The sequence below is a fragment of the Protopterus annectens genome, chromosome 6.part0 (assembly GCF_019279795.1).
Source record: "Protopterus annectens isolate FY-2018-M chromosome 6.part0, PAN1.0, whole genome shotgun sequence".
NCBI classification, from domain to species: domain Eukaryota; kingdom Metazoa; phylum Chordata; order Ceratodontiformes; family Protopteridae; genus Protopterus; species Protopterus annectens.
The window spans coordinates 1,997,252,665-1,997,324,753 of NC_056737.1; positions in this window are offsets into that span (position 1 = coordinate 1,997,252,665).

A 72,089-nucleotide genomic window follows, 5' to 3' on the forward strand; every position below is an offset into this window, starting at 1 on the left:
GTCTCATCCATGATTGCTGTAGTGTAAAGAATATGAAAAAAATGAAACCCATTCTTCTGAAACAGAATGTTCAATGCATCTTTTGTCAAAATGTCAACCACTTCACATTTAGGCTTTATAATATGGAATTTCACAAAAAAAACTGCTGGCTCATGCACAGCAGGGAAAAAATGATAATGTAATGGACATACTTCTTAGTGGAATATAACCTACTACCAAAGTGTTATAATGAAAGGAGTTCTACAAAGTCCTTTATAAGGAGTAATTGGGATCTACTCCCATTGTAGTGCACGTTATTTCTTTATTTTGCTTATGAAGGCATTAGATTATTAAACTGTTTCAGGTTTCTGTCACTTAGCTTGTGATACTGCCCTATCTATCTATCCCTATGATCTATCGGTTTACACTGAAAGCCTTGAAACTGCATCAGTCGACCAGTATGTGGTCGACTTGCAGTTTTCAAGTTGGCAGAATGTTGAACCAAAATGTATCGACTACATTACAGCAAATGGGTAGTGTAATTCGAGGATTTGGGTTCGACACTGTGGAGGGAGATCATGGTTCAGTGAGGAACAGGGAGTTATCCCATTTCCTCACTGTAGTACGATCTTGGAGTTGGTATATTTAATGTACAGGGGGTTTGGGGGGCATGGAATTAATGTACCATTGACTGTAGAGTCTAATGGTACATTAATGTGCATAGCAGAAGGTGAGTGACGTCACCTACTGCTATGTCAAATACATCGAACCGCAGTTATTAATGTATTCATTTTCGCTTTGGTTTACTTTTCGGCATTCCAGATTCAGCATTTCGGGATGACATTCTAAACAGTCAACCAAAGCAGATTCCAAATGCCAATAGTAAACTAGAGCTATCATATCCTGTAATGTTTTCAGTTAAATAACTTGAGAAGCAAACATATAAATAAAAACAGAGAAATACAGTGCAGAACACAAATCAACAATGTTTTATATGAATACTTAATATGCAAACGTATACTTGCACTACTTTAGCTTGCAGATTTCTTAATATATAGAAGTGTCAGTAGCAGTTTTAGAAGTGTATAAAGTAAAAGGATAAATGTTCTTCTACATGCTAGCAAACTGGACTTTGACCCTGTGCTGAGAATGTAAAAAGAGTACCGAAGCAATGTTGTCATTATTTGGATGAAATGTTCAGCCAGTGACTCTTGTCTTATAACTGTACCAGTAGCAGAAATTACAGGTGCCATGCAACACATAAAGGCAATGACCCCCTATTTACCCTCATTTCATGTAGTGCTAGCAAATGCATGGCCAGCCATCAGTGTCTACATGCAGCAAATGATAATGTACAACTACACTTTCTATTTCTTTGTTTGTTAAGCAAGTTAAGCCTACTGGACAAGGCCCACTTACAGAGGATACCTGGGGAAAAGGGCACCGTAAGAACCTGATACGACAAAGAAATGTCATAACAGAATTTGAAGAAGACTTGGAATGTGCATTTGTGTTGTATTGCACATACAGTGAAAGTGTATATACATTTTTTTTGTTCTGTACATTTTCTCCATCTGCTTGCTGGTCATCAGGCTTGCTCCTACTGCATACCCTTTCATTCCCCAGTGGTGAAATCCCTAGATCCACTGGGGATAGAGCTGCCCAGGGTGGCAGGGAATTATACAGGTAGGCATCATGGTTGTTTTTGTCCTTGTTAATGTCTTAGGTTTGACAACATTTCTAAAATGAATAGGCTACCTCCTCCCCTGTTGGTGACTTGAACACTTGCATTATCACAAGAACTATCTATTCCCTTTTGGTCATGCATGTGTGCTGGTTAGTTGAACATTTTTTCTTGATCAACTGAATACCTCGATTATTCAGGTATGCAAGTACATGTTATTAATATACAGTGAAACGTTGAATGGACTGATAAACTGACTACTGTGGTATTCCAAGATAGAGTTCATTGGAATTTGAGTGTGTATTTTGCCAGGGCTTAACTTGCCTTCTGTTTAATACATAGCTGAAAAGACATTTTATTGATATCTCATTACAGCTGACTTGTGATAGTCTTTTGACTGTTAACTTTTCAATAAATTAGATTAAAGGCCTTTGAGATTAAGCAGCTCCATTGGCATACAGGGATAAACATTGACTACTTGGGAATATGTTGAAGCTGGTGTGGGGCAGATGTGGGCAAGATGGTCTTGTCCATCTTATGGGGTCAGTCCAGGTTGTGACATGTTTCAACTCATTGGAGATGGGATTGAGCAGAATGACATGACTCTAAGGACATGTATTCAGCTTAACAAGCCATAAAAATGGAAGCCTTCATCATTGGTGCCCAGAAGCATGCACTCACATGGGAAGATGCAGTGACTCCTGTAGTGATGTGGGTCACATGTCCTCCACCTAGGGGAGGGGTTAAGGCCATGAAAAAGGAAGTTATGTACTTATATAACATTCCATTTGTGTTGTCCATCTCTACCTTTATTCTGACTTGTGGGTCAGATCCAATCCATCTCTGCCTTTTTCAAAAGCTTGAGGCCTTCAGCAAAGCTCATGGGCATTGTCTCTTAACCATGATGCAGTTCCTTAAACCCTGAGATCTTGTTTACCCATAAGAAAAAAATGTTAGTGTAACTAAGGGTATAGGTAACCATATTTATAGTGTAAAAAGAATAAGTGGTTTATGAGGCTATAGAGTCCAAAGGATATCCAATCACTACTACCAGGTCTCCCAGGAGTATAGGCAGGGGAAGGTGGGTGGGTTGTGAGAATAAAGGCAGAGGTGGACAATACACATGGAACATTATGGTAAGTATATAACTTGTTTATGTGATGTCATCAATCTCACCTTTATTCCCACTTGTGGGACCGTATCCCAAGCTACCTGATTCTTGGGTGGGTCATGATAGAATATTCCTCAGGATCTCAGATGCAAGGCCAAATCTACTTTGTAATGAGTAATAAAGGTATGAGGACTTGTCCACGTGGCTGCAGCACAGATACTGTCCAAAGATAACCTTGCTTGAAAAGATAAAGAAGTAGCCATTGCCCTGGTGGAATGAGCCTTGATAGGTGTAGGGGCAGTCTTGTTCTTAGAATTGTAAATTAAAGGAAATGCATTCAGAAAGTCATTTGGATAAGGTAATCTTAGATACTGGTGAGCGTTTCTTAGATTAGGAAACAAATAGCTGATCTGATTTTCTGAATTCTGTAGTTCTATGTAGGTAAAAATGTAGCTGTCTATGAACGTCCAATAGATGTAATGAATATTACCCTTTATTCTGAAAATTTGGGAAGAATACGGGAAACTCAATAGATTGATTGAGTTCAGTTTCATCTACAACCTTGGGCAGAAAGGAGGGGTTGGTGTGTAAAGAAACTCTGTCTGTATGAAAAATCAAGTATGGTGGTTTGACAGATAAAGTTTGTAATTCTGAAACTCTTCTTGCTGAGGTGATAGCTACTAGAAACATCTTCCAAGAAAGAAATTTTAAGTCACAGCTAACAAAAGGTTTAAAGGGGGGATAGATAATATGTGACAACACAAAATTTAGATCCCATGGTGGAGATGGGTCTTTGTATGGAGGCCTTAGAAGTGTGGTTCCTTTCAAGAAGGCTTTACAAAGCCTGTTTGACATAATTCCATAGTCATTTTCTCCTATATGAAAGTTTGAAATTGCTGACAATTGAACCCTAACAGTAGGTGTAGCAGCTCCTTCATTGAAAAGCTTAGCCAAGAAATCTAATATACAATGTAGGGGAGCAGTAAATGGATCAATCTGATTAGAATTAGCCCATAAAATAAGCTTCTCCCATTTTCCCTTATACAGTTTTTGTGTGGATGACTTGTGTGAAGAAATTAGAATGTGTCTTACTGGAGAGGAAAGGGAAGGAAACCTGGCTATCAGGGGAATTGGAGTAGCCAAGCTGTCAGTTTGAGGTTGTTTAGATTGGGATCAACTATTCCTGATGGGTGAGTCCTGAATATGAGGATGAAGGAAGGAAAACCAGATTTGTCGAGGCCAATAGGGAGCAATTAGGATTATTGTCATCTGCAACAACCTTGCTTTCTGTAGTAGTTTGGGGATTAGGGGAGTTGATGGATAAGTATAAAGGAGTCCTGGAGGCCAATCGTGAACAAGATCATCCCTTGGGGACTACAAGAATCACAGCAAAGTATTTTCTGCATTTGGCATTGATGGGTGAAGCAAAAAGGTGGCAGCAAGTCTGGCCCCACTTTCAGAAAAATCTTTTCCGGCATATTTTAATTTGAGGGGCCACTTATGTGGCAATAGTATAACCCTGCTCAATTTGTCTATTATTACGTTGGATCTCCTCGGGATGTGCATTATCAGAAAGTGACTGGAAGATGTGGCCCATTGCCAAACTCTCAGGGCTTCCTGACAAAGGGGGTAAGATTTGGTTCCTCCTTACTTGTTTATGTACCAGACTACAGAAATGTTGTCTGATTGGATTGCTATCTTTCCCAGAGGGAGAGAGTCTTGAAATGCTTGTAATGCTAAAAGCACAGGCCACATCTCCAGGATGTTTATGTGCAGATGGGCCTTGTGTTGATGCCAGATGCCTTAAACTGTCTTCCCTAGATAATGCCCCTCGTCACCCTATCTGGGAAGCATCCATGGTCACTATGGCTCGGGGTTGGGAAGGAATAAAGTGACTGCCCTGAGATACCAGAGGAGAGTAAATCCACTATTGAAGATACTTTTTGCATGAATTTATTATCATGATTTTGTGTGTCATTGGTAGGTGTAGATTTGACCACTGCGTCAAAAGTAACCATTGCAGTATTCTCATGTGGAGATGAACTAGGAGAATAAGGACAACTGAGGTGGACATTTTGCCTAGTACTAGTACTAGGACTAGTTTGGCAAAAGCTAATTTCTTTCTGATCAACATTTTTATGTGATGCTGAAGATCATCTACTCTGTCTTGTGGAAGTCTTGCTACCATCTTTTTTCTGTCTATTTCCACTTCTATGAAGACCAACCAAGTTCTGACATGGCTTTAGAGCTGATTTTTTTAATAGTTTATTGTAATGCCTAAAGAGGAACAGAGTTGTAGCATGTAGTCTTTGGCCTGTAGCAAAAAATGTCTGGTCGGGGCGGTTATGAGCCAGTCATCCATATAATGGAACACCCGGAATCCTTGACATCTCAGGTGAGCTGCAACTACAGCCATGCATTTGGTGAACACTCTGGGGGCTGTAGTGAGACCAAAGGGCAGAGCTCAAAACTGGAAGTGACTGACCCCTAGTTGGAAGTGCAAGTGTCTTCTGGAATGCCATTCCATCTGTATATGATCGTACACATCCTGAAGATCTATAGAGCACATCCAGTAATTGTTTTCCAAAAAAAAGAAGTATTGACTGCAGTGTCACTGTCTGGAACTTGCTCTTTCTGACTGATTTGTTTAGATTGCTGAGATCCAAAATGGGCCTCCAGTCCCGCTTCTTTTGGAACTAAAAAGAATCTGGAGTAAGTTCTGAATCCTCTCTGGTCTGCTGAAACTTCTTGGATGACTCTTTTTTTCCTGAGCAACTTTTGAATTTTTTCAGGTTGCTTGCTCCTTTTGACTGGGTGGAATGTCTGGAACTGTTTTGTTTTTGGGAACGGGGAAGGAAAAGGGAATGATGTACCCCCTGGATATTATGTTCTGCACCCATTTGTCATTTGTTATTCTTAACCAAGTGTGATGACCCACCACTGCCAAGCAGTAATCAAGGAGCCTCAATCCTCACCACTAGGGGACATTCACTGAGAGGATAACAAGTACTCAGACAGTATTTCCAGATGCAGCTCTCTGCATCAAGTGCAGTTTCCCTTAAGAGCACACAGACACCACAGTCAGTCCGGGGCTGATTTCTCACTCTTTCTCCAGATCCCCATTAAGACTCCCCACTGGCACAGCTATAGAGTTGAGATCTCAGCTGAGTGACCAAGCCAAGACCACCAGAACCCTCTCTGTCCAACCAGTATTTTGTGTCCCATCCCAAGTATCTGACACACATACACACACACACACACACACACACACACACACACACACACACACACACACACACACACACACACACACACACACACACACACACACACACACACACACACACACACACACACCTGGGAAGGCTGGCACAGGTTTACTAGCTATGCTTCCTTCTGCCCAGACTATAAGGTAGTTATTACTGCCAATGGTCACTCCTTAGCAGCTACTTTAAGGCCCTTAACAACTGGTTTCCAATCTTGCTGTGTAATATTAATATTAACACAAATGGTAGTTTGACCAAGAGCAAGGCTATTAGGAGTGGCAAATATGCAAGTACTTTCAAAACTTAAATATCTCAACACAGATCAGCCACAATGAAAGATTTAAATATAATTAATAATAAATAATAAAAGAACAAGACACTACTAAATATGTATTCACAGTGACACCAGAGTTCAAAACCACATCAAATATTTAAAACAGCATTGCAGGACAGTCTCAAATAAATAAAGAAAATATCTAAACTAAGTTTCACTATATTCCTGGCTGTATAGAAGAGAATTTTCATAACCTAAGAACTTACTAATAGAGCAATGCAGATGTGGTGAATGGATCTTCTAGTTGTTGTAGGGTCCAAGGCAGAATGCAGAATGCTCTGCCTCACTAAGAGACTTCTCAAAATAATATGTAAAATATTACTGCTGGGATAGCTTGCAGAATGACATCACTTGTCATCTGATTCCTAGTTCCAAGGCAAAACAACCAGCTGGCATTTGTTAGCATCTACCTGTAAAAATATACAGACAATGGCTTCTCCTTAGATCTCTGACAGATGCTAGAAGTCATAAAATAGTTGCATTCCTTCATGCATTCAAGACTAGTAATTAGTTCACCCAAAGACAATACAGAAAGTTTCCTAGTACAGACATTGTGTCTCTTGCTGCATTGAGAGCTGAAAGATGCCATCTTTTATGGCCCAGCCATAAAGTAATTTAATTTCAGTTAACCTCCTGTATTCCAGTTTCCACTGTTAAAATATATACATTTAAACAGTTACAATAGTGCATGTACATTTCTTTTCTCTTCCAGTAGGGCACATTGTAGATCCATTTTAAACACAAGCATTTTACAAACACCTTTTCAACACACACACGTCTGTATAAGCAGTTTGATATGCACATGAGATACAGTTCTAATACATTTGTGACACAAGCATCTTATATAAATCATTTCAATATTCACCAATGACATATAATTATTTGCAAAATTCCAGCTAGCTGTGCTGGCAGTATCTCCTTTTGTCACACCAGGTATGAAGGTGCAGAGACAATTGTTCCCCAACTGCCTCCAGATGTGAACAATCGGACACCCCTTCAGGAGCACTGAAAGGGTTTGCCAAAGAAATATTCTCTGGAACCCTGATTCTGTGGGCCTTCTCTGCCATGAGGGTGGTGTCTTCCATTATTGTCCCCCTCTGCATCTATGGGACTTTTCATCCTGTGTGTCTTGGAAAAACCTTTGTGATTTTTTTGAACCACATCTTTCCACTGCCTCTTTGACCTTTGGGAAAGGGTCTGTTGGGTGTGGAAAAACATACTCCAATGGCAGATAAGGTCTTGCCTTCCTGTTCACACCTGGTGAGTGTCTGTTTAACTTTGGGCCCAAAAAGAGAGGAGCCATCAAAAGGGACATTAATGAAGTAAGACTTGAAGGGCTCCACAAAATCGCAAAGACTTATCCAGGCATGCCTCCTAAGTGAGATGCCTGAACCCACTGCCCCATTTTTTCCATCTTATACATATGAGATGAGATTCATGGAAGAGTTTATGACAGAATTTAGGGTGGTGAGCTGAGAAGTTACATTGTCTGCAACTTCATCAGCTACAGCTCATTGGAGGGAGTCTGACAACTCATTTATTATATCTCTCTCTAGCAAAATGTACTAAGTAATTAAATGACTGTAAGGTGAAGGTTGCTGATGAAAAGATGCACTTCCCCTTATCTATCCATGATCCTAGAATCTTTTTTTGGGTAATGGATAGTGGAACTAGTCTTAGATAGTTCCATTTTAGTGGCCACCATGACCATGGCATCGACTGCTACCATTTTGTGAGGAAAGCTTTGTCCAAAGGGGCAGTAATGTATTTATTTGGCCTCCTAGGACTAGGTTCTATGATGTCTAGGGTCTCCCAAACCTTCCAACAGATGAACTCAATAAGATGATTGGAAGGAGGGGTCACCCAAGAGGTGGAAGGGCAAGATCTGAAGGCCTTCAGGTATACCGACTCCTCAGCTGAAGGGGTTCTGAACTGCCAGTCACCTCCATATTTTAATATTTCCAGGATATCTCCAAAGGAGACCTTCAGGAGGTGACCGAGGGAACCCTTCTGCATCATTGAGGTTAGTATCAGATGTGACTGACTCTTCCTGGGAGTTCAGATGCTTCCTTTTGCAAGTCCTTTTCTGAGGGACTTCCTTGGTGGGATGATCTGAGGAAGTTTCAGACGAGGGTGTCCCTTGCTGGATGTCCTGAGGCCTGGGGTCTCTGCAGTCCTCTGGAAAGGGTAGTTAAGAAGGCAAAGTCTTCGGCCCAGAAGTGAAAGGAAGATCCCGGAGAGATTGTCTGAGACTGGGATGTAGTCATTACCCTCCTCATAACCTCACAGGCACTCTGCCACTGATCCAAAGAAGCCCCTGGAACTGACAAAAAATAGTCAGAGCCAAGGGAATCTGGTGCAGAGGACAGGTGCTCTGAGGCAGAGGTGGGATCAGAACTCACCCATACCCATGTCCCAAGAGACAGGGTCAGATCTGATGAGATCTGAGCCTGCTCTCTGGATCCAACTGGGGTGTGTCGGCTCCTAGAGACCTCCCAATCCAACAGAGCAGAAGAACTCATGGCAGAAGTCAGACCCGAGGAACCTTTGGGCCTGGGATCCGAGACAGACACTAACTGGGCATCTGAATCTTCTGGCTGTGATACCAGCAGTCGGACTGGATGAGGAATAGGCACCAACAGAGAGAACCTCTGATGCCTTTTGCTTGGATCCAGTAATAACTTGGCCAAAGCCGGTGACTTCAGAAGCCTATGCACTACCCTATGCACATTATCATCTGACAAGCTCCTAGAAGTTTGAGTAGATAAGGTAGGGGATCTTGATTTTGTCACTACTGGCAATGGGAGCCTAAACGATATAGGCTCCAATGATGGGGAAGGGCTCCTAAGTCTAAACTAAGTGGGAGCCAAAGAGGTCTGAGCAGAAGGTCTAGGCTGCTATGAAGAGCTCTCGGGTCCAAAAGCTACTGGCTGCTCCAAAGAAGCTTTAGGAGCAGTCAGTTTAGGTACTTCCTGTCTCAGCTCTGAGAATGATTTTGGAGTCAAGGAAAGTCGCTTTTGAGTTTTCTCTGACTTATCTGATGACTTACTAGATTTAGAGGACTCAGGTAAAATAGCCTCAGGAAAAAGGAGTTTTTAGTAAACCTTTTAATAATAGTTTATTTTTATGCTCCATAAGAGCCCTTTTGAAGCAATGGCAAATGGACCATGATTCCTGTAAATACAAAGTGTGTGTATCATTTAGAGGCATCATTTTGCCACATTCATCACATTTTTTAAACCCTAAGAGTTTCCTATCCTGTTTTTGAGACATAGTGCTGATTTCAAACAGAAGCAATTCAAATTAAGCTTCAGAAAAAAGAAAACAACACAAACACACACACACACACACACACACACACACACACACACACACACACACACACACACACTCACACACACACACACACACACACACACACACACACACACACACACACACACACACACACACACACACACACACACACACACACAAATGCCCTTTAACTAAAATGGATGTTAACTAGACTGAGAAAGTATAGAAGTTTAAGAGGAAGACAAAGTTTTTTTTTTAAATTGTAGAATTAGAAAGTTCAAGAATGCCCTCTAACTTAAATGGGCATTCGAAAGGAAAAGGGAAAAGCTTAGAAGAGGAAACAACACTAACGCAGCAAAAAAAAACAAAGTCTTTAATAAATTTTGGACTAAAGAAGGGTAAGGGAATTACTAAGAAATAGAAGATAAACTAAGTCAAAAGTCAATTAATTAAGTAGGAAATACAATGAATATATAAATAAACTTTCAGTTAGCCCAGAGCTTCCTGGAAGGACTACATCTTTAGCTGCACAGCAGACGAGATCTGAGGGTTTAGGGAACTGCATCATGGGTAAGGAAGAATGCCCACGAGTTTTGCTGAAGGCCTCGAGCTTTTGAAAAAGGCCAAGATGGATCCAATGGATCAGATCTGACCCACAAGTGAGAATAAAGACGAGCTTGACAACATCACATCTGCTTTTATTTTCCGGATGCTGACAAGGGCATTAACCACCTCCATGGCTGTCTGGAGGATGAACTCTGCAGACACTTGTTGCTTTTATGTTGAGGATACTTGGTACAAGAGAAAGGATGGGCCCTAACCAAGTAAGGGGAAGCATGGAAGTAAAAAGTATATAGAAAAAGAAGGGTTTTGAAGGTTTAAGAATACAGGTGCAGTATGCAGACATTTTTTCCTGTTGATAGAGATACAACCAAATAACTTAATTGTATCAGTGTGTGTGTGTGTGTGTGTGTGTGTGTGTGTGTGTGTGTGTGTGTGTGTGTGTGTGTGATATAGGTGGAGAATTGTTTGCACACTTTTTCCTTTAATAGTTTTGATAAATGACTAAATACTGATGGACCAGTAGGCTCTTTACTTTTCAGTAGTCTCCTCTTTTAAATAATGGGGTAAATGGTTATTTGCTATATGTTTGGATTTACACCTGAGTCTATGTTCGGCGATTGAAAAAATATTACATTAAATGTTAGTCAACGAACAGCACTTTTAACAAACAGGGATGTCATTGAAAATAAAGTCATTGAATGGACATAGTTGGCCAACATAAAGGGACCGTGAGCTACTGTTAGCTTACCAGTAACTTACCTTTAACAGAGCCTGCCCTTTCTCCAATTTAGTGTGACCTAGGATCTGGTATATATAATTAGTGGGGAGTGTGGGGGGCACAGCCCCCTACAACAAGAAGGGTTTGGTAAACATGGAACAATATTTACCTGCACCCTCCATACTCCCACTACATACATATATATATATATATATATATATATATATATATATATATATATATATATATATATCAACTCTGAGGTGTCACACTAAATTGGGGAAAGGGCAGGTTCTGTTAAAGCTAAATTACCGGTAAGCTACTAGTAGATCACAGTCCCTTTATGTTGGCCAACTATGGCTATTCATTGACTTTATTTTCGAATACATCCCTGTTCATTAAAAGTGCTGTTCATTGACCAACATTTGATGCACAACCGTTCAATGTAATATTTTTTTCGAACTCTGAACATAGACCCATTACACCTTCTATAATGCTTCTATTGTCATGGTCAAAGGGAGCACAACAACATCTGATAATCTGAGTTAGTAATGCTGGTGGTAGTTAAAGTGCACTACAATAGGAGTAGACCTCAATGATCCCTTATAAAAGACCTTGTTGAACTCACCTCATTTGGCTAAAGTTAAGGAAAATGATTTGTCTGCAAGAATATTTAGAATTTGTATCCTTATCTTCAAATTTAGTAGGCTGGATACTAACATATCTGTAATGGTAGCAAGCAATTCTTTGAATTTCTTAGTTGTTGCTGAATAAGATTTAAAGCAGAAGAAATTGCTAGAAGCTATGTATGACTTTCCCAATTAAGTTCTGAATACCTTTCTATAAATGAAATGAGTTAGTTCCTTGTGCTGTATATTTGGAAGGCGGGCTAATTTATTTTTGTTTTTACTGGAATTGACAGTTATGAATTTCTGAGGGCTCTATATATGGCCATTGTTTTTTTTTTTTTACTCTTGGCCAGTTTGTACGCTTTCTAGGTCTCTTTTCCGATTCTTGTAGCTTCATGTACTTAATTTATGATCCATGGCATTCTGTGCTCTTAATTTAAATTTTTTAGAAAAGGGCAAATCTGTTCAGAATGTTCAACAGTACAGAGTTTAGGAAATAAAGAAAGTGCAGCTGTATAAGTTGAACTTACCATAACAGTGGTTGTTCAAATGATCACTGCTGCAATAGTTTTAGCTTTATGCACACCTCTCATCTGTCCAGATTTTTGCAGAATGCCCACACTTTTGCCTCATAGTTTCAGTCTATTCCTCATAAAATTTGTGGCTTTCTGCAAATCACTGAGGATTGAGGTCAATAAATCATTAAATACATTTCAGTTTCAGACTTCACATCCTTCAGACATTTGCTAACACAAACTATATTATTTTAGCAACTTTCTAAGTTTATAAGTGCAATATTTAAAATCTGTCCCTGCTTTTGGGTCTTTGTCCTCCATTATTTCGGCTTTGTCCAAATTTCTTGCTCTAAGAAATTGAGAGACATGGCTGTATGGGTTATATCCTGCCAAGGCTATGACATCCGGCCAGCTTTCAAACCTTCAGGGCACCTTCCACATGCCCAAACTGTCAAGCAGCTTGAGCTGATCTCACTAAATGACAAGTTTGGGTGAGAAGCCATTCAGTGCTTTCCTGCCAGCAGAGAGATGGAGGCTGAACCCTGAAAGGACAGGGCTAGGAATAAGAAAAAACAAATAAATGTCCACACCCTGGTATAAAAGACACATAAAAAAAACAAGGGAGGGGGAGGGAGGGAGCAGCTACTGCATCAGTGATCATTTGCACATCTACTGCTATGGTAAGTTTAACTTACACAACTGTACTATGTTCTTCATATTGATCACTGCTCCAGTAGCCTTAGCTATATGCATTGTACATCACTGAGTGTATTGTTCCTAATGAGCTGCTGTAGCTAGATAGCACATGCATATAAGTACTGAGCACGTGCGAGAACAGTGCCATTTTGTACAGTCAGTCAGAGTGAATGCAAGCATGAATGGAGATGCACATGTGAGTGTGTTTGAAGTAGTGTGGGAATCAATTAACTTGAACTCTCAGTTAACCGGCACCCATGGGGATTGGTAGATGCCGGATAACTATAGTTTCTGGTTGCTTGAGAGTTACTATTAAAAAATAGGCCTGACTATTTGTTTGTTTTGACTTGTTCTCAGGTTGGGGAGAGAGGGAATATATTTCTATCTTCCTTTTTAAAACTCTAAAACACTAAAAACATAAGGTATGATCTGATGTTGTAAATCTTTGTTCATTCATTACAAATCGGACCTTGGTTCCATCCTCGGAACCGATACGGCCATTTCCAAGCTTGTGCAAGCCAAAAACTCTCAGCTAAGACCTACCCATAATGCCCCTCTCCTAGTTACTCCAGATCTCGTTTGCCGCATTCCTAGTCAGATGTGCTAGCCATCTCTCTCAAAGCTAAGTAGAAAATTGTTATTTTTAAAACAGTTTCTCTTCAAAGTTATTTAATTTTTAAAATAAATATGAAATAAATATTGGCCATTTGAAACGCTTCCCCTATGTAGCTCAATAAATGTCAAATGTAAAAGTGGGGGAGCGATAAGGCAGAATATCCACTGTTAAGTACAATGTCAGCGTTAAATAAAGTATTATTTAATTTTTAGTCAAGTTAGTCTTGTCTCACTGTCACCTATAACCTAGTCCTATTTCCTACTCTTTACCTTGGTAATTTAATTTTTTTTACCTTTATTGGTACTGTCCCTCTCTCCTGTCTTTGACAGACCTTTCCTTACTACTAGTGGTATTTTTTAAATAACATCATTGGTATTCTCTACCTTAATTTTTCTATAGGATAGCCTTGTTACCTTACTATATCAGACAAAGCTAAGTTGGGATTTAAAAAGTGTGACAAGTGTTGACGTAAGATGCCTACCTTGGATACACTTGTTTATTGTGAATACTGTTTGGACATGGATCATATTAAAGCTGACTGTGACATTTGTGCTAGTTTTAGTAATCGGACACTAGCAGAATGTAAAGATAAAACTTAAGAATTACTCAAGACATCTTTTTTGCAGGCTCTATCTGGGTCGGAGGTTTCACCCCCTCCAAAGACCAAAAAACATAAGGAAAAATGGAGTCACTCAGTTCCTGCATCTCCATCAGTTACAGAACCAAGTCGGCTCCGTGCTTCACCGGTGGCCTTAGTGCAGACCTCTTCAGCACCAGGCGCTGTGTCCTCTCCCTCGGTGCCATCCATGATATTCACTCCTATTTCGGTTCCAACCTCAGCACCACTGACTTTGGTGCCATCCTTGGATCCCACATTGGCTCTGATGACTGTACATGCTTCGGTACCATCCTCGGCCATGGTGACGACAGTTTCTTTGGCTCCATCTGCTCCAAAACTCGAATACCTGCCAAGGACAAGATACTCTCCAACTTACGACATTTTTGGGGGCAGAGGTTTAGCCCTTTTCTAGAAAGACCTGATTCTCCTTCAGCAGCCTCCTTTAGATCCACTAGGAGTTTTTCTGAATTATACCTAGTGCGAGTTGTGGACCAGCTTCTGGCAGCTAGGGGATTTCCCATTCCAGCTAGACCTTCCATCCCTCCTGGCTCAGAATCTTTTACCACATCTTTCCCTGTTTATCCTCCTCCAGCCTCCATCCAGATCTTAGAGATCTTGGTACTGATGTCCACTTCGGTGCATACTGTGTCGGCTCCAACAGCAGTGTTTCCCCTGTCGGCACCAACCACCCTCACTACATTGGCTCGGGTGGAGCTGATGCTTTCTCGATATGGTGCTTGGACGGTCTGTACTTTGGTACTTAGTCCAGTGCCTATTTTGTCACTGGCACCATCTATATTCATGGTTCTGACAGCTTCCAATTCTCTCTGAGCTCCTCAACTGGAGGTGGGCTCCTTTGGGTGGAGTGTTACACCAATTCTGAGGTTTTCCCTCCCAGTTCTGAGCTCCCATTCCTCCTCGGGTGGGCCTGCTGTCCAGGTGATGGAGAGGGTCCTTCATTCCGAAGGCTCACAGTCAGTGCCAATGACATCAGTATCAGAAGCCCCCCTAGCATGCACCTCTCCCAACCTGCTATTTCAGGACCCTGGGCACAGGAGTCCCAAGAACCCCCTTTGAAGGGAACCCCTTCTCTGGAGTCCTCCTCAGAAGATCCCACTGGAGAGCCACCCCGGAAGAAATGGTGAAAGAGGAAGCACCTTGATTCCCTGGAGGAATCTATCACCAAAGACACTGATTGTGATGAGGGAGAAGGGTCCCCATGGTCTTCCCCAGACGACATCTCATTCAGAGACATTCTCAAAATCCTCAAGCAGCGGGGGGACTGGAAGTCCTCTAACCCTTCTTCTGAGGAATCGGTGTTCTTGCAGGCCTTCTGTACCTGGCCATCTACTTCCTGGGTGATCCCACCGGCAGATGACCTTGTTAAACTAATTGTGCAGTGTGGCTGGAAGGCCCGGGACAATGGAGAACCTGTCCCCCGGAGGCCAGACAAAATTTTATCTCCACCTGAAGACCAGCCCCACTGGTCCAAGCAGTTGACAATTGATTCTATGGTCATGATGGCGGCCACCAAGAGGGAACTGGCAGAAGATAGTTCCACTGTCCATCCTCCAAACAGGGAGTCCCAGACCATGGACAGACTAGCACACTTTACTCGCCTCAAAAGAGACCTAATTTCTGAAATGTCTTCCTCTTTGGTGGGGGTACTGCCTGATGAGGTGGGTGATACTGTCACCTCGCAGTTAGCTACCCTTGAATCAATCTGAAACTCCTCGATACGTCTGATATCTCACACCACCGAGGGGCAGCTTCAGCTGCTGCATCTGGCGTTGTCATGAGACGTAATGCTTGGATACAGTTGTATGACTTCACAGTCCCCTTTAAATCTTCCTTCGTCAATGCACCTATCGACAAATCTGCACTGTTTGGACCCAAGGTACGAGACACACTTGCACGTAGTGAGAAAGTTGGAAAGACCTTGTCTGCTGTGGGCATATGCTTTTCCAACCCCCAGAGGTCCTACTCCAGGAACCAGAAGGAAGGAAAGATGTGGTTCAAGAAATTCCAAGGATCCTTTCGTGACACTCTTGGTGAACAATCCCCTCAGAGCAGAGGGGGCAACTCATATGGAAGACGCCCCTTTTGGGGGAAAGGGGGTCCATGTAACCGGGGCGCTAGAGATTCTTTCTCTGGCAGACCCAAACAGTGCTCCTGAGCAGTGGCCCAATTGCTTTCCTCTGGAAGCAGCCGAGGGTCGTTTTTCTCTGCATCTACCAGCCTGGCATCTTATTACTACTGATGTTTGGGTGCAGAGAATAATATCTAGAGGCTACCAAATACCATTTGATTTAACTCCCAGACCTGTCAAATGAATTCCCGATGTACCACCCAATCAGAGGGAATTAGCAGCCTTAGAAATAGAAAAGCTGCTAAGAAAAAAAGCCATCCAACCAGTCCCACCAGACCAGACAGGATCTGGGTTTTACTTGAGGTTCTTTTTAGTGCCAAAAAAGACAGGGGACTGGAGACAAATCCTGGATCTCAGCCTATTGAACAAATTTATCAAACCTCAAAAATTCCGGATGGTCATGGTACAGTCCATTCTTCCCTTCCCAGGGAGGGACAACTGGATGTGCTCTATAGACCTCTAGGATGCGTACTACCACATAAAGATGGATCACCACTCCTGGAGGTTTCTCCGCTTCCGGCTGGGAGCCAATCACTACCAGTTCAGGGAACTGCCATTCAGTCACTTGACAGACTCCCGAGTGTTCACGAAATGTATGGCAGTTGTGGTAGCTCATCTTTGACTACAAGGATTTTAGGAGTTTCCCTATCAAGACGACTGGCTCCTTACCGCTTCGACCAGGAATCTCTTAGTCTGCAGCCTCTCTTACATTCAAGATCTCGCTCTCCACTTGGGGATTACAATCAACAAAGACAAATCTCAAATGTCCCCAATGAAGACACTGGAATTTATTGGAGCAGTCTTGACACAACATCCTGTCAAGCTTCTCTCCCCCTAAAAGGCTTTCGAAAATAAGACACCAAATCCAAGACCTTCTTTCTCACACCTATGTACCAGCATGTCTTGTACTGCAACTCTTAGGCTCCATGGCAGCTGCCATTACGTTAGTACCACTGGCAAGACTGCACATGAGAATCCTGCAGTGGCTCCTTTCAGCACAATGGTCATTGCTAACTCACCCACTCAACCACATGATACGTCTTAAAAATCATTGCAAGGAAGAAATGCTATGGTGGATGAAGCCACAAACGAATCTTTGGTGTCAACCATTCTGTCTTCCCCAGCCCACGGCCACGGTGAACATGGATGCTTCACTGTTAGGGTGGGGGGGCATTTCCAGGGAAAGACTGTCCAAGGCACCTAGTCCCCCATGGAGGTCAACTTATGCATAAATGTCCTGGAACTGAGGGCAGTTCTCTTAGCATTGCAAGTGTTCCATGCATCCCTACCCTCTGGGACCATTGCAATTCAGTCAGACAACATGTCAGTCATCTGGTATATCAACAAGAAAGGCAGAACCAGGTCTTACCCCCTGTGTTGGGAAGCCATGAGGATTTGGCACTGGGCGATAGCTTCCAACCACTTTCTTATAGCAACACACATTCCTGGGAGTTACAACCTTATTGCAGACAATCTGAGCAGAAACATCCTGATGCCTCACAAGTGGTCTCTCAACCCTGTAACAGCAGATTGGATCTTCCAATGCTGGGGCAAGCCTTGCTGCAACCTGTTTGCTTCCCCTCTAAACTACAAATGCAGAAGCTATTTTGTCCTGATTCCCCCTCAGGGGGAACCACCAAGCGATGCTCTAATGCATGATTGGCCCCTGGGTCTTCTGTATGCCTTTCCCCCATTTCCCCTCATTCCAAAATTTCTCCAGGAAGCTCAGAGGTTGAGAAGCAAAGTGATCCTCATTGCCCCCTACTGCCAACGTCAAGTCTGGTTCCCGTTTCTATGGCCTCATCTGATTCACAGCCCATGGATCCTGGATCATTTCCAGGACCTGTTATCTCATCCTCAGGGACTGATTCATCCAAACCTGCACAGTCTCAAGCTCACAGCTTGGTTCCTCCACTTCCAATGATTGCCAGGCTGCCTGACATCCCATCTCCTGTTCGTGAAATTCTTCTGGCCTCACACAAACCTTCCACTAGGAAAGTTTATTCTAGTAAATGGACTAGGTTCTCTATCTGGGCCAAAGATCACAACTTACACCCTTTCTCTATGCCTATTCAAAAGATCCTACAATACTTGACTACTCTTTTACATGCAGGAGCCTCAGCTTCAATGATCACTGTACATTTAGCAGCTATCGCCAATTTTCATAATGGTCTTGATAATTCTTCAGTTATGTCACACCACCTATGCAAGACCTTTTTGAAAGGAGTATTATATCTTAAGCCTCCCCTTAGAACCCTGGGATTTGACTTTGGTACTTCAGTCTCTCACAGGTCCTCCTTTCGTGCCCTTTGATTCATGTGATTTGAAATTTTTGTCATGGAAAACCTTACTTCTAGTAGCACTTACCTCAGCGAGAACAGTATCTGAGCTGCAGGCCTTGAGTGTCAAGAGTCCTTACTTGATCTTTCACATGGATAGAGTGTCCCTTTGTACTGACCCTTCTTTCTTGCCCAAGGTCATTTTTGGCTTTTCCATTAACCAATCTATTGACCTGCCGGTTTTCTTCCCAAGGCATTCTAATAGAGGGGAGTACCTTTTGCACACCCTTGATGTGCACTGGCAGCTTTGTTGTTATTTGCACAGGACTAAATCTTTCAGGAAAACAGATCAATTGTTTGTGGCCTTTGCAGGACCCAGATTGGGTAAACCTGTTTCCAAAGTGACTTTATCCTCTTGGCTTAGAAACGCCATTACCTTTATCTACCAACAGAATAAGCTATCCTTACCTTCCAGAATAAAGGCTCAATCTACCTGATCAATGGCTACTTCTGTAGCTTTTCATTCCAGAGCCTCTATGGATGATATCTGCACAGCAGCCTCTTGGGGAAGACCTCATACCTTTATATCTCATTACAAATTGGATTAGGCATCCAGGGGATGAGCATCTTTTGCTTCTATGGTGCTCAGGAATATCCTTCCTTAGGGCCACCCAGGATTCGAGTAGCTGGGGACTCGGTCCTATTTGTAATGAATGAACAAAGATTTACAACATCAGATAAAGAAGTTATGTCTTACCATAATGTTCCATCTGTGTTGTAGATCTTTGTTCATTAATTACTTCCCGCCCTCCTTCCCCCTGCCTGGACTCCTGGTGGATTTTAGGAACTCCTGGTTAGGGTATTTGCTCAGACAGAGCCTCCTACTATTTTTTTCTATTTCTACTTCTATTATTTAAGGGCAGGCAAACTCGATCTGGAGTAACTAGGACAGGGGCATTATGGGTAGGTCTTAGCTGAGAGTTCTTGGCTTGTGCGAGCTTGGAAACGACTGTATCGGTTCCGAGGATGGAACCGAGGTCCTATTTGTAATGAATGAACAAAGATCCACAACACAGATGGAACGTTATGGTAAGACATAACTTCCTTTTTCTGTGGGGGGGGACAGGAAGTGCAACACATGAAAATTGTACTACATTTCTTTGATATTTTTTTGCTGGTTGCTTGAGAGTGCCGGTTGCTTGAGTTCTGGTTAACTGAGAGTTTACTGTATACATGTTCTAATTATAGTTCCTGACAATGTTTACGTGTAATAAATATCTTGAACCCATACACTGCTTTATCATCTCTTTTGAATGCATGAGACAAGTGACATGGTGTCAGAAGTGGCATGTCTAAAATGACATGGTGCCAGAATGGGATCTGAAGTTGAAACAACACACAAGCAATGAGGCACACAGTTAGAAATGGAGGAATATACCGGAGTAAACTCACAAAAGATCAGTGGTTATTCAAAGGTAGTTAAATTCATTTAAATGATTTTTCAGTTGCCACGTATTTGGCGAAACATTTGAAATGTTCAGAATAATTACTGAGATTAATGAAATGTCAGACATTGCAACATACTGATAAAAGTATTCACAATAAATATGAAAGTGTTTAAAATAACTTCAGAAATGTTTAAGATGTACAAAAGGGCTAAAACAACTGCATTTTTTTCACAACATGCTACTTTTTTGCATTAAGTAAATCTATTCAAAGTGTCCAAAGTTTCTGGAGTGTTTCCAGTGTTTGCAGTGTCAAAGTGAACCATTTTTTCAAAGAGATTGTTGTGCATTTGTGCATAATTACAATACCTGGTTTATGCTTATGTTTAAACTTATTTTGTTGTTATAGTAGAGGGTTTTCGCAGACCTGAACTGCTGGTGTTTGACAATAATATTGCTGAGAATTGGAGAGTGTTTGAAAAAGAATATGATGCTTTCATACAAGCTGCTTTTTCTGATAAAGATGCACATACAAAGGCATTCATACTTCGTAATTTAGCAAGCACTGAAGCCATTGAGAGGGAACACTCATTTGTGCATGCATCTGCCTTGTATGCAGGTAAAGGGGAGAACCACCATAATGTGATACAGGCCAAAACACAGAAATACCCTGAGTGCTTAAAACATAAATTTAGAGAAATGTGTAACCCTCAAACAAATATTACAATTGAAAGGCACATGTTTTACACACAAAAAAATCAAAAACCTGGTGAAACTACAGCAGCATACGTTATTGATTTTAGAAATAAAAGCAAAAACATGCAGATTTGGTGATTTGCAAGATGAGTTGATAAAGGACAGACTTGTGTGTGGTGTTGATGCAGTGAGAAAGATTTTGCTTTGAGACAGTAATTTAACATTAAGCAAAGCCATAGAGATTTGTCAAATATACGAACTTACAGAAAAGCACACAAATATGCTTACAAATGAGAAAAGCATGCCTGAAGGGTCAACTAGTGTGACTGTTGATAGTGTGAGTAAAACAGAATGCTAAGATAAATAAGAGATATAAGTTAAAGAATGTGGCAGTACCCAATTTTAACCATAAACAGAATGGAGCAGCTACAAGTAATCTTATTGTTAACTGTCGTAATTGTGGAGGCAACCATGAACCTAAACAGGAAAAGTGCTTAGCTTTTGGACAGCAATGTCACAAATGTAAAACATGGAATCATTTCAAAAGGCTTTGTAAGTCTAAAGTGGCACAATGTTTTAGTAAAAGAGAACATCTAAAGAAGCAAGTAGATCAGGTAGAAAGCCCTGAGCAAACTTTTTATGTTGATGATGTATCTGTGATTGAAGAAACAATATAGTTAACTATCAGCTAACTGGTAATCTGGCAACAAAGGACAAAATATTTTGTACTCTTTGGATTAATGAAAAACCTGTAAAGCTTAAAGTAGATACTGGGTCCAAGTGCAATGTTATATCAGCACAAATGTTTGCCAAGGTGAAAGTTGGTGAAAAGCTTGATTCAGCAGTGTGTGCAAAGCTAGTTGCTTATGGTGGTGAAGAGATTCAGACCGATGGTGCAGTAGCTCCCACATGCCATTCTTTTTGAAACTGGGTTTGAGACTGGGACTGAGTTCATTCAATAAGGAGATCCATCATCTAAGTCTTAACAACCAAGATAGTTTTACACAGAATATTTTTCGTGAATATGCTGATATTTTCAAAGATGAGCTTGGCAAGCTACCAGTCAAATATTCCATGAGGTTAAACAATGAAGTAAGCCCAGTTGTCCGACCAGCAAGGAAGATTCCAGTAGCAATGTAGAGTAAAGTAAAAACAGCACTAGACAAAATGGTGAATTCAAGTGTGATAACTCCAGTAAAAGAACTGACTGAATAGGTATCCTCCATGGTCATAACTCATAAGAAAAGCTCAGATGATATTCGAATTTGCATTGATCCAAGAGATTTAAACAAAATGCTTAAATGTCCTCACCATCCAATGCGCACAGTAGAAGTAGCAGCTCTGATGCCAAATGCCGCTTTTTTTTCAGTCTTAGATGCAAAAAGTTCATTTTGGCAAATTTCTCTGGATTACAAATCTAAATTAGCTACTTTCAGTATGCCATTTGAAAATTTGGAAGGTACAGATTCTTGAGAATGCCATTTAGGATAAACTCTGCTAGTGAAGTCTTTCAGTGTGCGATGGAACAATTTTTTTCAGGTTATCCATGTGCTATCATAGTAGACAACATTATTGTAAATAGCAATGGTGAAGACGAAAATGATAGAAATCTTAAGAAAGTTCTAGACCATGCACGTGAAATCAGTCTTAAACTGAATCCTCAGAAATGTAAATTCAAGCCGAGAGAAGTTACTTATGTGGGTCATTTGTTTACTAGTTCTGGCTTACAACCAGATTCATCTAAGCAAACTACAGTTCTTGAGATGCCAGTTCCAAACAATGTCACTTATTTGCAATGTTTTCTTGGTATGGTCAACTATTTAGGAAACTTCATCCCAGACCTCAATGAGCTTTCAGCACCGCTAACATGAGTTAACATGCAAAAATATAAACTGGTTCTGGTTAGAACAACACCAAAGAACATTTGAAGTTCTGAAACAGAAAATTGCTTGTCCACCCACATTGAGATATTACGATGTTCACAAACCTGTAACTCTTTCATGAGATGCTTCAAAGTATGGTTTTGGTGCAGCATGTCTTCAAGAAGGCATACCAGTAGCCTATGCATCAAGAACTTTAACACAAACTGAGATGCAGTATGCACAAATTGAAAAAGAGCTTTTGGCAGTAGTGTTTGCATGTTTGAAGTTCAATGATTATATTTATGGCAAACCTGTTCAAATCGAGACTGATCACCAACCTTCAGTGACAATTCTAAAAAAGCCAATACATTCAGCCCCAGCACATTTGCAACATATGATGTTAAAATTGCAAAAATACAATTTCAATATTGTCTACACCAAAGGCAAGTATTTATACCTTGCAGATGCTTTATCAAGGGCACCCAGACAAACTACAGAACAGCATGACAATGAGAAACCAGACTTGGAAGTCATGGAAGTCGAAACTTTTTCCTCATAACATCTTGATCAACTTAGACATCACACAGCTTTAGACCCTGTTCTTCAGAAGCTGACACATGTTATGACTCAAGGATGGCCAAACCAGTCTACCACTTGATGTCCAGAAATATTTTCCTTACAAGACAAGCTCATGATGGAAGATGGAATCATCATGAAAGGTCCTAAAGTAGTTATTCCTTCAGTGTTACAAGAGGAATATATCAAGATCTTACATCATGGACACCCGGGTACCAATTCTACCAAAAGAAGGGCAAGAGGTATTGTATTTTGGCCTTCTATGTCAAAAGATATAGAGAAGGAGTATGTTCTATTTTTAGTAGTACTAAACCGCACCAACAAAAAGAACCACTTCAGCTAAACCAGATTCCTGAACTACCATGGCCGACGGTTGCTACTGATATTTTCGAATGGAATGGTCAACATTACTTAGTGTTAGAAGACTCTTAATGCTGTAATTAAATCAAAAGGTGATTCAACAAAGTATTAGTTTGAGGGTGTGCACACTTGTGCAACCAGCTTATTGTACTTTTTTTTTTATTATATTTTTCCCCTAACAGATTTGTTTGTTTTTCAATTGAATTGTACAGGTTATAGGTCACATTAAAGGTGGGAAAAGTTTTGAAATGATTTATTGTGGTCTCATGTTTTATATCACAAAAACCTGGCATTTTAACAGGGGTGTGTACACTTTCTATATCCACTGTATACTTCCAGTTTCTGAATCAGTGATGTAGCAGATTTCCTGTGCCAAAGACTATTTCTCAGGAGACCTTACACTTGTTCCCATTTTGCAGGGCAGTGTAATTTCCTCTAATAAACCTGATGTTATCCCTGAAGTTCCTAGTGAGGAGAATTCCTCAGAGACTGTTCCTGTTGCTAAACCCAGTCAAAGCTTTTATGTAACCAGATCAGGTAGAATTTCCAAACCCAATCCAAAATACACAGTGACTTGGACTTGAGTTTGATTTGTTATTAATATGGAAATGTTACCTAGCCTATACGTTGTCTTGTACTCCTATTGCATGTCAAACTAATCAAAGAGGGAGGATGTAGATCATTGAGTGTATTGTTCCTAGTGAGCCAGCGTACCTAGACAGCACGTGCATATAAGTACTGAGGACATGCAAAAACAGTGCCATTTTGTAGTCAGCCAGAGTGAGTTCAAGCATGAATGGAGCTGTACATGCGAGTGTGTTTGAAGTAATGTGTGAATCAGTTTACTTGAATATACATGTTCTAATTACAGTTCTAGACACTGTTTATGTACAATAAATATCCTGAACCCATACACCACTTTGTCATATCTTTTGAATGCATGAGATAAGTGACATGCGTGGATCAGCATAGCTAACTATATTTGTGAGATGGAAGGAGAAGGGTCTAGGAGCCTCTACAGAATGGTCCTAACAAAGCACAATTTAAAGCTAGAGAAAGAATCCAGCTTATAATGTTTTGTAACAGTATGTATGGTAGATAAAGTAGCAGCTTCTAGAACACTTCATGATCTGAAAGATTTAGTTCTGTCAAGATAGTACCTGAGTTGTCTGTGGGCATCCAAAGAATGGAATATCCTTTCTCCCTCAATTTTAGGTTCAGGAAAGAAAATGGGGAGATGGATAATTTGACTTAAAGTAAACTCAGGATACTGCTTTAGGCATAAAAGATGGATTAGTTCTCCAAGAAATGCTGTCCTTTTGGAAAATGAGGTAGGGCTGACACTACAAGAGCTTACAACTCGGATACCTTTCATGCATAGGTCATAGCACTCAATAAAACTGTTTTTCATGTTAAGAACCTCAAGTCAGCCAGATTAGCTGGATCAAAGGGTGCAAGTGTTAGTTTCTCTAACACTAATTAAAATCTCAAGAAGGAGCCACTGGTTTACGTGGAGGCCTCTTATGCAAAACCCCTTTTAAGAACATTGTGACATGTGACTGCATTGAAAGAGGATGATCCATGGGTAGACATGCTGAAATGGTAGATAAGTGAATCTTGAAGGCATAGGATAGTAACTCACACAAATATTGTAAAATCAGGGAACAACTAGCCCTAAATGGGTGCTGGTTATGTTGTTGGCACCAGCTAGAAAAAAATTTCCATTTGCTACTATATGATTTTCCAGTAGCAAGCTTTCTTGCCTCCATTAGCACCTGCTGAATGTCCTTAGAAAACATGTATATAAAAGGAATTAAGACCCCATCATCCAGGAAGTTAGTGGAAAGTGATTAATGGGTTGTATCAAAACCCCTATTCTTGTGTGAGCCGATTTATTCTATGAGGAAGCTTGTGGTAATTGCCCCTGGCTATTTCCAAAAGAAGGGAGAAATATGGTTGCCTGGGCCAGAAGGGAGTCACCACAATGACCTTGTGGGATTTCTTCTGAATTTTTTGAAGTACCCTGTATATTAGTGGAAAGGCATACAGGAATGTTCCTGCAAAAAAAAAAAAAAAGAAATGAAAAGACACCTGTCTCCCAGGCCTTCTTGCATAGAGTCCTGGAAAAAAAATTGCCAGTTGATTGTTCAGAGAGGAAGCAAAGAGGTCTACATGAGGAAATCCCCACAGATGGATCAAATCTTGGAAGACCCCTGGATCTAGTTTCCATTTGTGAGGGTCTGCCCTGGTCCTGCTCAGTTTGTCTGCCACAAAGTTTTGCTTTGAAGGAATGTAGGATGCCTACAGAGTGAGACTGTGGTGTGAGGCTATATCCCGAGGTAACACGGTTAATCTGCAAAGGAGGTATGAACTGGTTTCCCATTTCTTGCCAATGTACCACAACACTGTGGTATTGTCTGTAATCACTTGAAGAGGTCCTGGGGACCAAATATGGCTCAAAAAATTGGGTGGCTTGATCAGGGCAAGCATCTCCTTAATATGTATGTGTTTGCATTTGTCCTTGGTGTCCCATGCCTCCTTCACTTTTATCTTTCCTGATGCTGCTTCCCAAACAAAGTCTGAAGCATCTGTGGTGACTGACTGCTTTGGAGCAGGGAGGGAGAAGGGAGACCTTGATTTAAGGAAATCTGTTGTTCCCACCAAGGAATCTTTCTTCTGACAAACCCCAGTACTGGGATCTGAAAAGATAAAGGGTGTTGATGCTGGGACCAAAGAGATTTACCACTCTCTTTCTCATGTGGAGTCTTGACAGGGGCATCCTGAAAATCATAGATGCCATGAGACCCAAAATCCTTTGTCATTCCCTCGCAGTGACTGACGACTGAATGGAAAAGCTTAGAAACAGATCTAAATAAAGATCTATTTTTTTTCCTGTGGAAGGAAAGACCTTTGAACGGAGGTGTCTTGTTGACATCCGAAGAACACAATACTGTGACAGGGAGTCAAGAAAGACTTTTGAATGTTCTCTCAGAATCCCAGCCTGTGCAAGAGACTTCTTACCCAAAAGACAAATTCCTGACATTTTGAAAAAGACTCTGCAAAGATAAGCAAGTCATCTAAACATGGAAAAATGTGGATACCCTGTAGCCTGCAGTGAGCTATAACTGGAGCCAGACACTTTGTGAACACTCTTGATGCAGTGGATAATCCAAAGGATAAGGCAGAAAACTGATAACATGACCCAGACACATAAAACCTTAAGAAACATCTGAAGCCTGGATAAACAGGAATGTAAAGATAAGCATCGTTTAAGTCTGGTGTTACCAAGAAACTTGTAAGAGGAAGAAAAGGCAACAAATTATAAAGTGACATCATTCTGAATGTGGGCATTATCACAAACAAATTTAGGAAAGAAAGATCCAGAACTGGTCCCCAAGCATTTTCTTTCTTTCAGTCTAGGAATATCCTTGAATAAAACCCCTTTCCCATGTGGAAGGAGGAACTGGTTTTATCACTCCTTGAGACAGCATCTGATGAAGAACAGGTGGAAATGAAACAGTCTGATATGCAGGATGATGAATGACCCCCTGGAAAGGAGAAACTTCCTTTCACTACCATCTGAGAAAGAAGGCCAGGGTGGGAGGGGGTCACAAGGTCTCTTAAACAGTCATTCAGACTTGTTGGCATGTCCTTGGTTTTGGGAGGTTTGAGGTTTCTTTTTGTAACCTCCTTACGATTTCTTCTTAAATGTCTGTTTACCTGAATTCTGTTGAGTCTGTTCTTTTTTTTTTTTTTGCCAAAATTGGATGAGGAGAAAGAAAATCCCTTGGACAATTTGGAAAAGGAGGGATGAAAAATCTTAGAGATTCCTTGGATCAACTTGCCACATAGGGCAAACACCTGATCTCTATCCAAGGGAGAATTTAATATCTCATTTTTAACATCATCTTGAAGGTTCTGACAATGCAGCCTAGCAAACCTCCTTAAAACAGTACCAGTGGCTATAGCCCTGGAAGAAATATCAACATAGTCATATACACACTGCAGACAATGAGTAGTGACCTGTGCAATAGAAGAAACTAAGTTATATAACCAGACTTTTCTTCACAAGAAGAAACTGTAGATAAAATATTCCTTATGCTTTTACAATATGTCAGAACAACCTTTCAACATATGAGCTGACAATTAAAATTCAGAAATTCAAAGTTGCAGAAGTATACACTTGTTTCCCAGACATATCACATAATTTTACCATCATTAGTAGAAAGAGTAGGATTGGAATTAACAAAGTGGTTAGCAGCAGAGTAGTCAGTTAAGGCTACATCTGCTGGGTTAGGTTTGGGAATAGTGTATAAAAATTTAAACAAGTGATGAACTTTATACATCCTATCTGCCTTTTTAGGGACAGATGAGTGTGTCCTGGAAAATTCTTCTGTAGTAACTCATAGTATTTTCTGAAGGACTGAGAAGCCCCCCCTGCACATCCCCATCTGTGGGGCAAGCCCCCATACCCCCAAACTTATATCTACCAGCTCCGAGATCACAATATGTAGGAGCAAAGGGAATATTCTGAGAAATGGCATCTAGGATTTGGTATGTATACGTCCAGTCTTTAGGCCATTCAGTCTCCGCAGTTCAGAACTCACTGTAGCGGGTCCTGACATTTCAAATGGTTACTGAAAGGAATACTTCATAATTACAGAATATCTTTTCTTACTTAGGCTGAGTAAAGTTAGATATGACAGCAAAATAGTTAGTTAAGGACGCTATCACTAATAAACATAGTAACATGATAAATGTGCTAGATAAGTTACAAGTAAGCTACTCACATTAATGAACTTAGGTTCTGTCTACATTATAATAAATACCTACATTGTAATGAAGGACTACAGCAGTGGATCCATCCTCAGATTTAAACACACACACATACATATATTATTATATATAAACTATATATATATATATATATATATATATATATATATATATATATATATATATATATATATCGTATTTTTTCATTTTGGTCTATGTACCTCTATAATGAATATTAAGCCCTGCTCAAACACCCAGTAAACCAATTCCAAGGTAAAGAGCCCACCAGTCCATTAATTCCTCTAGGAAGCGAGAATTGGGTGCCAAAATGGTGCCATCACTGCTTAGATGTTGAGGATTTTTTTTTGTGCTTCTAATTCCTATCCCCTGGCATTTTGCTACCAAGAGGCAAATATATGCTACCAAACATGCTATGTCTGGCTGTACTGCACACCATTTGCAGTGTGTACATGTTAGACAGTGGAAGACACACCTACACTTTCTGATGTAAGTGTTGCCAGTGCAGCAAGTTGAGCCACCACCCTCCCTCTAGGATGGGTGAGCTTGGGTTAGCCATTCACTCCGTCCATCGTTGATTCTACTAGTAAAACCTGGGTCATATGGAATGTAGTTAGTGTTATATTTCTCTGTGCTATTGGGGTGAAGTATGTCCTGAAGATTTTTGTAACAATCATCATATTTAGATGTTAGCCAGTGGAACAATACTAATAATGGGAAAAATGCCCTGCTGTGGAATCACTAAATCATTTATGAAGGTTATTGTAGTAACAGCGATATACAGTATTTAGCTAGCAGTTAGTTGTTGTAGTAACACCAATATACAGTAGTTAGCTAGCAGTTAGTTGTTGTAGTAACACCAATATACAGTAGTTAGCTAGCAGTTGAATACTGATGACATAACTGCCCTGCAGTAAAATAGCCAAGAGTTCAGCTTGGCAGTGCCCTTATATTATGCATTCAAGGATGGAGAAGGCATAGATTATTTGCCAGGATTAAGGAACTTCTGAATATTTTTCCAAAGGCACTTAGATGTTTGAGGATTAAATGAATCTTGTCAAATGTTACTTTGTGTTGTTTAACTTTGTGCATGAGTTTCTCAACAGTATATAGTAAAATAAAGATGATGGAAATTTGCCCTTGAGATAGGTGGCCCACTCTGTTTTTCTGTTGATCATTAAGGATTTTAATTTTGGGTGGTATTCAGGAAAATGAATTCTGCTTTATCCTAAAAGATCTGTTTGAAGCTAGCCTGTAGAGTGTCCTCAATATCATTGTTTTGAAGCAGTTCACTTTTTCATTCAGTGTAGTGATATGATTTAATAAAGAACAGTTTAGGGTGAACCTGTGAATTTATGAACTTATGCATCTATGGTTCATAGAGTCTGTGTTTAATTTATTAAGACTTCCTGGGCGTATAACTCTATGATTGTAGTTTAACTTGCCTTGGGTATGATTGGTAAGCATGGCATGGGGATCTTGCTTTGCATAAAAGCAAATGTTTTGATGGTAGATGAGAGACACGTGGGCTACCTAGTTTGATCATTAATTTTGGATAACCTGAAGGTCATACTTAGCTTACAGTACATCCCCACTCCCCATTTCCTTGTTAAGAATTCTTTAGAAAGTAATTTCAAAACACCCCATGACAGTGTTGGTAAATGCCACAGTTTCTTGACTGAGACTCCTAGATTTACTGTTTTAGCACTGCTATGATGCTGGAGCAGTTTCTATAAAATATGTGCTTAATAACTGTAATTTATACTTTGGATATTGTGAATCACTGTTCACCAAAGGTCTTACAGTTTGAGGATGTAATTTAACAATGACTGTTGTGTATTTCATCCAGTCTTAGTTCACTGAAACTTCAGACAGATGATACTGGTTGTAGCTTCAGTTTGTCCAACCAGTCAAAAAAAAAAGTGTTCCCCTAAAGACACCCTCCTTATTTGTCTGTCTATTTATCTATCTGTATGTATGCATATACTAACCCTATGGTTGCACAAACATTTATAGAAAAGCCCAAATGCTAGTAATCAGTGCAGGTATGCAGAAAAAACACAATATCAGTGATTTTCAGTATAAAAATGATTATTGGGCATTTCAAGATTGGGAAATGTAATCAGGTCTGCACTAGGCCAAATGTACTGGGACCTTTCACAGTGGGACTTGCTATTCAGTGGCTACATGTTCTTGAATACCATCTACTCCATTACAGGCTTAAGTGTAAAAACAGGCATATCTAGCACGAGCCATGGACAAAATCCCAGGATTAAACAGACACTTGTCTATATTATAACGTCACCTTTATTCAATATTTAAAAATCTGTGGTTCCTGGGCTAACCACCCTTCGTGGAAATAAAGTAAATCAACAATCAAATACAATATAAAGAACATTGAATTAAAAGAAATTAAGTAATGAGTATTACATTTATGGGGCAATACCATTAACAGAAATTTATAAGAAAGAAATCTAGTTTATATCAACATTTAAACCATATAGTTTGTACTTTCTATATCTAAAAATGAAGTAAATTTCTTTCTGGAGAAGCTAAGATTTAATGTTAAGTAACTCCAGTGGCATAGAGGGATAAAGTATCGACTATGACCCAGGGTTCATTTAGTGGCTTGGGCGATTCACAGAGCAGAAGGGAGTGATGAACTTGCCTATTCCAGAAGACGGCAGTGTGTTTAAGCACAGTGCATCACTGGAGAAGGTATAGTCTGCACAGTGGGAGGTAGGCCTGGCTGAGCTGTTGTAGAGGCAGAGCAATGTGCTAGTTACCTACACCTAGCCTGGACCCTGGACTGAACCACAATGCTGTGAGGAAGGGGGGAAATGGGTAGGTCATTAAAAAAATGATGCCAAGATGTACCAAGCTACCAGAACACCCTTAAAATCCATGACCAGCCTCAGCAATACCAGAAAAAGTCTGGAAGGCAAGGAGATAGCTGGTAGACCTACCATGGATGGGGTACTGGTACCAATGATGGAAAGGAGGGGTAAAAAAAAAAAAAGAAACAAAACAAGATTTAAAGTTATATGCTAGATAAGTTGTATTTTGTAATACAATAAAAACATTTAATATTTCTGTGATTATGTTGTCATATATGCATATGTCTGGCTGCCAAGCATTTATTAACAATTAATGTGTAAAAAAAAAAATAATAGAAGTACTACAGACAACTGTCGTATTCTTCTAGCAGATGAGGGGTTAAGGCAAACACTCCCCACATCCCATAGTTTTGTTTTGAGATGTGGCCCAAGACTGTAAATTAGTACACAGTCAATTTGTGCAGCCACCAGCAGTGGTGAATAGACATCTGAGCAACAGACACTGTGGACATTTCGTGGTATGCCCTTATATGTTAGAAGGGGAAAATTGTACAGTGAATGATGTGGTACATAGAGTATGGCAATCTGCGAACTGTGAATTGTTAAGTGTTAATGAATGTACAAAGATTTATGTTGGAGAAGTTAAAGGAATTCTAGGGAAAATAATTTTGGAACATTTACATGACATTAGGAGAAGCTACATGACTAGCTTGGTGGTCAGGCATGAAATACAAGTTATATAGCAAAACCTACAGGCATATTAGTTGCAAGAGCATGAGTTGTAACAGTGGTAGAATATAAACAAGAATGCAGCAGTGAAGCTCAAAGAATACTATAGTTACAGTGTTTATACAACTGAATATATGTACTATTTACATATATGTGGACAATTAAAATATATATGCAGTGAAAGTAATAATTCTTATGGTGACTGAAGGATACATTATTAGTGCAAAGGAATATGGACTGATCTAAGGTATTTTCTGAAAGCAGGGGCATTGAATTATGCCAAAGCAATGTGCCTTCAATGGTTGAATAAACAAGAAAATAGTGTTTGAGCTGCATTTGTTTTGAGGAAAACTGTTATTTAAGGTAGGGGCTAGTTTATGGAAAGCCCATTCAGCTCAGTCTATAGTATAAAGTTGTCTTTTGAGGAAAACTTCTTTGACTTTTATAGGTGTACTGGTGGTGAGTAGCTTTGTCAAGAAGTGCAGAAATCCAGGTAAAGGAATGTATAGACAGCTGTGGCTAATAGGTTGGAGGCTTGGAAAATGAAGGAAAGGGTATTAAAAGATAGGAGTAAGTTACAGTGGCAGGTTGAGGGATGGACTATGTTAATAAATTGCCAGACTTTATTAAAGGTTTTCTGTAGAAGGATCAGTTTTAGAGGTGCTTAAAGCAATGAGAAGAAGACAGCATTTAATTTTAGTGATAGGAATGTTTTAGCAATTCAGTACTTGTTGTTGGGGTAAATGAGGTGTATAATCTTAAATGAGAGTGTAAGTTGTTGGAGAAATTTAGGGAATATAAATGTGGTGCATGTACTTAAGTTAAGCTAGGTGTGAGAAGAATTTAGGTGTGTTTACTTTTTCAAAAAACTTGCTTGTTGGGTCAGTAATATGTAAATGAAGGCAGTTGTTTAGTGCTGAGGGGGCACTAAGGTATTTTGTTTTGAATGTGAGATTTTATTTATTATTTATTTTATTTATTTTACATTTGTTGACCGGGCTAGTCTAGCTGGATACATGTCCATTTTCAGTAGAGGCCCGGGGAGAAAAGCTCCATAGATTTGACAAAAAACATCAGAAGATCAGGTCCTAAGTATTACATTCAAAGTCAAATGAACAAGTAATAGGGTTATACAAATAATTTAAAGAGGTAAACAGTCTTAGGTCGTTGGAGTACCATAGCTACAATGAAGACCCTTGCAATTTGGATTGGGTGGAAATTAGGTAGTCCTGGGATGTTTGCTATTAATCAGGATTAGAACATGGGCATAGCCATTCGGACTTTAGGAGATCTTTGAGTTGTTTTTTGAATTGGTGGGGTGAGGTCTTGTGTCTTAGGTTGTTTGGGAGGGCATTCCAGGATTTTCCAATGGAATTAGCATAGTGTGCTTCACCTCCGAATTGTTAGATTTAATAGTTTGAATTTGTAAGCTTTTGGATGATCTAAGGGATGTAAGGTTAGAGTAGGGGTAAATATTTTGTTCATTGAGGGGTTTTGTCAGGATGGTGGATTGCTTTGAAAGCCTCAATGAGTTGATTGAGTTTGAGAATGTTAGGTAGTTCTAACCAATCTAGTGTTCTGAGATTGTTGCAGTGATGTGTACGATAGGGCATTCCTGTTATAAATCTAGCTATGTGGTTATAGGTTGTAGATAGTTTGTTGAGTTCTCTTTTATTAAGGAAGGAGAATATCGGGGAGGCATAGAGGAGTGTGGAAAGGAGGTGAGTCCGGGCAATGGTTAGTTTAGTGTGTGGGGTTAGGAAGTTCTTAATTCTATACATGGACCCGAGTTTCTTGTTTACCGACTTAATGGTCAGGTTGATATGAGTATCAAATTTAAGCTTGAGGTCTATGGTCACACCTAGTAGTTTGGTGTGGGAGACAGGGTCGATTATGGTCCCATTATTGGATGTCACTTGAATGATGGGGTGGTTGGTGCTAGGAGATTCATTTCCTTGATGGGTAGAAGTAGTGGGGAAAAACAGAAGTAATTTGGTTTTGGATGGGTTTAGTAAGAGTTTTAGTTCCAAGAACCATTTTTCAACTAGGGAAAAACAGTTTTGGGGTGCGACTTGGAGTTTGTCGAGGGAGCTGTCAGAGCAGATCAGGGTGGAGTCATCTGCATATTGTATGCAGGTGGCTTTGGGAATGATGGAGTGCAGATCATTAATAAATATGGAGAAAAGAAGAGGACCAAGGATAGATCCTTGGGGAATGCCGATATTTGTGGGGAGTAGGTCGGATAAGCTATTTTCCCATTGAACAGCCTGTTGTCTACAAGAAAGGTAGTCATTAAACCAGTCTATGGTAGTTTTGCTAAGATAGTATGCCTCCAGTGTGTGGATCAGCTGTTGGTGATTGACCATGTCGAAGGCTTTGGATAGGTTGAGGAAGAGCACAGAGGATATTAATTTATTGTTTCGATTGCGGTTAACTGAGTCAACAAAGGAAAGGAGAGCAGTAGTTGTGCTATGATGGGGGCGAAAGCCGTGCTGGGTGTGGGACAGGAGATTGTTTCGAGTAAGATGGGTAATGAGCTGCTTGTGAATGCAGCGTTCCATGATTTTGGCTAGAGGAGATAGTATAGCTATGGGTCTGTAGTTTGATGTGTCAGTGGAAGATCCACCTTTATGTAGAGGGATGATGTGGGAGATTTTCCAAATAGAGGGAATAGAAGCTTCTGAAATGGTCCGGTTAACCAAGATAGAAACAGGGTAGGCTATGGCATCAGATGCTATTTGTAGGTAATTGGCTGGGAGCAAGTCAGCCGCTAGGGTGGTTGGTTTGAGTTTATTTAAGAGGGTTCTAATATAAGAGGTAGGTACGGGTTGGAGGGTAAAGGAGGGTTGAGTTGGGTCTTTGGTTGAGGGTGTAGCTGAGGGAGAAGTAGTAAGTTGGTTGGCGAGGGACTGAATGGTTTCTGTGAAAAATGAATTAAAGGTGTTGGCTATTTCTTTAGAATCTTTACCAATGAGTTTTTCAGGGGTAGGGGTGGTGGATTTACCTGGATGAAGGAGGTGATTAAAACCGGCCCAGAATTTCTTGGGATTATTCTGGTGTTTATTTTGGAGGTGACAGTAATACTGTTTTTTGTCAGACAATACGGCTGCTTTAGTTGAGTTTCTAAGCTGAAGAAACTTGATGCGATCTAGTGGGGTTTTAGAGGTTCTCCATTTGTGCCAGGCCTTGTCTCGATGTTTAATTTTGGCTTTAGTGTCCTTTGTTAGCCAGGGTGCGATGCGTACCTTAGTTCTAGTAAGACACTTAGGAGCATGGGAGTCAAGTATTTTTAGGAAAGTGTTATTAAAATATAACACACTCTCATCTAAGGGTAAAGTTTTTAGGATGGACCAATTGCATGCCTTAAGTTCTGCAATAAAATGGTCTGGGACAAAATTCTTACTGTTCCTAACTAGTCTGGATTGTGGATGATTTGAAGTTGGACACTTGTGCTTTATAATAAAGGTAATCAGGTGGTCACTAAGGTCGTTGGGAAGGGTCCCTGTAGTATAGTTATTTGGAGCCTTGTTTGTAAGTATCCAGTCAAGGATGCTCTCTTTTTGTTGAGTATTACCAATTCTGGTGGGAGATAGAATATTTTGAGAGAAGCCATGTAAGTTAATGGGGAGAGGATTTGGTAGTTCGGAAAAGAGGGCCCAGTTAATATTAACATCCCCTAGAATTATGGTTTCTTGGGGATAGTTGGTAGCAAACCAACTGAGGATTAGTTCTAGGTTTTCAATATTTTTGCCTGGTGGTAGATAAGTTACTATGAGATTAATACTTTTTTGGTTGTTTAGGCGAATCTTTAGCGCAATTAGTTCAAGGTTGGGGATTTTTGGAGGTTGGAGTGGGTTCTTGTAGTGGGAGATTGTATTGGGAGAACCTGTTAATAACTTTACCAAGCTCTTTCTGAAGGGAATTTTGTAATGTGGAAAATTAACAAAGAAGGAGTTGAATACATCATCAGATACTGCCCTGAATACTAAACTAGCTACATTACTTGGCCATATAAACTTTCTACAGATTATTTTAAAATTTAAGGTAAATTGCTGAACATAGTGATATGGACATGTTGATGGTTAGGTATGGAAACTGTGCCCACTATGCAGTTTCTTTCAAATCAGGCTGCTTCTGATGGCTGGATATTCAGCTACCCTATAGTGGTTTATCGCTCTGTTTTTTTTTTGTTTGTTTGTTTCAGATAACCAGGTAAGGAGACTGGTCAACAGCTGTCCTCCATCTCTCTGTTATCTCAATAAATGTTCAGCAGTAACTTATCTTAGAGCTTATCTAAACAGTCCTGTACTGGTTTGTGATTGACTGTGCAGTAGTTTTTATTTGCATTTCTATTTTATTTTTACAACTGTTTTCACTGTTTGAAGGAAGGAAATGATAGCTTGTAGACAAGAAGATTTACTTTAATTTATATTTTGTTGTTTTACCTTCAATGTTCACTGTTGGTTGTTAGAGGGGGATAGACTTTAGATAGGTAAACTCTAGCCATTTCAAGGGGCCTAGTCAGCTATAAATTCACATGGACTGCAGAGAGGACAGTCTAGAGCTTATATAAACAAGCCTGTCTTGGTTTGAGACTTATTGATTTTTATTGCTGAAAAGAGGTGCAACTGTGAGCGATAGTGACCAGATGCTACTGTGAGCAATGTAAAGGAATTCTGACTTTTGTGTGACTTTCACAACTTGTATGGTCAGAATAGCAACTTTACTTAACTTAATTTTTAATTGTACATTGTTTGTCTTATTTGTTTTCACAAAAGTTGATTTAGATTCACTTTGAATTCTGTGGTAAGTGATTTTTATTTTTATTTTAAACACAAAAATGTTCTTTCTAATTCAGACCAAGAACACAGAAACTAAAGGTGCAGATAAATTGATTTAGCACTTTCGTTCTTTATTTTCATAGAACTTCATCAGAATAAATAAAATTATATCTCATTCTTTTTTATACACAAAGGTTTTAAATCACATAACTAAGTAGTACCAATAAGAAGAATAATTGATTAACTTTTTAAAAACCTGGACTAAATGAGCACATTAATATTAAATGTTTTTTTAACAGCTCAGTGGTTGTAAACAAAGAATACAATATTATTAAGTGTTTTTTAAGTACATTCTATATTTATTTTTTGGAGTAAGATCATTTTAAATACGTTAACCATAGAATATGTTGATATTGGTTTGTAAAGACTGGCGGAAAATTAATCAATTATTCATTCTTACTTGTGTTGCTTAGTCACGTGATTTAAAACTTTTGTATATGAAAAGGAACGTGGTAAATTTTTATTTATTCTGATGAAGTTCTATGAAAATAAAGAACAAAAGTGATAAATCAATTTATCTGCACCTTTAGTTTTTTTTTTTTGGTCTGACTTAGAAAATTTTTATATTTGCACATTTTATTTATTCATTCCAAAGCACTCTGAAGTTTTATTTGGTTATTCTTTTTTTTTTAGAATTTTTTTTTATTCATTTGCAGGTGAATATGGATTTCTTAATGAGTATGCCATTAATGATTTGCTAAAGCACAAATATTTTGTACAGTATAATAAATACTATTTATATTTAAAGGTAACACCTGATAACACTGGTGATCTGTGTTCCACATGTCAAAAGCTGGATGATTTACTAACCATTATTAGTAGTAAATCTAGACTTACTAATGATGATTTCACTTATGCAATTGGCATGACTTGGAGAACTGTTGTCACATATATTAATGACTGGACAAATTAGGTAAATAATGTCAGGCAAATAGAACGCATTTAGGAAAAGAAGTGTCTATTGTCTGTAAAGATCACTCAACCCCTATGAAACAAGATAATGCCACTGACAACTTTGGAATTATGGATACAAGTATTTAGCAATCTGGGAATTCAGAGCAAATAAAAGGAAATAAAAAAGAAAAAAAAAGGAAGACATTCATAAGAAATAACAAGGAGGAAAAGCTGATAAACGTCTGTAAAGCAAAGAGAATGCATACTAAAAAGGACACTGCTCTGTTATGCAACATACAGATTACAGGAAATTATATATTTTTTTCTATTAGAAAACCTTCAGTCTACAGAAAAAGGCATACTTTTTTTCCAAAAGAGATGGTAGTAAAACATGCAAGGGTTAGGTGAAAAGGAAGCATTCACAACTGAACATAGAAGGACTGAAGAACATTATTGACAACATGGCTCAAGCCGCGGACGTACAAAACCAGCTGGAGGAGAACTGTATGCTTGCAAATGTAATAAGCAATGAAAACAGTGTTTTTTTATAAGACTAATGATGATGAAGATCATTCCTTTTTAACAACTGGTAGAACAGATAATACTGAAATAGAAGTTGAAGATTCTTCAGATCTGGTCAGAAAATATATTGCTGTAATTGTAATTGGAGATTTAGTTATTAGAGGAACTGATACTTACATTTCCAGAGAAGATAATGAACATTGAATAGTGTTATGTTTGCCAGAAGCAAAAATATAGGATGTGACAGGCCTTAGAATGCCTTAATATAAGAAAGTATGCCTCTGTCTTTATTCATGTCAGTACAAATTAACTCATCTGCAAAGACTCTCTGACTGTTAGTAGGGAACTTACAGTCCTCTTAGATAGAGTAGCTTGTACAAGTGTTAGGACATGTTTTTCACAAATCACCTATAGAAAGGAGAGTCAGGTCACCATGAATGAAAAGATTTTTTGGGTAAAAAACAAAACAAAAAAAAAGTCCTGCTTTAAAAAATGGAAATGTGCAGAGCATCTGAGCCTAATTTTGGGCATACATGAGTTTACACAGGATGGCATGCACTTGTCAAGATCAGGGAAAATAATTTGTACAGCAGATAATTTTCAATATCTGACAAACAAAAGGCAGGATTTTTGCCATGTTGAAAATTTAACAGTTCACAGATAGCAACATGTGATGCATCTCTGATGGTTGTTAGTGCTAAGAGCATTAATAATATTTTTTTAAACTGTAAAATGTGCTATGTTTCCACAAGATTGATGTTATTGTTTGTGAAACATGGTTAAAGAACAATGACTGGAAACCAGTTCTGCCAGGATATAAATATTTTTAGTGTAATAGACATTCTAACAAAAAATCAGGTGAAGGTGTTATGATAGGGATTAAAGATAGTTATGAGATATCTGATTATTACATGTTGAATGATAACACCAATACCACAGGCTGAGTAACTGTGACAGTAAAGACAACATTGGAACATATAACAATTGTTGGAGTGTATACACCACTAAAGTCAAGTGTTAATGACCTAGAGGAATTTTATTTATTTATTTATTTATTTATTGACATTTGATTACTGGGAAAGTCTGACTGGGCAGAAGCTCATTCTCAGTGAAGGTCTGGAGAGGAAAGCTCAAAATTATTACAAGCATATTTAATACCAATAATTTTACAATCTTCAAAAATAAAACAAAAACATCTGCAGTTTAAATAATTATAACAAATTAGTGATAATATAAAAACATGGGTTAAGAATCAATACAAGTTATATGATAATCATTTAATATTTACATATATTTTAGACAATTTATAGAGAAATTAAAGGTAAGTTAGTCTAACACAAATAGGAATTGCAATACGAAGTGAGGGAAAACAGGCTTATGGTATATTTAGAGTGAATGTCAGGGAAGAGAATTTGATAGCGGCAAGGAAGTAAATGAAGAAGGGAGAGTAAAGAGGTGTAAGGAATGAAAAGGTACTTGCTCACATTTAGAGATATAGTTTATCCTGGTTTGATCAAGAACAGATCCAGATTTCACCTAGGAAGTCTTTCAGAGTGGTTTTGAAAGATGGGAAGGAGGGAGAGTATAGACCTGCTGGATACAGATAAGGAGTTCCAGGCTTTAGCAACCTCGTATGAGTACCAGCTGATTTGCTAGGTTTGTAGACAGGAGATTTTGGTCACTGGATTGCAATGGCCAACTAGGAACATAGTTGTATAGAATGTTTTTTTTTTAGTGCTAGACAGGCAGATGGATGCTGGATAATTTTATAGGTGGTAAGAAGTTGTGTATATGTTAGTTGATGTGGCAGTTCTAAACAATTTAGACTTTTCAGTGCTATATAGTGGTGGGTTCTGAAAGGGGTATTTGCTGCAAATTTAGCATCTTTGTTACAGCATTGTTCAAGTTTTAATTTTAGTGAATCCTGGAGGTTAGTAAGGACCAGAGTGCCATAAAGAAGAGTGCGGAGGAGATAAGTAGTAGCAAGTGTAGTTTTAGTTGTGTCAGTGAGAATGTTTTTGGCTCTGAAAAGCATCCCTAGTTTTTTATGAGTTTTTCTTAAGCAGTTTTGTATATGCAGGTCGAATGCAAGATTATCATTCACTATCATCTCTAATAGTTTTCTATGAGAAGTGACTTCAATGGTTGCATTATCAAGAGAGACTTTAAATTTTGTTTTTTCATACGGTAGGGGTTTTGAGAAAAAAGTACTAGTTTGATATTTTTTGGGTTGAGCATGAGTTGTGAGTTACAGAGCCGTGTATCAGCGCTGTTAAAGTTTTCTGAGTAATTTTTTGGAGGTGTAGCATTTTGTCGGATGTGCAAATGAGAGTGGAATCATCTGCATATTGTATTAGGGTGGCCTGTTGTGTGCAAGTATAGAGAGTGTTGGTGAAAATGTTAAAGAGGATGGGACCAAGTTTAGAGCCTTGTGGTATACCAGTAGTGACTGGGAGGTAAGGAGAGAGCATGGAGTGTCATTTTACTGATGGATACCTATTGGGCAGGTAGCTTTTGAACCACAGAAGGGTGGGCTGAGACAGACCTAGTGAAGACATTTGAAGTAGAAGTTTGCTGTGATAAGTCTAGAAATAAGGAAGAGATCAGTTTGCCATTATTTCTAGCTTTAGTGACAGTATATATATATATATATATATATATATATATATATATATATATATATATGTGTGTGTGTGTGTGTGTGTGTGTGTCTGTGTGTGTTAGAAGAGCAATAATAGTGCTATAGGAATGTTGTGTAGGGGATAGGAGTTCTTCCTGCAGGAGATAGTCTAGCAATTATTTTTGAATATATTTTTCAAGTATTTTAGTGAGGGGAGATAAGCTTGCTATAGGTCTAAAGTTATTAATGTCTTTTGAATTTTCCTCCTTTGTGCAGAGGGATAATATGTGACTTTTTCCAGAGAGAGGAAACATGGGATTCCTGGATTGACCTATTTATGAGGATTGAGACAGGATGCTATTGGCTGCTATTTTTAGGTACTCGCTTGGAAGGTCAACAGCTGAAGAAGAGCATGGTTTACATTTGTTTAATAGTAGTTTTGTATAGAATGTGGGCACAGGTTTGAAGGTGAAAGTGGATGTGGTGATATGTGTCTGTTGGACAAGTTTGGGATTAGTTGTTGAGGAATCCTTGGATAGCAATACTATACTATCTATAAAACAAGAGCTGTACTGTATTGCAGTTTCGAGTGATGAATTATCGGGAGAGGGGTTTGGGTTGAATTTTTGGCTGGGATGTAAGACTTCTTTAATGGATTTCTAAAATGTTTTAGGGGTGTGTTTAGTATTATTCTGAAAGTTATTATAGTATAGCTTGTTGTCCTCATTTATTTACTTTTTAGTATGATTGAAAAGCATTCAGAAGTTTTCAAGATATTGAGGTGTTTTATATTTTTGCCATTCTTTCCATGCTTTTTCTCTGTCCTGCATTAGCATTTGTCTCTTTTTTGGATAGCCAAAGTGCATTGTTTTCAGTCTTTCCTTCTAGGAGGTGCAAGGCTTTAGAATATTTAGAAAAGTAGTAAATTCAATTACAGCTTCATCTAAGGAGAGGATTTTTAGGAAGTTCCAGTTAATAGATGATAGTGTAGTAATGAATATTTCTGGGTTAAACTTGGAAAGATTACGTGTTGTTTTATAAATGTATTGTTTAACTGGATGTGTGAGATGTCTGCTGTATAATCTGGGAGATGAACACTGAGGGAGTCTGACAGTGTACCTGTAGTGGAGTATTTGCTAGGATGCAGTCTAATAGGGAATTTGATGTCTTGCTATAATGTGTGGGGCTATTAATTAGTTGTGTGAAACCATATAAGTTCATGCTAGATATAGAGGAGTTAAAGTTTATGCCCAACCAATTGACATTCACATCACCTAGCAATATTTTTTCTTGTGGAAATGTTATGGATATCCAATGTAGGATATCTTCCAGTATAGTTGTATTGTTGCCAGGATGGATATAAAGGACAGTAATACATAACTCTTTATAATTGTTTATTTTGAGGAAAGCAATAAGCTCTGCTGAACTGAAGTTTAGTGTTGGTTTGCTGTAATGGAAATGTGGTAGGTATTGGGAAATATTAAAGCAATGCCATCTCCTTTCCTCTTTATGCAGTCATTACAAGTAATATTATAGCCATGAGGTATAACTTTGCAGTTATGTATGCTGGGTTTAAGCCAAGTTTCAGTTACAGTAAGAACAATCAGGCTTATATTGGGTAATCCAGGCATGTAGTTCAGCAGTTTTATTTCTTGTGCTTCTAACATTTATTGCAGCAAAATGTAGATCACTAAGGTTGGGATTGGCTGTTGTTGAGTTACAGAAGTATGTGGACGAGAATTATCTTTGTGTTCATTTGATAGTTGGGGCAAACATTACAGTGTGTCTCCTCCTAGAAGGATTTAGTATATTGGGGAATTATGCATACTTCTTTTCTGGAGAGGATTCTTGTACTTAATTATATTTTGGTTTGAGTTGAAGTGCAATTAATCAGACTATATTTGGAATAAAGGTGAGGGGCAATATTAGCTGTTTGGTGCAGTGTATGAAGAGTGTAAAGAGGAAGTATGCATAGGGGGTTGAGACAGAGTTGGAGAGATGATGTGATATACTACTGAGTCATGATAGGATGAAAGATGGCACAGTAGGAGGACAGAAGATAAGCTGAAGACTAGCATAATTAAGTATAGGAAACTATTTTATAGATGTCAGGTAGTGGGGAAGTACCAATGAAAAAGGAAATAAAAAGTTGAAGGACAGTAAGAGATTCAGTGATGGTGAATTCTGAAAGCTAGAAGAGGAAAGGTAAGGAGAGAAGTATTTTCTATAAAAGAAGAGGGGCAGTTTGTCCTGATATCATCTCTGGAATGCAAGGAATAGAATGGTATTAAAGGCTAGAATAGAATGATGTAGTCAAAATAAGAAGAAATGAGAGTTTATTTGGGAAAATAAAAAGATACAATATGGTACAGATAGGTGCTATTAGAGAAGGTTGTGATTATAAATGGAGATATTTCAAAGTGGTACGAGAGGAAGAATGTTGGGAATGGGTCTAAAAATTAAATAGAGATTGGGAAGTAGGAAACAAGAAACAGAAGTGTATGTATAGAAGTAGTAAGGTCATACGGGGACAGTTTAGAATAAACATCACAAGTGAAATGTGTAGGTAGGAAGTATAATAGTAGAGTAAGAGGGGTGGGTGGAAGTTGGGGGAAGGGTAGGGGAGCAAAGCAAAGCTGAGAAGATCAAGGCTGGGTGGAGTGGAGCGGGCTCCCCACATTTAGGTCAAGTTATAACTGAGAGCAATCAGTTTATACCCAAAGCAAAGCAATTAACAAAGAGATGCAAGTAAAACAGGTTGTCTGACATTTCCTGAGAAAAAATAACTGGCATATACAGTAAAGTCTACTGGTCAAGCAAAAGGCGAAAGTGGCCAACTTAGTAAGAGGTTCTTAGAGTGTGCAGACTATTTCATGGAGACTTTTAATCACAGAGCATACATGTATTTGACTAATTAAAGTTAATATGCAGCAAGGTTCTTCCTGAAAAATATGCTTACATTAAACAATGACAAAATTCTCAGTAAACTTGTAGGTTTAGGGCCTTATGGCAGAGCTCCTGCAATATTGAGGAAAGATGTAGTGATCACAGGCTCTGAAATGAAAGAAAGAAAGAAAACGCTCTACTAATCTGTAAAATTATATTGAGACAATACAGTTAGTACTAAGTATACATACTAGATAGAGGAAGGACCATAGTAAGTCACAGCAAGAGAATACAGGGAAAAAATAAGAGTAGGATGAAGGTACAAAAGTCTATAAATATAAGCTCAAAGCACTTGTAGCAGGAAGTGAACTGATGGAGAACCACAGTTCGGTATAGAGTCGATTATCCAAATGTTGATTATCAGAAATTATCCAAACGCAGCCTTCCAAAGATTTTGGTTAGGAAAAATCATAACGTCTGAATATGTAAAAATTATACATATTCACTTGTGCATATTTTTTGAGCTTGCAGCCCACTCATGTGTGCAAAATATTCTTTATTGTCCACTGGAATCACTAAATGGTTGAAAAACATGCCGAAAACACAAGATTTTTGCAGTTTTTTTATCCGGTTCAATGTATGTTTGATTATCTGAACAGTTTGATTATCCAAACTACCCTAGGTCCTAATTAGTTTGGATAATCGACTCTCTGCTGTAATGCAGTGTAAATATACAGGTGTATCAAGCAAATTAGCAGAACATGGCACTACACTGCTAAGCACAATATAACATCATTACTTAGAAAACATTCATGGGATAAACCCATACATCAAAACAGTGTTAACATATATGTGTGTGTATGTGTACCAGAACACTAGCAACTCACATTACATACATATGTGTTAAAAGGAAATATGCTCAGCATACATAAAAGCTCATCCAATCTGACTGAAAATGTTACATATATAACACACTACCAAAGTCTTTTCAATGTTATACACAGTCTTAGTACAAATAGAAATGTAATTAGCACATGAGACATACCTGCACTATGAAGGAAGATAGTGACTGAATGTGAAACAACATTGAGGAGATATTTAGCAATACATTCTACTATGCAGACAATCGCAACCTCAGGTCAATTTATAAATGAAAGCAATCAGTTTACAGCCAGAACAAAGCAATTAACAAAGAGATGCAAGTAAAACAGGCTACCTGTCATTTCTCAGTTCAAAATAACTGGCACATGCAGTATAGTCTACTGGTCAAGTAAAAGGAGACAGTAGCCAACTTAGTAAGATTTTCTTAAAATGCACAGACTATTTCACAAAGACTTTCAATAACAGATCAGGCATGTATTTGACTGATTAAAGTTAATATGCGGCAAGGTTCTTCATGACAAATATGCTTACATTAAACAATGACACAATTCTCAGTAAACCTTTAGGTGTAGGGCCTTGTGGCATTGGTCCTGCAATATCAAGGTCAGATGTAGTGACTGGGGGCTCTGAAATGAAAGAAAGAAAGAAAGAAAAACCTCTACTAAGCAGTACAACTACATTGAGGCAGTAAAGGTAGTTACTCATTATACAAAAAAAAGAGAGGGAGGAAAGACCACAGTAAGTCAGAGCAACAGAATACAGGGGAAAATAAGAGTAGCGTGATGGTATGAAAGTGTATGAATGTAAGCTCAAAGTAGTTTTAGCAGGAAGTATACTGGTAGAGAACCACAGTAATACAGTGTAAATATATAACTATACTGAGCAAATTCTCAGAACATGGCAGTACACTGATAAGCATGATATAACACCGCCACTTAGAAAACATTCATGGGATAAACCCATACGTCAAAACAGGGTACTATATATATATATATATATATATATATATATATAGAGAGAGAGAGAGAGACACATATATATTATATATATATATATATATATATATATATATATAGAGAGAGAGAGAGAGAGACACACACACACACACACACACACACACACACACACACACACACACACACACACACACACACACACACATATCTACCGGAACATCAGCAACTCACATTACATACATATGTGTTAAAGGGAAACATGCTCAGCATACATAAAGCTTATCTGATCTGACTGAAAGTGTTACAAATATAACACACTACTAAGTTTTTTCACTGTTATAAACAGTCTTAGAACAAACAGAAATGTAATAACATATGGCACATTTCTGCTCCATGAAGAAAGATAGTGATTGAATGTAAAGGGAAACAATACTGAGGAGATATTTAGCAATACATTCTACTACAGAGACAATCCCACCCTCAGGTCAATTTAAAAATGAGAGCTATCAGTTTACAGCCAGAACAAAGCATTTAACAAAGAGCTGCAAGTAAAACAGGTTGTCATCTCCTGAGACAAAATAACTGACATATGTGGTATAGTCTACTGATCAAGCAAATGGGTGCAGTGGCCAACTTAGTAAGAGGTTCTTAGAGTGCACGGACTATTTCATAGTGGTTTTCAATCACAGAGCAAGCATGTATGTAACTGATTAAAGTTAATATGCAGCAAGGTTCTGAATGATAAATATGCTTACATTAAACAATGACGAAATTCTCAATAAACTTGTAGGTGCAGGGCTTTATGGCAAGGAACTGCAATACTGAGGTCAGATGTAGTGACAGCAGGCTATTAAACAATGACAACATTGTCAGTAAATGTGTAGGTGTAGGACCTTGTGGTAGAGCTCCTGCAATATCAAGGACAGCTGTAGTTACTGCAGGCTATCAAACAATGACAAAAATTTCAGTAAACTTGTAGGGGGTAGGACCTTGTGGCAGAGCTCCAGGAATATTGAGGTCAGATGTAGTGACCACAGTGTCTACTCTATGAAGGTAGATAGTGACTGTGTGTAAGAGGAGACAACACTGAATTCATACATCTGTTGAATGAAACACAGGTTGGAATAATAATAGTGACTGGGGACTTAAATTTACTAGAAATTGACTGGAATAATATTGACTCAACATTAGTAAGGAAATTATTCACAACATATGCTCAAGAATGACAATTGCTTCAGATTGTAAAAAAAAAAAAAAAAAACTACCAGGAAACAGAACATACTACATTGTTTATGTTCCTAAAGAAATTATGGTTACTTCATATCAAGTTTTACCACCATTGATGTACAGTGCTGATCAGATTATAAAGGTTAATTTGTTGCTAGATAATTCTGCCAAACTGAAATATAAACCAATGCACAGAAGAAGAAGAATAACAGAGTACATAGAAGCAAAACAGTCACTATGTAAAACTAAGTGGAATGATGCATTCAGTGGAAAAACTGCAGAAAGAATGTGGAAACTTTTGAAAGAAAAATTGAATGCAAAAAATCAAAAAAAAATTAACAATAGGATTTGGAATGCAACATCAGAGGATATATTTCCATAAGAACAAGATAATTGATTAAGGTGACTAACAAAAAATATATACTAACATGTAAACCTTAGAAGAAAACAAGCATGAATAAACTGGAAAGAGTTCAGCAGAAATATACCAAGGGTATCCATGTATGTGAAAATTTATGTTTTATGAAAGACTAAAATATCTGAATTTGTACAGTGTATCATATAGATATTTAAGATGAGACCTTATTCAGGTATATAGGGCATTTAGAGACATCTACCTCTGGGAATGTTTGGGGTTATCCAAAAGTAATAGAGAATCATCAGACAAGATATGTAGAAGATTCTATAAGAATGAAAAATGCACTAATTGATTCTCTGAGAGAGCAGTTAATGTTAGACTACTAAATTACATTAAAGCAATCACTAGTTTAGATATTTTAAGAATAGGCTGCACACTTATGTGAACAACTGTTTTTGGTATATTGGTAGGCCAGAAGGACATTAATATCCATGCTTGAAATGTTTGTATGTATGTATGTACTCCATCTTCAGATTGGTAAATATAGCTCAACTGCTACTCTCAATCTTCCATCTATAGACTGTGGAACACTACCGCTCATAATGCTGAACAAAAGGGCAGCTTGTGAAACACTTACTAATAGCTTACCAACAGTTTCAGTTGGGAAGCTTAGAGCATGGTTAATGTCTCATTGTTAAGTTATAAAGTATTCTTTTGATGAATTACTATTATTCAGTGTTATTTGCTATGGCTGTCATGGTAGCTAACAGCAATCAAAGGTACAGTAACCAATCAGTGTGTACATGTGCAGATGATTTATATGCTACACCAAGGAGCTAAATCCCAATTCACAGGCATAATTCAAATACCCCAAATGAAAATAAAAAAATATGAAAATCATTTAATAGTATCAGACCTACAGAAAACAACACCAGTGTATGATTCAAATATTTTTGTAGGGGGAAACAAGCCCCCTTACATCTCACATGTGGAACAATGTACCTCTAGCCTTTTGCCATGTAAATATTCTTGTGAATTTTAGGAAAAAGGAGATACTTGGTTTTCCAAGAAGGCCGAGCATTTTATTTTTTTCCAGAGGTTGTACAACCTTATGGTCTGAAGTTTTAAATATCAAGGGTATGAGGGTGGGTTTTCCGGGGGAATACTGTAGAAATATGATCTGTTTTATTGCTATTATGTGGTGAGGTTGACTTTAAATATATAGACCTTTTACATTATTTGGACTCATCCTGGATCAATCACATGGAAGGCTCACCACTATACCACCAGTGCTGCAATCTAATTTTTGCAGGCCTCTATTTCTTCATGCTGCAGTCTTTATTTTATTTGCTTTCACTAAAAAAAAACTGAACCAAAGTTCTGAATCTTGCTTTGATTAGCTGACAAGTTCCATTTAAAATGAGGCATGATGTTGCTTTCTCTGAAATAATTCTAGTATAGCAATATTTGTACTCTTTGTGTTATTCTGCCTATTAATTTGCCAGTGAATTTTTTCTGTAAATTGAATATTCCTCTCCTGCCCAATACTTAAGTGCTTTTGTACTTCTTACAGTGACAAAGTTGTTACTAAATTTCATTATAAGACCTGCTAGTTGCACCATTCAACAGACCAAAATTCTCCCTACCATAATTCAATAAAAGAGCTTGGAAATCTGTTAGTGTTGCAAAAAATGTTTTCCACTTTGATGTAGGATTTCAAAAACTGACAGCTGTACTTTGAAGGTAGAGGAAATGAGAGAAGGGGAAGAAAGCAAAAGACACAGCTTACCAGTAAAACTGGTTTGAAAATATGCACTCTGAAGAATAGCATCTCTTGGAAGTATGTCTGTCAAAATATTAGAATAATTGTTGCAATGTGCCATGGTGAATGCACTGATAACACTTCTGGAAAGCAAAAACATTTTTACCACTTACCTTATTTTTACCTGCTTTCTGAATCTAAACTATGTTTCTTGTCTCTAAGAATTATTATGCACAGTTATAATTTAATGAGGAAGAGACGAGTGAGATACATAGGCATTTCATTATTGACCAATATTACAGTTAGCAAAAATTTGTAACTGTTGCTTTATTTTGTAAGTTCACTTAATTGTTGTACCCCCAACATTAATTCTGTAACTGCTACAAAAAAAAAAAAAAAAAAACAAACAAAAAAAAAAAAAGATGGGTTTTCACCATACTTCCAACTTAAACTCTGTAACTGTTACACAAATGAAAACTGCAGATTTTTTTTGTGGGTGTCAGAGATATGGTGTGTACTGAAAAAGGGTACACATAGATAAGTGAGTTTCAAATTCACTCATGATTCAGAAATGAGGTTAACAGCAGCACTCGTTGAATAACTCATTGCTTTAGGCAATGTTAGTGTGTGGTAACCAATGCAAATAAACTTACCATTAATAATACATGCAGGTGAATGAATAGCAGTGTGCTACACTGCCCACCATAGAAGGCTCAACTCACAGTGGTAGAACTCAGAAGGAATGGGTTGCTGTCCACATGCACTGGCCTGATCTAAGAACTAAGCCACTACATGGGCTATCACTTACAGTGGAATGTTGTTGCAAACAGTGCCATCCTGAATGAAACTGGAGCAAGGTAAGTTTGGTAGCCACCACAATGTTTATGTCAGATGCTGAATATCACATATACAGTAGATTAATACTGCCATGTCCGTACATAATCAGGCTGTATAAAACTGTCTCTTGTCCTTTTAATGCTGATTGCAATGCACTGGTAAGCAAGCTGTCACTGATCACTGCAGCCATTAATGGGATGCATAACTTCATGTGTATACCTTCTATACTGGCCAGTGTCACACTTGGTATGATATGGTTCAGCTCTGCTGCACTGGTTACAGTGTGGGAACCAGTGTTAAAAAGCAGTCAACATTTCTGGTTGTAGAACATCACTTATAAATAGTGTATTTGACAACATTATCAACATAATTTCATACTCATGCACTCTACAATGCTATAGGTGGGTAGTACACTCACTGCCCTTAATTTCATATTAATGCACTCTACAATGCTATAGGTGGGTAGTACACTCACTGCCCTTAATTTCATACTCATGCATTCTACAATGCTATAGGTGGGCAGTACACTCACTGCCCTTAATTTCATACTCATGCACTCTACAATGCTATAGGTGGTAGTACACTCACTGCCCTTAATTTCATACTCATGCACTCTACAATGCTATAGGTGGGTAGTACACTCACTGCCCTTAATTTCATACTCATGCACTCTACAATGCTATAGGTGGGTAGTACACTCACTGCCCTTAATTTCATACACATGCACTCTGCAATGCTATAGGTGGGTAGTACACTCACTGCCCTTAATTTTATACTCATGCACTCTACAATGCTATAGGTGGGTAGTACACTCACTGCCCTTAATTTCATACTCATGCACTCTGCAATGCTATAGGTGGGTAGTACACTCACTGCCCTTAATTTCATACTCATGCACTCTGCAATGCTATAGGTGGGTAGTATACTCACTGCCCTTTCCTCCTAGTAGCACTAATGTCTTCTATAAGTGATTATCTCCCTTGCATTTTTATTCATCAAAAAGAGATTCTAAAAGGCTGTTTTTAATGAAGCACATTAATACTACTTTGCATTAATATCATCTTTCCACAAACTTTTGATTTTAGTAACTTGTTTTGCTTAATTATCTTGTAGATAGTTTAATTCTGGGAACATTTCACTGTCATAGTACTATGCTATCATGTTGTGTTTTAAAGTCATTCACATTTATGTTACGAAATGTGGAAAGTATTGCTTGTACGTCTCCTTTTGCTTGTTAATGAAAAGCAGTATATTTATGTGCATTATTCACAATTTGTTTTGGAGGTATTTACCTAATGAACAACTTTAGTATTCTCAGTACCCTATTGTTTTTCATTTGTTTTCAAGACAGCTGCATTTATTTATCAAACATGAAACTATTTTTATATCTTTCTTTTCCAAATTACCTGCATTTAAAATGCATTATATAGGTTCATAAGTTCACAGGTAGGTACTAGGCTATCGGCCCTGGGGCCTATACAAGCCTAGCCAAAAACGTACCCTGGCTTTTGCCATCCAAGAAAATTATTTTCCTGTGCCACTGTTGAGCAGAGCCACAGAAGTGATCTCCGGGGTGAATTTCCTTTTTCCCATCCAATCATCAAGATTTTTCTTGAAGAGTGTTAGTGAGGAGCTTTGTTTGATATAGATAGGTAGTTTATTCCAGAGTATGGGAAGTCTCTGGGACAGGAATCTATCCCTCCGGCATGTTCTGTTTATTGTGGTGACAAGGTTTAGGTCCCTAGAGCATGTAGCTCGGAGGGATTGGGATTTCTTTAAGTGCAGCATGTCCAACAGCTCTGGGTTTGACATAGCTTTGTATGTTAGGCAGAGATCACCTTTGAGTAGGCGATATGCGACAGAGTAAAGCTGGAGTTTTTTGAGACGGTCTGCATAGGATATCTGTTTGAGGCCAGTAATCCTCTTTGTGAGGTATTTCTGTGGCCTTTCCAGTTGTTGTAGATGACCTGTGAGGTACATACCAAAAGGGGCGTTGTACTCTATAATGGGTCTAATGAGTGATGAGTAAAGGGGAACAATAACCTATTTTTTTCTAGATGAGAAACCTTTTGTGATGAGGTGTGCCACGTAGAAGGATTTCCTGACTACTGTGGCGATGTGATTATCAAAGGGGAGACTACTGTCCACCGGTGTCCCAAGGTCTCTTATCACACTTTTGGTGTTAAGTATACTACTGTCTATGTTGTAGTTCATGGGTACAGAGTTTTTACCAAAGGGGGATGACAATGCACTTTTTGGCATTGAGCTTGAGGCCATGGCTTTGACACCAGGCATCTGTCTCAGTGAGGCCCTTTTGTAGGATGTCCACATCATTAGGAGTTTTGATTATGGCTCCTAGTTTGCAGTCAAATGTGAACTTCGTTAGCCAAAGATCTTCTGTGTTAGCCTGTACTTCAGAGAAGTAGATACCAAACAGGAGAGGACACAGGACTGAACCCTGTGGCACTCCACTTGTCACTGGTCTAAAGTCAGATTTGGAGTCTGCTACTTTTACAGTGTGGGTTCTGTCAGTAAGCCAGTTGGCAACCCATCTTGTGACATAGGGATTTATACCTAGTTTAGTGAGTTTATCTATAATTCCAGAGTGGGGGATGGTGCTGAAAACCTTGGCAAGATCAAGACAGGCTGTGTGAACCACCTTACCCTCGTCTACAGCTTTGTTGACTTGATCTGCCTTTTACAAACCTGAACTGGAGACATGATCTGCCTTTTACAAACCTGAACTGGGTGGGGTCCAGAGTTTGGAGATGACCAATGTCTTTGTTTATAAGTTTCATGATGATACGTTCTATGGCCTTGCAGACCAGGCTCGTCAGGCTAATGGGGAGGTAGTTCCCAGGGTCTGTGGTGGCTCCCCCCTTGTGGAGTGGGATAACCGTCACTGTGCACCATTCAGCAGGCACAAAACCTGAGGTGAGGTTTGAATATGGTACTTAGGTGGGTGCCAGTTCATTCTGTAGTTCATGTAGAATGCAGCCTGGGATGTTGTCTGGTCCCATGGATGCTGTGTTCTTGGCTTTGGAGAGTGTGGTTATATATGAAAAGTACTTTGCGTCTAATAGCACAATATCTCTATTTTTTTATTTTTATAGTTTTTTTTTTAATATTGCCTTACTGCAGAAACTGAAAATACTTAAACAAGTTCTCAGAACATAATGAGGCTTTCACATCACAAATAATCACTGATGTTGGCCACAAATCTTAGATAAATGTCTGTTTTTTTATTGAGACATACATAATATTGATAAGTATTTAATCTCATGTGATAGCTGAGGACCAGATTCCAAAGCAGTTTGTACATAACATATGTTTGCATGTTAATTGTCGCTGACCATTTGCAATGAAAAAAAGTTGTTGAATGAGGTGGAATGCAAATGAAGAAATGCAGAATAAATGTCTAGCTAACTGTGCCCCCCCACACACACACATACACATGCGCGCGTGCACACACGCACACACACACACACACACACACACACACACACACACACACACACACACACACACACACACACACACACACACACACATGATTTTGAAGGAGCTTCTGTACAACTTGTTCAGCTTACACTGGACTATTACATTCAGAAGCTCATCATTGCTTTGTGGTAACCATAAAATATTGAAGTTGTAATTAGATATTTTAACAAATAGTACAGTACATCAGAAAAGACCAACCCATAGAAGACAAAATGCTTGCATTTGACAAACTCAGGTGGTTAGTTGCAAACTCATATGTCAACAGGTGGATAGCCAACTGTCTCACAGACAGGACCCAGGAAGTTAGAACTGGGGAGTCCACCTCTACAAAGAGGCCAGTCACAACTGGAGTCCCTCAGGGATCAGTCCTTAGACTGCTCCTTTTTGGCATTTACTTCTCAGAAGTCAAGGCCAATGACAGTGGTCTCTGGATGAGTAAATTTGCAGATGATTGCAAATTAGGAGCTGTCATTGAATTTGATACTGACACAAATGTTCTCCAGGAGGGACTGACACAAACAGCTGGTGTCAGTGCCATGGACTAAAACTAAATGCCAAGAAATGCATAATAGATCCTTTGAGAAGTCATCCATCCCTGGCAACTATCATATTGACAACACACCCCTTAAAGTTGAACCAAAAGCCAGGGACTTAGGGACACACATAGATAGTTATCTAGCCTTTGATCATAACGTGTCTATAGTGGTGATGAAATTATGCTATGTTGCGCAACTTATAAACAAAGGTATGGCATCTAAGTCCAAGGAAGTCATTGTTCCACTGTATTTGGCATTGATCAGACCTATCATTGAGTACAATGCCCCCTTTGGTATGTACCTAACCAGGCATAATCAACAACTGGAACGTCCACAGGGGTTCCTCACTAATAAAATACAGGACATAAGTAATATGTCCTATGCTGACCACCTCAAGGCCCTATCCCTGTATTCTGTCTCTTACAGGCTTTTGAGGGGAGATCTATGCCTGGCATACAGGGCATTGTCAGACCTCACGCTGATAGACCTCCTGCATAGCCACAAAACAAACAGTACCATAATTACCTGTTCTAAAGCCTTAAACCTTGCCTGTGATATAAATAGGACCTGCTGGAGAAATAGGTATGTATCCTAGAGTCTACCCCATCTATGGATCAGGCTCCCCATCCATGTGAAGCAGAGTTCCTCCCTAACCCAATTCAAGTGCTACTTGGACAATTGGATGGGAAACCTGAAATTCATCCCTGGTTTGGCTCATATGTCTCTAATGCAAACAGATAACCTGTAAATGGTTTATCTCCCAGGCCCATGCTTACACTTATCAAGGGTGTCAGAACTGTCAGAGATTCAGGATGCATGGCTAGGCTTAAAAAGGACCTTATGGTCATTAGTCTAGTAAACACCTATGAACCTAAATGCAATACAATGAACATTTGCTCTGGTTGCAGCTGAGATGCATCGACCTTATAAGCATCACACAGTGAGGAAGCAAAGACGCCATTGTTGGGCAAGGCTGCTCCTCAACTAGCTCTCTGAACAAGTGGTCCTAGACAGGTACTATCTCAAAAGAAAGTTGGAAAAGGCTGCATGTTAGTTACATACACTGGATATGGCGACACATATCCTGTGGAAGAATTATATTCATCTAGAAACTAAGGTAAGGCTGCTGCTGCTGTGTACAATCAGCACCATATAAGAAACAACACAGGTGCATCCCAGACTGCCACCTCTTGTATCCTAGAGAAATTCCTCACTATCAGATATGGCTGGGCTGGGAACCACACATATCTGCCATCAACATCAGCTGAATGCCATGTAGCCATAGAAGGTTTCTATGAAATAATGAAACTCTGCAGAGTTCTGTGTGACAAAATCTGTGCACACTTTGTGGTGGTGGCCTCCAGCGGTGAAAAAACATGTATTAATTAGAACAGATGAATCTCAGTAAACAGCTAAGTAGAATGATGACTTGATGGACCAGCTGACTGGTATTATGCATGATGCCCTCATATGGAGGATGTGAGGACTGCATCACCAGCTTGCAGGAAGCATTCCGTATGGCTGTCTTGTGTGTGAGTATGCATCCAAGCAAAAGAAACATGGAAGACAGCAATCAGGCCATCTGACTGTAATAACAACTTGCAGATGCTTAACTATCAGACATTATGTGACACTGTAAGTGACAGCAAATAGCCACCACAACTATGGCTAATAAACCCATCTGCAAACAACCCAGCTTAGTAGAAAAACAGTACAATAAGGCTTACCAACCTGTCATGCTGCTGATAGAGTTGTTGTTGTGTCTTTCGGCTTTTTTGTATTGCTTAAATCCTGGCAGAGCTGCCTGCCCGACAGATGTAGAGGTGAACTTAAGTGCACATCTGAGAAATTAGCAAGAATGGTCACTGTATATATAATGCTGTACAACATGATAATGCCAAAGAATGGTGACCTTCTACCAAGGGATGAACAGCCCTACAGCCATAACCCTAGCCATCTGAATGAGAACATTTACTGGACAAAATATGGCAAAGAAACTAATGCAGAGGAGGACCTTCATGAGTGGGTAGATGTTAGGTCGCCACAGTATATTCAAGCACAAGCAACAACTGATAAATAAAAACTGTGTACCATGATAAGCAATCTATGCACCCTGCACAAAGATTAACATGACAAATGTATATGTCGTGTTGTACTTATATGACAGCATCAGTCCATACTGACCAGAGCATGTCTTGGACACAGTGGCATGAGATACCACCATTACTTTACTTGTGGCATATCCATTACCATATGTGCAGATGACATACAGGGCATAATATTCTGCACATTCCAGGGGAATACAATTTATGACCATGTTAGTTTTAGAGACACCTACATCAGTGTCAATAGGGGCATTTATACCATGTTCATGGTGAAGGCCCATGTCCATGATCCAACCCAAGGTACTGTAACCAAGACCAAGGTGAGGTGTCCTCTCTTACAAAACTGGTAAAGCTGGAACTCTCACGTGTAAAAGAGGGTTAATGTGTAAGATTCAGAGACAAATCTCAGGATGTGGCCAAGTTGTGATGTGACTGGCTGTGGTGTGTCCAAAAGATCGAGTGTCTGTATGTAGTACATCATGGAAATAACCCTGCACATTCAATCTACACCTGCTTTGAAAATGTGGGACCATAGCAAATAGTGAACATAATGCAATAAGGCTGACATCTGCTGTATCTGTGATATTACAGCATGGTTATCTCTGGCCATCGTTGTTTTATAATGGAGGCTCTTGGCATCATTGTACATACACTGAACCATGTCAAGATGCTGGCTCTGAGCATGTGTGATACACTCTCGAGTGTTTCATGTTGTTAGCCTTAGTTTACATGATTTCCTGAGACAGGCTATTATTGGCTTCATAATCAAATAGATCTGTAAAATCTGATTACAAAAAGTAGGTAACACATGGGTCCCATGTTTGTTATTATTTCTAGATGGGCTCTCCCGAACAACTACTGCCTGATTACACATTCTATTAGGTTTGTGATATCATCACCACCATCAGTATTCCCACTGACATCATTACTGGAGATGCTGGAATTACAGTCCAGAGGTACCTCTACATATTTCTTCACTGTACATGATACACAGGGACAGCTAAGACATGCCCAGCAACCACATCCCATATGTCACTGACTAAATTTTGTGCTCTCATATCATCTTTGGCCAATCATGCTGCTTTTATTGTGTCAGGTACTGCACCCTGTTAGTCAATATGCTAGCCATATTGTCCATTACTAGGGTGTCAGATTGCCCAACAACATCTGCAAAACAAGCATCATTTCAGAACATTAACAACCAAATGTCGGCAATGTGTACATGCAGACATAGTCCAGGAACCCACACAGAACACCATGGAAAGCATGAGTTCATGCCCATTTCTTTGTCTAATCATCACAAGCCGTGTGCTTTAAGATCTTGTAATGACATGCACAAATAATCTGCTTACACATACATACCTTAGCTGAACTATGGTGGCCATGGATATAGTCAGTAAAATAAATGACACATACCAGCAACCTCACCAACAGCGTGGTGGGCACCATGAAGCTGTCTCCTTAATGTGATTGGACTTTTACATATATACGTATGTATGTATGGTATTGGCAAGCTACATGCCTTTGCTTGGTTTGCAGCCTGTTGTGCTTTGAAAGCATGTATGTATCAGTGACTCTGGCAGCCATGTCATAATTAGTTTCACTACTACTGGCAGGGCCTCACAAGGTGGGTAGATCTTGGCTGAGGTACCAGACTAAGATAAACTGCTCATACAGGGCAGCAGCAGAATACAATACTGTTGGTGATGTAAGATCACAGTTTTGTAACAGCAAGAATGTTACTGAACGGTATAATGAAACCATAATACTGCATGCAGAAAAAATGCTGCAGTATCAAAATGACGCAACATAAAAATGTTGAAATCCCTGTAGGCATAACTCAAAACAACCATTAACATGGGTCCAGTGGGGTGGGGTGGGGTGAGTGCAGCTCGTATTGAGCTGCTGCAGATATTTGATTGCAACATTTTCACATTTCAGCATTTTGATATTTCAACATTTTTTATTTAGTATAGCTTTTTTTCAGTAAATCGTCATAGAGACATATAATATGTATAAAACACACTGCAGTGCCTGAATCCAAATATTTGAAACAAGATGCTTGCTTATGCTTTACCACATAATGAGGACAAATTGGCTCTAGGTGATTTGGTCACAGTGACTAGTGTTGATATGACACCCCAATCCCATGTAAAAAGGAGAAAAATGGTTGAAGGTGACAACTTTAAAGAGAACTAATATTAAGACCAATATTATTTTATGGCACACAGTAGTTGCCATGTTGCCTGCAAATGTAATAAGGGCTATCATTATCTTCCCTTTAAGAGAGAAGGTTGGATGATGTGGGGATAGCGAATCATGAAGTGCAGTGGCTCAGCAAGGAGGAAGTAAGGATAACTATGATAAGGATGAAGAATGGAATGGCTGTTGGTCCAGATGACATACCTGTGGAAGCATGGAGGTGTTTAGGTGAAATGGCAGTGGAGTTTTTAAACAGAATAATGCAATTTTGGAAAGTGAGAGTATGCCTGAGGAGTGGAGAACTGTTTTGGTACCGATTTTTAAGAATAAGGGTGATGTGCAGAGCTGTAGTAACTACAGAGGGATAAAACTGATCAGCCACAGCATGATGTTATGGGAAAGAGTAGTGGAAGCTAGGTTAAGAAGGGAGGTGATGATTAGTGAGCAGTAGTATGGTTTCATGACAAGAAAGAGCACTACAGATGTGATATATGCTCTGAGGGTGTTGCTGGAGAAGTATAGAGAAGGTCAGAAGGAGTTGCATTGTGTCTTTGTGGACTTAGAGAAAGCATATGACAGGGTGTCTGGAGAGGAGTTGTGGTATTGTATGAGGAAGTTGGGAGTGGCAGAGAAGTATATAAGACTGGTACAGGATATGTGCAAGGATAATGTGACAGTGGTGAGGTCTGCGGTAGGAGTGATGGATGCATTCAAGGTGGAGGTGGATTACATCAAGGATCAGCTCTGAGCCCTTTCTTATTTGCAATGACGATGGACAGGTTGACAGACAAGATCAGACAAGAGTTCCCATGGACTATGACATTTGGAGATGACATTGTGTTTTGTAGTGAGTGTAGGGAACAGGTTGGGAAGACCCAGGAGAGGTGGAGATATGCTCTAGAGAGGAGAAGAATGAAGGTCAGCAAGACTAAGACAGAATTTATATGTTTGAATGAGGGGAAGAACACAGGAATGTTGAGGATGCAGGGAGTAGAATTGGCTAAGGTGGATGAGTTTAAATACTTGGGATCAACAGTTTACAGTAATGGTGAGTGTGGAAGTGAGGTGAAGAACAGACTGCAGGCAGGGTAGAGTGGGTGAATAAGAGTGTCAGGCGTGATTTGTGAAAGACAGGTACCAGTAAGAGTAAAAGGGAAGATCTACAAGATGGTAGTGAGACTAGCTTTGTTATATGGGTTGGAGATGGTGGCACTGATTAAAAGACAGGAGTCAGAGCTGAAGGTGGCAGAGTTAAAGATGTTAAAAGTTGCATTGGGAAGACAAGGATGGACAGGATTAGGAATGAGTACATTAGAGGGCCAGCTCGGGTTGGATGATTTGGAGACAAAGCCAGACAGGCAAGATTGTGCTGGTTTGGACATGTGCTGCAGGGATACTGGGTATAGTGGGAGAAGGATGCTTAGGATGGAGCTGCCAGGTAAGAGGAAAAGAGGAAGGCCTAAGATAGGGTTTATGGATGTGGTGAGAGAGGACATGCAGGTGGTAGGTATGACACAGCAAGATGCAGAGGACAGGAAGAAATTGAAATGTATGATCCACTGTGGTGACCCCTAATGGGAGCAGCCAAGGAAAAAAAGAAGAAGATTATCATCCCTTTAATATTGTAATACATCCCAAAGTTGTCTTAAAATCTAATTTGTTACCTTTTTTCTTTTCTTCTTTTTTTTATTCATGTCACTGCATTTTTATTATCACAATTTATACTATATATTAAATGTTCAGTTATAAATACCCTTAACATTTCTGCTGGCTTTACCTCTTTTTTTTTGGATGCCACAAAATGGGACCACAATTCACTGCAAAACTGATAATACAATGAAGAAACAATAGCAAAATGTTATTTTAAAATTACTTCCTTTTTGTAGTGCATAGAATTCTGTTCAGTTAGTAAATATATGCAGTAATCAAATTCATGAAACTTTTATGCACTCTTTGGCAAATACTAATTTCTAAATTGGAAACTAGATTCTTCTTTGGTATACCTTTAAATTATATTCCTTATAAGATCAATATTAGTGTTGTGGATGTTGTATCATGTAATCCTTCGTCAAGTGCCAGAAAACTTTGTTTTCAGAAAGATATGAATATTTAACACTTGGTTGTGCATTTTGCAATGGGGCTACAGTTCCCATGTGAAATATATTTATCACTTTTATACCATATTTTTTAATAATTTATTCCTCTTCACTGTAAAGGCTGTTTTAGATGATGTATTTATGTCTGTCTCATTATAGTATTTCTTCATAAATTCCCTGCTCATAACTATCTCTCTGCTGTAAACTGTCCGTCTTCTGTTATTTCTTGTTTGTCATAAAAGCTGCTTTTTTGGAATATGATTCACTATATGAGCTGGGTGGCAACTCCTGGCAAATAAAAACTGCATGTCTTTCTGTTTCTGAAATAATTTGCTGGCAGAATCACCTCCGTATTTATAAACATGCATCCAAAGAAGACATTTTAAAGGTGTGCTTACTGCTTATTACAGGAACCCGTTTCTCAGTGCTATGCAAATGATAATAAAAATGCTCCTAACTCTGATTTTATTTCACACATAAAGGGTAGATATTTTAGATTAAAGTAACTTTGTCATAGTCATTGGCATTTCAGTACTTATGTACAGTGTCACTTCAACTAAGTCCTGTCTCATCACTTCTGGTCTACTATTCTAGATAATATTCAGCAGATTTCTTTAATATTTGCTTTGATGATAAATTGCTTCACTTACTACACATTGAAATTTCTCCATAACTATGTAGTGTCCATGAAATGAACAAGTGATTACCTGTGTAGAGGAAAAAGGAATGCATCACCTGTATGTATCTAGCTCACTTTCTGGTATTTCTATGGGCCCAATGCTAAATGATTTGCTCTTAGTGTAAGTGACCACTTACAGTGAGAGCAGCCTGAGTGCGGGTATTTTGGAATCTGATCCCTGCTTTAAGCCTGTTTATAGATGGGACCTACACCGAGGTAAGTTACTTACACTGAGAGCCTTTTGGAATCAGGGCAGACTTACACTAAGAGCATCTCTTTTGGAATCTGGCCCTATATTTACTAAGCATTTTGAAGGCAGGAGCTGGGAAGCCTTTGAAGATATTAGATGTATAAGTTATAAGGATACAGCTCTTGCAGTGAGGAAAACAAATCTCTGCGGTTGATTGATAACATAATATGGTCCTCTAAGAAGAGAAAAGAATGAGGCAGACCACCAAATAAAGTAGCCATAAACTGTAAATATTACACATGATTTATTATTAAATCATTTGTGGAAAATGCTGACATGGTTATGAGGTATGACATTAAAATACTACTTTTCCTCAGCATAATGTCAGGTTATATGATTGCTTCAGGTGAAAAGCTGTTCGGCTGAAAATGAATATGAATTTCCTGTGGTGACTTGCACTGCATCTCTGTACTTTGCTATACTTTGTTTCTTGCCATTTCAAGTCCATGTGATGCATACCTGTATGCATCACACTCTGATAGCTAGATAGATAGACAGACAGACAGATAGATAGTGTTTACTTTTAAAATGTCTTATATTGTCCATTCAAGTTGCACTATATCAGGATGAGGACCTTGATTCATGGCATCACTGGTGGGTTTTACAACATCAGCCAAAATAAACTGCCTCCTGTAATTCTGGTGGCAGTACATTTTCCTAGGTTAGTGCCATTATGAATACTCAGTTTTTGGTATGGAGTGATGTTGTAGGACACAATAATAACATGAGTCCATATCCTGCTCCTGAGATAAAGCAAATGAATGGCAAAGCACGCAACATTTCAAAGGTATATTGTATATATATATATATATATATATATATATATATATATATATATATATACACATCTACACACACACACACATATATATATATATATATATATATATATATATATATATATATATATTACATATCTATATATAAAATGTGTGTCCATAGCTATATGAATATTATATTTTATATACACATATTATACAAAACCTGGCATTTTTAATTTTTTTTTTCCCAGAAAGGTTGCTCCACATCATTGTCACATCAGTTTAGGGTAAGGGTAAACATACTTTTTATAATGTGCCTGGTTTCATAATTATGAAACCTTGACATTTAACAATGCCTCACTGTCTCTTTCTATGGTGTGTATGTGCATGTGTTTGTGTTTTTCTGTTAATTTATTGGTGTTACATTTAATCAAATTATGCTCTAGTTGTTTTGTGGAATATCAACTGTAGCATAATTTGGGAAATTTCACTTTCTTCACAATTGTGCAGCTGCGCTGTTAGTATATAAAAATTACAGGGATATGAGGGAGAGAGCCCCATCGCATGTTAAACATAATAATTTTGTTATGGGGTAGGTGTATATATTTTGCTTAGGGACCTGTTTCTTTGCTTTGTAGTAAAGGGGGCTTGAGTTAAATTTTGCATTATATTGGGTGTGACATGGCATCCATATCCTGGTGTGCATTTATTGTGTATATGTGTGTTAGGTAATGATGCTATCATTTGTTTTTTAGTGTAGGAAGAGTGGGTAAAATTGTAGTTTTGATTGCAAGTGTAATGTATTGGTTACATTTGTAATGAATGCAGTTTGATGTATTTGATGTGAAAGGTTGTAGATGAATTTGCTCGATGTGTTGTGTTTCATCTGTAATCTTTTGTAAATTAATCATTTATTTATTTATTTTATTTTACATTTGTTTACCTGGAAAGTCCAAGTGGAACAAGGTCCATTTACAGCGGAGGCCCAGGAGAAAAGCTCCATAACATAACAGTACAAATACAACAAATGACAAAAAACTTTCTGTGCAGAGGCATATATACAATCAGAGCTCCATGTCTTTATATGACAACACATAATCCACGAATGATAAAAGATTTCTATACAGCGGCATATATACAATCAAGGAGATTTTTGTACCTTAATTTGATTTGAGCAAGCTTGGTATATAGACAGCATAACTTTGAATTCCCTATTGGTAGTACAAAGCATAAAAATGAAGGAATGGAATCTGGAAAAGAATGCTATTCGGGAGATATGTCCTAGCATGAGAAAAAGTTTGTAGGATAGTAGTTCCTGATAGGGAATATTTGAGTAGTACAGAACAGCTGAGGTAAGCAGTGAGGAGATGAGGTGTGGCAAGTTAGGAGGACATATATGTAAATATGTGTGTGTGTGTGTGTGTGTGTGTGTGTGTGTGTGTGTGTGTATGTATATACGTATGTCTGTGCTGCCACTGTTTTTGTAGCTGAAGTTTCTGTTTGTCTATTCCACCTAGGCTACAGTGATTTATTTATTTATTTTTCTTTCTATCTGTGTTTTTTTATTCTCCTCCACTGCTTGCTCACTATTAGCCCCCCCCCCCCTTCTTGGCCAGATGGCTCACTTGTTCCCCCTTCATCAGTGGCAATGGCCATCTCAGAGAGGATATCATTTAGGCAGCTTCAATTTTTGTTTTAATTTTAACCCTACCCCCATGGTCCATGGCCAGTAACAGGTTCCATGGTTCGGAATGCAGTGGGTGTCAGTGATGGCATATTACTCACTTCCACAAGTGTATAACCCCTCAGAACTGCACTTCCCCAGGTGCCAGTGCTCCTGTGTCATCTGCTGTCTCATCTGGGAACTGTGTGCATCATTGGCATACACCCTGACGCTGTCCCACAAAGACAGAGAGGTAAGTCACCGATGCAGTGTTACACTTCCCCTTCTGTCATTCAGCTCCAGCAGGGAGCCTCCAATCAAAACTGAAGTCACGTAGGTTATAGTCAGGGCTTTGTCACTCTGTGCCAGTGAGGCAGACTATGATTGATATTACTTCCTTTTTTTAAATTAGCATCATTTTTAGTCCCACATTTTATCTCCATGCATTTACAGAGAAGAGCAGCACACCGCCAATGCACAATCTGTTTAAGTACATTGATATGTTGCATTGATGGAACATTTCAAGTGTTATGTTTCATACATGTTATGGAGGTCTGTGAAGATGCACTTTATGATGTAGTTTTCTCCTTGTAATACAAATCAAATGCATTTATTTCATTGCATATGTATTGAACTTTTTCTCAAGCTACTTTGGAATGTGACTGATGCAGATAGCAGCATAATAAAAAAAAAAACGTGCCAAGATGAAAGTAATTATTGTGGAAGTAGCTCTTCAGAGATCAGTAGATTATTCTCTCACTATGAGAAGTTTAGGTTTACTATCTGAAAAAGCACTAAAATTAGTCTTGAAAGATTGTATCAGAATGCAAACTGTTGAGCTTAGTCTGGGTCCTGGAAAATGTACATATTGCAGTAAGTTCTACATCTGCAGTAAATGATGCTGTTGTTTTATCACCTGTAATTTTAGTCTTACCAGTTCTCGTATCCATACACATTGAAACTGCCTTTTTTACAATAATCTTTTGATGTCTCTGGTGGACAGTGGCACAGGAAAATAACTTTCTTGGGTGGCGTAAGCTATGGAATCTTGCTGGCTAGGCTTATGTAGGCCCTTGGGCCGATAGCCTAGTACCTACCCATGAACCTATGATGAAATTAAGAAAACTTTTATTGTTCTTATATTTAGACTGAACAAACAATATTCTGAAATCAGTCATTGATTATTTAGAATACAGTTGTCTGACAACTAATAGATTTACTTTTTGTTTCTGATACCGATTAGAGCTCAGACAGTTGTTTTGGCTGTAATGCCTAGTGCAGTATATTTTTGACTGAAATACTATAAGTTATTGGCAAATTATTTTCAAACATACCTCTCAACTGTCCAAATTTTTGCAGAATGTCCAGATTTTTGTCTCATATTGCTGGTTTGTTCTTCATAAAATTTGTGGTTTACTGGCTAATCACTGAAGATTGATGTTACTAAATAATCACATACATTTGAATTTCAGATTTCATATCCTTCAGGAAAAATGTATGCAAACACAAATTCTGATATTCTAGCAACTTTCCAAGATCAATATTTAAAACCTGTCCATATTTTTGGGCCTTGTCCCCCATTATTTTAAGCTTTGTCCAGATTTTGTTTGGGAAGAGGTTGAGAGGTATGTTTTCAACTGAGAGAGGACTACAAAGAATACATATGAAATTTCTATTTGTATAATAGCACATATATTTTTAATGTGTGCATGTTGTGTGTGTCTGTGTCTGGATCAGTGGTTCCTTTTCTCCATCTCAGACTAATGAGGCCTTGAACTGTCTGTCTGAACTCTATAATCTGAACCTGCAACAGTCAGTGAAGCAAGGGCCCAGATATGGGAAGAATTGGCAGGGCCATGAAGAATGGCTGTCAGATTGCCTTGTAAAGATTCTAGCAAACCATCCAGTGACTGTAGTAGTAGAGGTGGACTACGAAATTTATTATTTATTTATTTATTGACATTTTTTTTTACCAGGATAGTCCACTGAGCCAAGAAGAGCCCATTTTCAGTGGGGGCCTGGGGAGAAAAGCACCACAGAAAACATATATATTGCAAATAGATGTGTTATTACAAGGTTAAACATTCAGAGAAAAACAAAACAAAATGATATAATCTATTACACAGAAAAAGTACAGCAGAAAACCTATACATTGCTAAAAAATAAGCTTTTACAAGGTAGGAACATTGGCTGGGCTGTTCTCAGTAAGAGTGGAGACAGGCTGACTTTGACTGGTGGCATTGTTGGGAGGTGGAAGAAATGCTCTGGGGAATTCCTGAACCCAGTGAATATGCCATCTTTTGATTATCAGTGCCAGAAGCAATTGGTGGGTTCAGATCCATTTCATTGGATGAGGTAAATGTAGCAATTAAATATCTCAGAAGTGGAGTCTTTCTGAGAGTGGCTGTGATCCAGCTGGAAATGCAGAAGGCTCTGGATATTGCTAGAATGTTATAGTGCCTCTATGTAGAAGAAAGGGCTGTATTCTGGACTGGCATACCTGGGTGGTAGTCCACATTTTCAAACAGGAGACTGCAGGTTGTAGAACATACATTTTGTCCCTGCATAAATATTGGATGCCTATGGGAGTTTGTCAGTGTGTTCTGCATGTGTTTTGTAGCCCTGAAAAAGGTACATTATTGGGTATCCTGGAATGTCTTGTCAGAGGTGCTCAATAATATCTACTCCCAGGGACAGCTGTTTTGTGCCATTCATTGTATGAATTTACAGAGCAAAACATGCATGTTCAGTGTTAAATCAAAGACATTCAAAGCGAGGGTAGACTCTGCCAAGGGTATGTCTTGTTTCAGCTCTTATCCTTGACTTTTACGGTATCATGGCATATTTGAGGTTTTCACACTATTCATTTCAAGGACATGATGGCTGCATCTTTGTTGTTTGCATACAATGCTGTCCTCTAGGTCTTAGATCTGCAGCATGCACTGGAGTATTTTTTCTACTGAGTGTGAAATGACTGTGATGAAAATCAGTACTTCCAATTTTGAGGTTATAATTTTCTACCAGAAAGGGGGGGTGGGGGAGTTGTTCTCTGTAGGAAAAAGTGGTGAAGCTCCCTTAATTTAAGTGTTATGGTTTCTTAGGGTCCTGTTTACATCTGAGGGTAGGTGACATCAGGAGATTAATCAACAGGTGCAGTGGAGACAGCAGTGGTCACAAGACTTACGTAGTAAAAAAAAAAAAAAAAAGAAAGAGTTAATCAATACATACAAGAGGTTTAAGTGAGGTCCTTTTAGTTGGGTTATGTCTCCATAACTGAGCAATGAACTTGGAAACCTGGGATAACCCTGAGTTGAGCCACTTCTGCTAAAGGTTGTGATGAGACAGTGAAGTAGCTACATAGTCAGAGTGTTCTCTGGGGATCTTACAGCATCAGCTAGAGGTCTTTTCCTGGGGACAGAGAAGTCTGTTCTGCTCTGTCCTGCTGAGCGTGGTATCATCACAACTCTCACTAGGAAAGGGGATTATAAAATGGAACAGTAAATGTAACCAGTATCTTGGCATGAAATTAAATATCTTCTTCTTCTTTCAGCTTTTCCTGGTTAGGGGTCGCAACAGTGGATCACCTTGTCTGCTCATGATTGGCAGTGGAGCTTTACAGTGTTGAGCTGCCAGCCCGGCGCCCAACCTTCCACAGAAGGCACACACATGCACACACTCACACCTAGGGCCACTTTACAGTGTCCAATCAACCTACAGCATGTCTCTGGGATGTGGGAGGAAACCAGAGCATCTGGAGGAAACCCATGCGACCACTGGGAGGACATGCAGACTCTGCACAGAAGGCACCCCAGCCGAGAATCGAACCGGAGAACCTCTTGCTGTGAGGTGGCAATGCTAACCGCTGCACCACCGTGGCCGCCCTTGGCATGACATGAAATATAGTAAGGCTTAATGTGGTCTGGACTGACTTACTGTCACAGAGGTTACTTCCTTCTATCATTCCAGTAAACAACATTCAGTGAAATACCCAGGTTGCTGAAAGAACCAACAGGGATGAATGAGACTGAGTCAGTTCAGTGACCTTCCACCCTACAAGGTGGGACAGAAATGTTGCTACTGCAGCACTGGCTTCTTGCAAAGTCTTGAATGGTTTCTTTTGCCTGAGACAGCTAAGGGGTGTTTGTACAAAGCGTGTGGGCATTTGTATTGCTATGGTCTCTGGGGAAAGTATAAGAATTAGAGAAAACATTATCCTGCCCTCTTTACTCAGATAAACTCAATGTAATACTTTTCTAAGAACTCTGCCCTCATTCAGGCCACATCCACAAATGAGACATGCTGTTTATAATCTACAAGACAGCATTTCCTAGAAGAGGTAGTCTCTGGTTTGAAGTAACACACTGGAGATTGATGGATATTGTGCTGGTAAAATTGGGGGTGGCAGAAGTTCCGGGGAGAGGATAGTGATGTGTGCTAATGACTGGCATCAGCCTAGTACTGACTGTGGAGAGTAGGGCAGGTAACCGATGGGTATATAACCACAGTAAATGTAAAAAAGGGAAACGATCAGCCCCTGAGTAAGACCCTGGTACTTGTTTTATAATTAGTGTGCATTAGAGTGCTGCTACCTTAGAACCAGAAGGAGTGCTTAAGAATCCATCTGGTTATTTATATTTGTTATTACTGCTTAAATTGGTCAGCTGTAATCTAGAATGTCAGAGAGATGGGCTACCAGTGATGAGTCTTAAAGTACTCATACATGCTGAGGTTTGATATCTGATCTAGGTAAGTCATTTGCTTCAGAGTTAGACCACAAAGTATTTCGTAGATATCACTCACAGGTCTACACTTAGCTAGTCGAAGAACCAGCTTTGTCTTGATTGGTAATCCAAGCATTCTTGCATGATGCTGTTTAATAAAGCTTTTCTTATATTGCATTTCGCCATCTGCATTTGAGTAAATACCATAATGAATTTTAGTAATATATTCACCTCTGGAACAGTAAAAGACATATACACAATTATTTTTCTTTTCTTTTATTCTTTTCTGAGCTACATTTATTGCTCGAGTCATCTGGCTTGCTACTCAGAATATCTTGTTTTAGAAACCAAGTTAAATATATCATTATTTCCCTGTTAGCGATTGTCAATTTTGTCCACTTGTTTTTAATTTACAGACAACATAATTCCCTGAAGTACCACTTCATTTTCTTTGCCCCAGAATTTCAAGTTCATCTCTTTATGTAACTAATTCAAAAAGAGCTGCATATATATTAAACTGGCATTTGGATTGCATTTACTCCTTTCTATAAAAGAACATGCTTATACACACACATAATGAATACATTTTACCATTTTAACATTTATAATTCTCCAGGGATCATACTTTTAATAAGACAGAATTTTGCATACACGGTGAAGCCATTTTTAACATTTATAATTCTTGAAGAAGCATTCACATTACAAATCTGCATCTAATCTGTGACACTGAAGAAGCAATTATCAGAATTTAGAATAAATTATTTGACTTCTTCAGCTGTTCTATTATTTGATGTAATTTCAGATTCAGTGGATAAGTTTTTCACTTTAAGATTTTATCAGCTAAATCATCATATAATTTATTGTTTTATGTCTTGTTGCCAAGAAGGTACAACATAATATTGGCTATTGAATATTCTGTTGCACGCATCTGCAAATTAAAAAATCCAACTGTGTCTTATTTAAATTATGTTGCCTATCAATCGCAAACTACTCTGTCTCAAGGGAAGTGGTATTAAAATGAACTGAAAGGTGCCTGCAGTCATACTGGGTGATACCAGAGCCAATCACATGCTGTATCTCTCCATAAGTCTACAATTAACCATCAAATATTTCATAGTTTTGAATAAGGCTTTTTGATTTTGTTTACGCTTTTATCTGCATTTCACACTTGCATTCATGTTCTGTTTCATTGTAGAATTTCTGATTGTGAAAACAGTAGTGTACTTCACTTCTCACTGCAGCATTAATAGCATGTACTGAACAGTTTCTCAATATGCCCCATGGATATGCAGGTTGTCTGTTTCTAGGTAGTATGATGCAGCTGCTGTGTGGTGGTGGGAGTTAGGGCATAGGATCATAGGAGGTTACTAGGCTAATGCCAAGAGTTTAACCCCAAAAAAGAAACCTCAGCCAGCACCTGTCATCCCTGTCAAGTGAGGGACACAGGTGGAACCCCTGCAACAAATTTGTTGTTTCCCATCCACTCATCAAGGTTGTACTTGAAGAGGGTCAGCGAGGTACTCTATTTGACATGTATGGAAAGTCTATTCCAGAGACAGGGCAGAATCTGGGAGACAAACCAATCTCTCCAGCAGGTTTTGTTGATTTTGCATATAAGATTCAGGCCTTTCAAGTGGGTAATGCATGACAAGTCAGTCTTATGGATATGGAGTATCTCTAGTAGGGCAGGGTCTGAGATTGCCTTGTAGGCGAGACACAGCTCACCTCTGAACAATCTGCACAATACCGAGTAGACTGATAGTGATTTGAGCCTGTCTGCACAGGACAGGTAGTGGAGGCCATGGATTCTTTTTGTGAGGTATTTCTGTGGCCTTTCCAGTTGGTGCACATGTTTGGAGAGGTACATACCAAACAGGGCGTTATACTTAATTATCAGTCTAACGAGGGAGGACTATAGAGGGGTAATAACCTCCTTTTTTCTGGATGCAATCCCATTACTTATGAGATGAATCAAGTGAAAGACTTTTCTGACCAGTGCCGCTACATGATGGTCAAATGTGAGTTTGTTGTCAACCTGAGTACCCAGGTCTCTCACCACAGATTGTGTGCTTAAGGGGATTGCCGTTGATGTGGTAATCAGTAGGGGACATGTTTTTGCGGAATGGTTAGATGATATATTTTTTTGCATTTAACTTGAGGCCATGATTTTGGCACCAGTTACATATTGCTGTGAGACCCTCTTGCAGTATGTTAACATCATTTGAGAAGTCAATGACAGCACCCAAATTACAGTTGTCTGCAAACTTGGTCAGCCATAAGCGTTTTGTCTTTGCTTGGACCTCTGAGAAGTAGATGTCAAACAGTAGGGGTCCCAGGGCAGATCCCTGGGGAACACCACTAGTAAGAGGTCTGCAATCAGAGGTGGAGGCACCTATTTTGACCTTGTGGGTCCTGTCGGTGAGCCAGTTGGCCACCCACCTAATGAGACAGGATTTACGCCAAGTTGTGTTAGCTTTTCAATGATGTCCATGTGGGGGATTGTATCAAAGGCCTTGGCCAAGTCAAGGTAAGCTGTGTGTACTGACTTTCCCTCATCCAGGGTCTTTGTGACAGTCTCAAAAGTCAACCAGGTTCAACAGGCAAGAGTCTCCAACTGCAGTATGATGCAGCTGCTGTGTGGTGGTGGGGGTTAGGGTGCAGTCCCCAAAAATAGTATGATGCAGCTGCTGTGTGTTCTCAATAGCAGTATGATGCAGCTGCTGTGTGGTGGTGGGGGTTAGAGCACAGTCCCCAACAGCAGTATGATGCAGCTGCTGTATGGTGGGGGTTAGGGTGCAGTTCCCAACAGCAGTATGATGCAGCTGCTGTGTGGTAGTGGGGGTTAGGGTGGAGTCCCCGACAGCAGTATGGTGCAGCTGCTGCATGATGGTGTGGGTTAGGGCACAATCCCTGACAGCAGTATGATGTTGCATCACTGTTGTTTTTCTCCTCATCAGTGGGTTGGGTTGCATACAGGGGAGACTAATATGGGTCCAGTAGACCCACTGGACAAGAAGAGTAGCTGGTGGCATCTTATGATCAGCTACAGAAAGGTAGGGGAAGAAAAAAAATGATGCTACAGTCTGCTCCGTCATCAAGCTTAAAACTGACATTTTTGCAATTAGTACACGGTCTCTCAGTATAGTGATTTTTTCTGGTAACATTACTGTTCTTTTGCCCTTTCTGTAGAAGCAGTAATTTCTGCACATACGTGTTTTGCTTTCACAAGCACCTTATTCTCTGTTTCTGGATTAGTGACTGAACTGTCTTCACTTTTGTTTGTATCTGTCCCTTGCAAAACATTCTCTGCTCTTTCTTTTTTTCATTTTTGCACATTTCTGAGAAATAATTAAGTAAGCCACATTTCCTGTACCGTTTATTCACAGCTGAGTGAGTGCATTCTGCCTCCATGCTTATAACCATATCTCAAGTAACATGGTATCTGTTCAACTGAATTGTTCTTATTTTCAACTGCACCATTGTGACTGTGCATTTTACTATGCGATTTTGCTGCTGTGTGATTTCAACTATGTCTCATTACATGTATCAACACACTCCTGTTGTTTTATTTATTTCATTTCCACGTATTCATATTCATTGCAATTTCTTTCATTTCTATGTTTCTTAACTTCTGCTGTTCAACACACATATGTAACTTTATCAAGTGCCAGATCGGATTCTGCCAGAAGTTTGTTTCTCTCCTTAGCATTTTTTATGTCACAGATAATTATATGCCTCAGCAATGAGTCAAACAGCTCTCCACACTCAGTTATTAGCTCACTGTATTAACTTACTTACAAGTGTGGTTCTGGTCAACTAGTGGATTCAGTTTCATTTTGAAGATATCATTCAGCTTGATGGAAAGTTAAAGACATTCAGGAGTCAATATGTAGACAACTACGCTCATTACAGTCATGACAGCAAGTGCATAATAAGCACGTGGCATTCTACATGCAGTCTAACTGTACACACCTTTCATTAACCTAAATACCTTAAACAGAGATTATGTTTATTTACACATACCTGCGTGCCCAC